Genomic DNA, 66,245 nt, shown 5'->3' on the forward strand with positions numbered 1-66,245 from the left:
CCCCCAGATATGCCTTATACCCCCTATATGTCACTCTGCCCCTATATATGCCACGAACCCCAGATATCCCTTATACCCTCTATATGCCTTAAACCCCTTTATGCCACTCCAAAAATATTAAAATTATGAGCAAGTGCTGTATCTTCCCAAAAATCTTGACATGGAAAGAGTTTTTTTAAAAAAAACAAATGGTTTGATGGGGTAAATTGAAGTGGCCAAGTTCAAAGATGTCTCAAATAGGGCATAATAGGGCATATACACAGAGTGACCAAAATGAAGTAAAAAGAGCAGTGGCATATACCAGGAACTATAAATTCACATTGAAGTACAATTTATGTGAAAAAAGATTTAAAAAAAACTACCACAAACTTTTGACAAAGGCTGTTGGTAGAATCTTGTGCACGGAAAGGGTTACAATACCAGCATTTTAAATACCCTGAGTAAAAGATTTTTCCACTATTTGTTTTCACTTTTTCATCATATTTTCTTCTTCTTCTTCGTCTTCTTCGTCTTCTTCGTCTTCTTCTTCTTCTTCGTCTTCTTCTTCTTCTTTTTAGGAAATTAGATGATATGATCAAAAAATGGTATCTGAAGAAAGCCTATCTTGTCCTGAAAACAAATAAACAATATGTAACTTATGCTAAATAGGAGAAGAGAAAATTACAACTAAACACGGGCACTGCAAAAGTGTTAAAACAGCCTTGGTCACAAAGGGTACAAAAAATAAAAAACAGCCTGATCCTTAAGGCAGTGGTGTGGAATTTTTTTTAAAAAACCTACTTGTCCAAGGGACTAAAATGGTAGCCCAATCTACTAATCCCTCATGACAATCTATTCATCCTGATACAAAAATAATTTTAATCAAAGCTCTTAATGTGCATATGCCTGGTGCCACTAAATCATTTGGTGTGTGATGTGATACTTTGCATTGCATACATTATCCCCTAATGTTATATTTAAGTTATATGAATAACACCATGTCAGCAGATGTTAGCCAGCATAACAGCCCATCATCCTGGGGACTTCGCCTCATTCATAATCGATTAGTCGGCCTGTTATTTTTTAGATTTAACGGATAAAAAACAATATGCACATTTTTGGTTTATTTTAAATAAAGCTATATTTTAAAGGTACAAGAACCCAAACACAATATTTCTTAAACTAGGTTTTAATATCTAAAAAAGTTTTACTAGTAAATATTAATTCATATTTAATAAAAACTGATTAGGCTGCTTAGGCAGTGTATATGTATGTGTAAGGGCAGTACATATGTGTGTGTATGGACAGGCAAATGTAAGGGCAGTTTATGTATATATATATATATATATATATATATATATATATATATATGTGGGCAGGTGAGTGTAAGGGCAGTGTGTGTGTATGTGTGCGAGCGTGTGTAAGGGAAGTATATGTGTATATGTATGGGCAGGCATGAATAAAGGCAGTGTATAGTACATGTATATATGTACAGTACGTGTATATGTAGGTGTGAGACTGTACCCTTACCACAAGATGAACAGGAACAGGGTAGCTTGCAAAAATGTATCCTGCCCCGTGTGACTGTAATTCTAGTGATGCCACTGGATCCTAGAAAAGAAGAGGTTTGATATTAGGTATGTTTTATTGAACATTTATTTTTATTCATAAATATTCTATCTTTTTTAAATATTATTCATATTAAATGATGGCTTATATCTCTCCATCGAGGGGGGGTGATATATAAATTGTGTGGATACAATAAATAGCAAAAATGGAAATTGCGATTGAACAAGGTAAAAAAATGGCAAAAAAAGCTTTGAACAGTAGGGAGGGTGGGAAAACCCTTTTCATGAAGGTCATAAATAGCAGCAACGTTGGTTAAGTTGAAACATTCAACTTTTTTTTGAGTTTCAGTGAGTTTGTGTACGTAGCTTAGTGCTGGGTGTAAACATTCTGTAACTCACCATGACATCATAGTGTCATAAGCTTCTGCTGTCATTGCATTTGCTACATGATTATTGTGAGAGGGAGCTGCTGCGGTGATAAACTTGATTAGCTGTGGAAGCTTTTCCCCAGTGCGATGGATTATATAGATCCTGAGTGCTTATCAGTTATTGATCCTGCTTGGGAGGTGCTGGACCCAAACCCCAACCTCCAGGAATTGTTCATGTCATTTAATGGCATGTTTTTCCAGGGACAGTTGAAGGGGGTGGAAGTAAAATGGAGCTGCAGGATGATACTAAAAACCGGGATGTGTTACTATAAGGAAAATGAAGACGTGTGCACTATATATATCAGCAAGCCACTATTGAGCTTGAGATCAAGGAGAGATCTTGTTGAGGTCCTTCTCCATGAAATGATTCACGCTTACCTGTTTGTAACACGCCAATACAAAGATGATGGAGCCCACGGACCGGAGTTCTGCAAACACATGGAGCGCATAAATAACATCACTGGCGCCAACATTTCCATCTACCACAATTTCCATGCAGAGGTTGCTGAATGCAGAAAACACTGGTGGCTCTGTAATGGTCCCTGCAGAGCTTGGGGGCCAAAGTTTGGCTTCATAATGCGGGCAATAAATCGGGCACCCTCTGCTCGGGAACGTTGGTGGTCACACCATCAGCTTACCTGTGGGGGGACTTTTATTAAAGTGAACGGGCTTGAAAACTACGTTCAAAAAGGAAGGAAGAGGAGTTTCGGTTCACCAACTGCCACCCCAAGTGACAACAGTGACCATCAACTGCCTAGCAAGAGGGCCAGAATGGAAAAATAATTCATTGATATGTTATAACATCTATACATACTGATCAGCACATGGTTCTTGTGCTACTTTGTTACTTGGAGTTCTACTAGTTCCTGATTGTATTATATACCAATTAAATTGTTTAAAACTCAAGTGAACATTTCTATTGAATTCCTTACTATACATATATATATATATTAGTGCATAATTTCTGATAAAGACAGGCATCTTTTGGGCTACATTCATCCCCACCAAACATTCTCAGCGATAAAGAAAGATGAACAGGCGGTATTGGGTCAATTTAGGTCCAAAAGAGGGACCCTTGGGAGGTATGATTTATGTGATACGTTATTTGGCATTAACTATTACATTTCCAAAATTACACAACATTTTATTTTCAGTTCTGCAAGAGAAACATCGATCTGACAAGTAATGTAGCTGCTGAAGTGAGTTTGGTGGTAACGGTTGCTCGGTATAGAGCAAGAAGTGGCTGAAGGGAATAATAAATTAACTTGGCAGACATCGTATGGCTTCCAGTATGTTGGACAAACACGTCAATCAATAACCTGCTTTAAAATAATGTCAGAATTTCCTATCATACGATTAATTTAAGATGTGTTTGGAGTTGCCATTGAGTCTCCACATACCTCTAAATCATTCTGGATCCTAAATAGAATATTAAAGAGTCTCAGGACCCTGGCTTCTTAGTAAAGCTTTGGTTAAGTCATTAGGTATCTTGTAGCTTTCCCTTCCTGCCCACCAGGCATGAGGTGGTAACCTCCGGGAAGACTTTTCTTTTCTCTTTTGTTGGCTGAATTGCATTTTAGGTATGTATTTCGCTAAAAGAAATGTTTGTTTTATGATTGTATGTCAAATCCTTGAATCTTAAATAAAGAAATTAAGTTGTAATAAAAAAGGTTTAGACAATATATATGTATACACACACACACACACACACACACATATATATCTGTACTGAGGGGGGCATAAGGGGTGCTGGAAAGTTTTAGTGGAGGAGTGTAAGGATGAACTAAGGGGAGTTAGTGTAAAAATAGGGCAGAGGGAGAGGCCTAGGAGGCCATCAACATGTGTACCTATATTTGTACAATGTGACATTCAGAGCCGGCCTTAAGTGTTCTGGTGCCCTGTGCGGACTACTCCTCTGGAGCCCCCTTCTCACTACCCCCCTGCCCCTTCTCACTACCTCACCCCCCTCTGCCACTTCTCACTACCTGGCCGATTACAACGGAGATCTCTGGTCTTCCCAACTGACCCATTTATTCTTTGAAGGGGTTTGTCAGGTTGGTGACCACAGAGTGGGAGGCTAGGGGATCGTGCTGCACAAAAGGTAAATTCACTGCTAATGTACAGAAGGGCTGGGCCATATAGGAACAATTACGGTCCTCTATAAGTGTCAGTCTACAAATGACCGCTGTTGGCCTTTGCTTGATATGGAATAATTGGGGAAAAATGCCTACCAGTATGAAAACATCAACAAACCATTACATAAGGTAAAGAGGGCCCTGTTTGCTCAGAGAAATTCAAAAATTCAAACTCAGAGAAGTTCCATGAGGTGTCAACTTCATTAACAGGGTTAAGACTTTAGTTTATTCTCACCTACATGAATTAGTGTCAGAATCCTATCTATATATTTTGGATGACCCCCTTGCAGGAGATTAATTTAGGGAAACATTTCTCGTGCAAAGCAGAGGTAAGCATTCTTGTGTGTGATTAAGATCAAGGTCCCACGTGGGCATTTGCTGCACCCATTGATTGCAAGCAACTAAAACAGGCAGGAATCAATGTATAATAAAGTACTTAGTAATCTGTGTTTAGAAAAGCTGTTTGGGACAGTGGACTGTCTCTTTAAGAAGTTTATATGTGCGATGGGGTTGCGGCTCCTGTGCAGATGTAATTTAACAGCATATGAACGTATTATAATAGATTTAAATACAACCAAATGTGAATATATTGGTGTTTATTATAAATTATATATTTCCAACAATGTATATACATCGTTTCATGATACATGAGGTATGACATTCTTTAGAGTGTATTGTACTACTTATCTTGTTTTCAAGTAAACTTATCTCTTGTATCTAGGGTGCTCATCCCCTAAAATGGAAAGACAATAGTTCCCAAATGGATACAATGGTGCGTTGGAAAGTCTTTTTTGTTTCCTTGGAATTCCAAAAATAGGCACCGGGTCCCTAGAGTTACAAAAAGCCTTAAGCAGGACTTACCATATGACTATATCTTTTCTGTTCTTACTTTATGGATTTCTATGCAGTCTCTTTTGGTGAACGTGTGTTGGGCTGTACTGGCTAGTAAGTGTTCATTTTTTGTATATACACTTTATATACACATTGTTACATCATATTTTACCTCACACTCATCATTTGACACAATCATTTGCCTCTTTCCCTTCCCCACCCCAGCATACGTTTTTTCTTATTTACTAAGAAGAGCGTGGCTGCCCATTTATGAAATTCTGTAAAGTACGATTTGGTAGTGGGCTACATTTATAGGTCCCCATCTTTTTATTCCTCCAATTGGCCCACTATAAACATTTGGTATTTGGTATATGTTATAATATTACTTGATGATTCTATGTGGTGCTTTACCTCCACGGTCACTTCATTGACTTATAGCTGGAATCATTGCACTATATTAATTGAAGAAAACAGATCCATAGAAAGCAGTTGTGGTGCTAGATTTTTTCCATGGAATATGGCACACTCTTGATAACTAATACCATATAATTTTCGTTAACAAAGTCCTCAAAACATCAATCCTACCACAGCTGTAGTCTCTATGCAATTAACATGTAATAAATATATAATGATGTACGCCAGTAAGCGAAATGTTACTGTATGTCTTAAAAATAAGTTTTTTGTCTTTGCAGGAAATCTGGACAATATGTCCCTAATGGCATTACATGTTGAGTTGGTTTAACGGAGTTGTGTCACCAAAAATGAAAATGTTTCATGATCGTTACAGTTGGTGATTTAAAGGGATATTCTAAATGATGATTTACCCCTAACCTATTATCAATACCATTAACCACAGCTGTTATGTAAATGAACTGCTTTCTGGTTGAGGTTATGTCAAAGGTCATGTCAGTTCAGTTAGTGCTTATTAAGTCATATGTGTATATATTAGTACATTAACATTCTTCATACAGCTGTCTCAACCAAAATTGGAGACAGCTTTATCCCGACCATGCCGATGGACCAAATAAATAAATAAGGTATCTTACATAGAATGTGTTTAATGATCTCTAAATTGTTTTAGTGACATCTCATTACACCACGCATGAAAACCAACTTCACCCAGCATTAAGTGAACTTTTATTTTACAATAGCTCCACACTATTACTCTTCGTTATTTTTTTCACTGTTATATTTCGTCAATATTCCAACACAGATCACATCAAACACAAATGAGGTCTAGGTTTTGAGTCACAGCGGACCACAGCTCCACATAAAGACAAAAATCTTCAAAGTTGTGTTGACCTGCCAGGAAAACAGACAAAGATAAACAGCACAGCAAACATGTACCTGCAATGCATTGCTTGCCTATTAAATATTAACGGCTTCAATTACATTTAAATAAACAGTGGCTGCAGATGGAAATTCAAGTGCTGCCATTTGGCGTTGCTGACATGGAAAGAAGCTGAAAAACCATGCGTCAAGAATGGACAATGAAGCAATCTCAATCTCCGCTCTACGGTGACCTGAAGATGATCGCTCATCAGTCTGGAAACATGATTGTAACACAACATTCCATAATCAGTTTTCAGTCCATGTCTCATTTTTTTGTAAACACATCTGGGCATAAATAAATTAAGTCTTCTTGTCAATCACATTCTTAAACTGAAGCTGAAGTAGAAAAGGACGGATGGATGGATGAAGTACAGCACTAAGAAGATGGAATAGTGATCTTTTTTTTTAATATATTCATATTTATTCTTTTTTCTTGGTGACATTTTCCATCCCCCTTCCTATAAGTCTATTTTAGATGGGGTTCCTTGCATCAGCCATCAGATACTGGTGGGGTCACCCAGCCATACTTCTCATGAGTCTTCACCAAGCTCTTAAATGTTGCTTCTGCCTCCTTGCGGCTGAAGGCCTTTTTAGACTTGCCCGCTTTCCTGCATATGCGGCCCTATGGAAAGAAAATTGTTGAGAATCATTAAAATGCCACTGTAGCACCCAACAACAACAGAGAGGCAGATAAATTACCTCTGTCCATTTGGCCCATCATTTTTCCAACTCACACCAGCTGATTTTTAGCCTTATATTTGTAATAAAAATGCAATCCTATTTATTTAAAAAAAAAAAACAAAAAAAAAAACTTTTCTACACACCACTGCGAAATGTTCTACAAGTTGTACATATAGGTGCCATATGAGTGGGCGATGACTTAATCAGTGGGAATTATTGAACTTCATTTGACAGTTAAAAATTAAAGTTAAAAGTGATTATATTGTTTTCCTTTGAGTTTCGATTGATTTTTTGTGGGTATTATTAACATACAGAAATAAAGCAAATATTTTTTTATTCTTCTGCACAGGGGTTGTTCAAATTAAATCATATTTTCTGCATCTCCTTATTCGATATCAGACAAAACAAAATTATTTTATGTAAATGTAATCATTGTTTGTAGCAAAGCTTTGAGTAATGCACACAGCAGGATTCTTGGAAATAATGGAAGGCAATGAAAGGTTTCCCACAGCATAAAGGGACATAAGCATGACATGTTTTAATAAGCACAACCTTAAAGTGATACTAACTAACTAAACATTTACTTCTGTGAAACAATTATGTTCCTAATGGCTCAACAGCATCTAAGCTATGGTGCTATAAGATCCAACAGAAAGTCCAATCCTTCTTTTGCAAAACATCACCCCACCATGAAATAGGGGAGAAGACCTGTATTCAAAAAAATTGTTACCGTAACAGTCCTGCTCTTAGAAATGAGAAAGTAAAATGAGAGAATTACAAGTTAAACTACCAGAATAGGTTACATATATATATGTGGATTAACACTTTAATGCACTACATGCCCCTTTGCAGAGCTCTGAAATACGATGGTTCTATATAAATCAAGAAATAATTATAAAGTACATGCATAAATGACTTTACTTTATACAATAAGTATCCATTTAAATAGAATATGTCAGATTCCCAAATAAACCTCTTCTAATGGTATAGTATTCTCCAAATGGAGGGCAGTGGTTTGGAACTTCTCCATAAGGTCAGATATCATATTGGTTTCTCTTTATCTTTGTGGTTATAAGGTCATTAATTATCAAAAATCATCCCAAGAAGAAAAGTGATACTCTTGCCCCAGCTTCTTCTTTACTTAGCTAAACATTCTCTGTATAATGACATCATGAAATCCATATCAAGTTGTTTTTATCAAGAAAACAAAAACGTGCAGTCTTTGGACTGCATGTCTTTGGACTGCTTTTTTTAGAACATTCTGTCAGTCCTTGTCTTGCATATAGTCCCTTCAACAAAATCATTGCAAACTTTCTCTATAGAAAATGTACTGAAAAGATTGATGAGTAAAACCATTCGAAGAATGTGATGGCATAGTTTGCACATTCATACTATTTATAGAAAAAGGATATGAGTATGTACAGTACATATGAAACAAACAAAAAAAAAACAAAATAAAAAGGGCACTGTTAATTCTGAAATCTATTTAAAAATACTTGGTTTTTACGCTGGGTGATTCGCAGGCTTTCCATTTCGGGAGGGACTGTTTGCAGTAGGGTACCTATACTGTTAATAGACTAAATAAATGGCACCTACATGGTAAGGAAATGATCTACACTCCGGATCCTCACTCACATTTCCCATAACACACCTGTTGTGTAAACCAAATGGCCTACTGTCAGCTATGCTTCCTTCAGTAACAAATCCATTAAAGTTTAAAAATAACTGGCTTCTCTGCCAAAGGCCAAAGGCACTTTAACATGCCACTGGGATTTTCAGAAGATGTGTCTACTAAGAAACAGCAGATTTTTTGTTACGGCTACCTCATAACTAATCAGCTGAGACCGCAAACGGGTTTCTTTCCCTGCACATACAGATATGCTCATTTCTGAACCAAATCGATAGCCAACATATGGTTCAGTTTGCTAGTCTGGGTCACTCACTATTAAGTACTGGCAACAGCGTCGCTGTCTGCAAGCAAACATATTCTGCAGTGCTTTCATGTTGAAATATGAAATTTATCAACCTCCCCTCAAAAAAAAATTTTTTTAATTTGCATTCTATTTTTACCTCTAAGTAATGAACTTTTTTTTTGTTTACCAGCAAAAGTTCTATATATGTATTATCTCACCTATTCCTACTAAAGCCTACTTTTTTAACTATAGATCCTGTAAAATGGATGTTGCAGAGATTAATAACCAACATGTTTCACGAGATTATACTGACATTCCTAATATGTTACACAAAAAACAACTAAAATGAACATTCCACGCGTCTTTCCTGGACTGGGATTAAAATACCTATACACAGAAAAAGTCATTAAAACAAGGGCTAAGAATAAACTGAAGGTCACAAATCAACCCCTGAGTTTAGAAACCTTTAGCTGATGCAAGCATTAAAGTAACATGCAGCTCACTAAACACCCTTTAAGGGACAGTCTAGCTTCCCTATACAGTGCCAACAACGAAGAATGCATTGTATGTACATGCACGACCCTCTGCAATATGACATTTTGCACCAGAGTTAGGCAATTTCATGGAGAGAAAGCTCTCCATGCAATCAATGGGAGTGCACATGTGCTTGTGTGGCCTTTTAGACATCTTGGACCTCTTGCGGGGAGTATAGTGACTTGGTGCTGGGGGGGGCAGGGAAAGAGGCAAATGAACGGGGGTATTCTGACTCCCTCCATGTATTTGCAAGGCGGGAAATGTCAATTTAAAAAGAATACAGTTATTATATGCATTAAAGTGCCGTTACATCGACATAAATTATAACTGTATTTGCAGCATGCTCACACTGTTTGGTAGGCCTCATTTTACACATTTGTATTATTTGAGCCTGGGACTAGGCTCATAAATTATAACTTTGTTATGGGGAAACTTTGTCATGTTTTACATTTAGAGTTGAAGAAGGTAATAATTTGCTTCATTTAAAACGTTTAGCATTTATTCTTAACCATTTTATGCATTAGGCTCAATAAACAGACTTGATAAGAAAAATATCTAAGTGTTCATGTGCATTGCGCTACACAAGCATTGGAAGCAAGCACCAACATGCCTCTATTGAAATTAAAACAAAAATCCTGTAAGCCTGACTCGGCTACGTATTGTACATTAACAAATATTTCTATGACTATTTATTGTTTTAATAATATTGTGTTCTTTCCTCTGTTATGGTGATTTATTTTTGTTGTTGCTTCTGATGACATACAATCCTTTAACTGGGCAGTTATATACTGGACATCATGTGCCTCTATAGTAACATGCCTAGTTTATTCATGGGGTATTAGGCCCTTGGGAGCCCCAGTATTTATAGACAATTTACAATTCACTAATAACTTTATTGATCCCATGCATTCGCCTCCCCTAGTACTAATGAGCAATTTCGCACACGGGCTCTCATCTACTAAAGTTTCCAAAAACAAAGAAGATAAATGTGTAGATACATGTCATGGGCATTCTACCTCACACTACCACACATTTAAAGACATTGATATAACATATGAATGTTTACATTGTGTATCTTGGCTTACAACCAAATTATATGCACCGTACTAGAAGATGTAATTTTGATGGATTAAAAAAGCAAAACAGAAAACAAAATGAAAAAATCTAATAATTCTCTTTACATACATGGTAAAGATGTAAAAACACAATAAAACATAATCTCATAAAATATCAGAACAATGTTGCCTGTTCAACAACAGCTAAAGAAACACATTATGCATCCCTGAAGTAATGTAAAGAGAAATACTTAGCATAATTGTAAAATCATAGTTCATGCAGCAAAATGTACAGAGACGCTATATCAAGTCTTAAAAGTGCTGTCAAACAGGCAATATCATGGCCCAGATATGCCCCAACTGAAACTCTGTTGGTGGTTTTTTTCAGTACTCCCAAGAAGCCAAATTCACAAAGAAATAGAGGTGCAGAAACTCTTCTCTTTCTCCGTGAATTCGTCTGCAATACTCTGGCTTCTCTGAGTACTTTGGCAAAATTGCAGAGCCATGGCGCACAACATGTAGACAGCCTACAATGGGCAAAGTGGGTCTGCCCTTTTGCGGTGTGGTCAACAGAGCTGTTACCATGGAGAAGCGGATGAAGAAAAAAAGACAGAAGAGAGAGTCAGAGAGTGTGAGTGAGACCACATGAGGCCCAGCCAGCCAAAAGTCTTTTGTGATACTTGCTAAGCAATATGCTTAGGTAGGATAGTTCTCAGCTGCTGTATATATTTGAAGTTATGCTGCACAACTATTTGCCTGGCTCATTTTATAGTTATCCTGTACTATTTTCAATGTCTGGCTTAGTATATAGTAAATAGTTATGGGAATTATTGTACCACCGTATACCACCTCAGTATATCTGATAAGAGTCATGCTGTACCACTGTCTGTGTCTGGATCACTGTATAATGATGGGAGTTCTGGTGTACCACCATCAGTAATTGGCTCAGTAAATTATGATGGGAGTTATGCTGTACCCGTGTCTGTGTCTGGCTCAGTATATGATGATAGGAGTCATGCTGTACCACCATCTCTGTCTGGCTTGCTGTGTCTAGATCTTGCTGGTATGCAGGGATTATGCAATTTTTTCTGCATGCTGGAAAGCTGATTGACCAATAGATCCATTGGACAATCAGACAGCCTGTAGTGATTTTTTGCCATGGTAACCAGCAGCTACATTAAGCAGCAGGCTTTGGGGGTGATAGGGAGTGCCACCTCATATGCTATATGTATTTGGTACACAAAGGGTCATCTTCCAGTACCTACCTCAAAATGGGTCTACTCCTACTGTTACCAAACACCCTCTGTGCTGGTGCATAACATCACATCCCACAGTTCAGCTTCACCGGCAAGCATATTGTGAGGACAGAGATACTAATGAGACTGTCTTTGGTTGACATCTATACACTGTATTTGTAGCGAGCATGGGCCAGTTACAAGAAATATCTCTGATCACCCCAACTGGTCTTTTCCGCACTACTGAAAGCCTGACTGCTCATATGGGCAATTTGTCCCAGTTTATGCTAGACAGGGGCTGCTGCCTGCTGGGACCAGCCGAGGCAATGTAAATGGAAACATGTTCTATTACAATGGTCACCTGCTCTTGGTTTCTGGAATTTCAAGCCTTAAGAGTTCTTTATCTGTCTTAAAGTAAAGTAAAAATTTTAAAATATTTTTTTTAAATATAATATTATATATTATATACAATATTAGTATAAAACATACATTTTCTGAATTGCACATAAAAGCGAAACTTGCAATTTAGTGTTGCCTTTAATAGACCACTACTGTGCAAATTCAGCAGAACATTTATAACAGAATGGTGCAGCAGTTAAAAAAAGGAAACTAGAAGCAGCTCTGTACATATGGCCACTGGTAATATAAATCTTGCACACATGGGAAATCATAGGCAGAGGAAGGGTTTAGCAAAAAGCTAGAACACAGGCAGAAAAAAGAACATAAATCAGATTTAGATCGCACTTTCTTTGTCTAGCAGAATGAGCAGATGCCCTAGAAAAACAACACATTTTTAATAGCTCTCCTCAGTTTGCAAGTAAAATAGGTCATGGCGATTCTTCTTTGTCAATAATTCTTATGTGCCACCATTTTTTAAAAAAAAAACCATAATGAATGTTTTTATAGTGTTGTTGGTAAAAATTAGGTCACAGTTTATACATGATATTACTGATGGGTAGGCTGTGATTCATCAGGCCATTCAATCACTAAGTACCTCACAGATTTCTAGATGTTGCTCAACTGTATACTCAGTTCTAGTATTTGCAGGCATACCTAACAGGCCCGCAGCAGTTGTCCTTTGGGTCTACTCAAAGGTTCCCACTGGCATGTTTCCACCAGTGATTCATCTGCTAGAGTACATCTTAAGTAATGTTTTTGTGTTTTGGGATACATTCTGCTTAAAGTGGGGTTTATTATTAAAAGCAGTTTTGGTGTGAGTTTTAAAATTGATCATGTACCAGAATTCCCAAAGGGATTTCAAGCAACCCCCCCATGAGAAATCAGATTACTTTAAAAAAAAACAAAAACAAAAAAAAAAAAAAACAGGCCCACACTTGGTTGAAGCCAGATAAACAATAAGGGAGGATGCACACAACCCCAAAACTGAATGATCTGGGTGCATCATCCAGCCAAACAGAATAAACAAAAAGTAAAATGGCTCACCCGCTCATAAAATTTAAAGTTACACAATTATAAAAAAAAACTCTACATTTCTGAGGATATATATATATATATATATCAGCTAACAAATACAAGACAGACTATGCTGAGACATCGAAAATATATTTAAGCTTAGGGGCAACATAGGACACTGCCCGTTAGGAAGAGGCAAACACCATTTGGAACCTGTTTACCATAAAAATATTAATATACTACTTCTGCTGAAAATCATTGTATCTTTAGAAGTATTTTATGTAAAGTAAAATAGAACACCGCTTTCTAGCAGCATGTGTCTCCTCTTAAATGCTATGTAATCTTGCATTTCACATTTTCATGCAAGATCAATGTTACTGTTCTTTCTTACTGAACTATCCAGATGGCAAGGGATGTAGGAGGGTATGAAGCCTTATGTCATCCTGCTTTCTAGAAAATAGCATACTGCGTAAAAAAATATTCAGGTAGGAACAGTTAAAAAAAAAAAAACATTAGCAATAAACCGACAGTGTTACATATCTGGTGCAATGCTCAGGATAAAATAAAGAATGTACGTCAATCAGTGTAGCTTACGTGATTCGTTACGTGATTACTAACCGCTCTCTCATTCAAGAATTAATAGAAAGATAAGTCGTAATTATGATATATTTGTATTTTCTGAGCAGCTGACATTTAGAAACAATTGGAAACGTAATCATTGTGGGCAACAGTGTGATGCATTCAGTTGTGTTACAGAAGCTTTATGTGCGTGTTTCTGTTCGGAAAGAATCATGTTCTAGAACAGACACATTTGTAAAAAGCTATTTTGTTGCAAATTTTTAACATTCAGTGGGTTGTTGTTTTTAACCAGCACCAGAATTGTTCTTTAAAATTAACCACCAACGTACAATCTGAAGGCTTTCTTTGAAACATGGTCTTCCATGAAAATATTCTATTACATCTTCATTTTCTGCGGTGAACGTGTGGTTTTTATTATTATTTTTTTATTTCATTAAAAATTACGTACTGCATCTAATTAAACTAAAAATGCCAGATAAATGCCAGGTGAATTCTTTTCCAGGTGAAGCCTTCCCTTTCCATCAATTCTGAGATAATGCAGCATTAAGAGGATACCTATTTGAATGTTCCAGACAGCAAATCTGAAATACCTGTGCTGTATAGTGTATTTCACACGAAAAGTAGAACAGTTTAGTTTATTTAGTTAAACATAAATATCCTGAATGATTTATTTGTCAACCTGTTCCATAATAATCAGACTAACTGCACTTGAAACGCATTTAAGTAAATTGCACATGATGGCTTCCAATTTGTCAATTACCTTAAGTTATTTTTGTTGCTACTTAAAAAATGTATCACAAAACTGGAAAAATCAGGATCTTGGTAAAACACAAAGAAAAAAAACAACACATGGACTTACCCATCACCCGTTGTATTATCTACACCATAATTAGCACTCTTACCACAAGGCAATTTATTCCCTCAGCTCCGCATGCCTCCTCTCATCTGCAGCTTTTTAGTCCTACTTGTGAAGCTCTGGCCTTTCTAATAAAGGTCATCAGTGATTGAACATGAGACTATGGCAGAATTCCTACCACTAACTGCGTGATAATAAATAATTGCTTAGGCAGCATGTAGAAGCATCTGCCGGGAGCCACACCAAGGCCTAAATGGTGATGGACCTTTATGGTGCTGCTCAGACACAGCAATCGCTGCTAGTTAAGCTACCTAATACAAGATCCAAAGGCTTCATTAACAGGACAATTAGTAGATCACTGGCAGCTTACAGAGTTTACCTTCCATTTCTAGAAGCATATTGATTTAATTTTTTTGGTTAGCATGGGCTAGGCCCCAAAAATATTCGACTCTCCTCGTACTGTTATTTATGTCATACACTGTCTACGTCCCAGCTTCTGGACTGCAGACATGCTTTGTTCGCACTATCCAGGAGCTTGAGTATTTGCCTGCTTTTTTGATCCAGGTTTTTAATTTGTTTTAGCATACCATTATTCCTATGTTTAACCCCTCCACTATCCTTACAGGTCTATCCTATGAGGTATATGAAAGAAAGGTGATGGGACCAAATGATAAGAAATAAATAATGATAGTAAAAAAAATATACTGCTAGTTTATAAATGTGACAGATATATTAGCACCTAATGAATTGATGGTGTCTGTACTTTGACGCTAGATGCTTAAAGCAAAGTAAATGTTTTACTAGGAAAATTATTATTATTATTAATTAAAGCCAAATACAAGGAATCACTGCATACTTTGTTCTCCTAATGTAGCCACTAAAGTTAAATTATTATAATAATGGTTCAAAAATATTCTATTTTTTTGTCTTGTTTAGAGCTGCAGTTGTTTGTATTCTTTGAGTATACTGTACTATATTACGGATATAAAAGACACCTTTTACATCACATTTTTGTTGAAATCATAACCACCTATACATAACAAAATGATGAATGCACTTAAATGCACACATTGCATACAAATTACATTTAATTATCAAACAGTCTGTGTTAGTGTTACTGAGTTGCTCCTATGTATGAATAAAACTGTAATTGTGAGGATGGTATATACCTGGAACAGCCTTCCAGAAGATGTTGTAGAAGTAAATACAGTGAGGACATATTAGACATGCATTGGATTAGCATACAGATACTCTGAATATATGACAGGGTATATAAGATTTGAGATTTTTGCAGCAAGAAAATGGGCAGACTGGATGGGCTGAATGGTTATTTTCTGCTGTCAAATTTTATGTTATTACTTTTTAACACTGTGCATGTCTTCTTGGGAAAAATGCATGTTCCGGTTAAAATTATATACCAAGGCCTCTGACCAAGAGGATAAGTTCCACTCAGTTCACTGCTCAGGAGGAATCCTCCTTTCTCATATATTTTCCTCCCCAAGTACAGTAAAGTACAACTACATTAACCTTAACAAAGCCTGGATTATCCTTTTAATTCTCCGACAGCCGACTGAGATATTCCACGTTGTGAATAAGAGGCATACAAAATAATAGCTCACAAAGAAAAAGCAGTATGGTGGAGAGAGAATTAAACACAAAAAACACAAAAAAAATATAGATCGACCTGGGACGTACATTATTGTATTAAATACCAAACGTCAGTTTACACATAAGCGTAATTAAATGCATTTATTAAAAGAACACCGTTTGTGCCTTTTTTCCTATGCTTTAACTGTTACAGAGGTACATGGTTTGAATTTTATAAGTCTCCCTCCAACTTGCTTTAATAAATAAACCCCAATAATTATACTTGCCAGTTGTCAGGAGTATCAAAAATATCAAAGTATGAAATATGAGATTGCAAGACTTTGTCAGAATTATTTGTTGGTTTTTCCCAAAATGGTTGACAGAAATTTGGGGCTATATTTAATAAGAAAGTTTGCAGATGGGCTGCAGATTCAACAAAACAACTTCATTATATATGTTTTAACCCCTTAATGACAAATCAAAATGCATTGTTTTCAATGGGTTTAGGGACCGCCCATTGTCCTTAAGGGGTTAAGTAGCAACCCTAGTGACTTTCCACTGCAATAAGAGCTGGGATGGCTCTGTATAATGTATAATTAAATCAGTTCGATTTCTTGAAAGTCACGGACTGAACTATCCATTTCAGGATCATCTTACTCTTCTTGCAGGAGAAACGTGCCCACCATAATGCATATTGTATTGGGCAAGTTGAAACTGCAACTCCTCTGCAAACTCTCTTGTCCATTCCCACTTTAGTGAATATACTCTAATGAGATTTGTATTTATTTAGCCTGAATATGTTGATAAGTGAAAACTTTATGACAATACAATTTATAATTTCATTAGGAAAATGGTAGAACTGGACATGGCTATGACTGTCAGAAGTAGAGGAGCATGAGCTTACCCACCACCAACATAATGGGAGAGCAAGTTTTATATATTATTTATCTAGATGCTTACATGCACTCGAAACATCTATATCTGACATCTACATGGTACAGAAACATTATTCGTTATTTTATCTCAGGTGTAAGAACCACAAGAACTTTTGATCCAGTGCCTCCAAGCTTTATAAAAATCAATGAAGCAAGCGACTGAGAAAGAGATGTCAAATGAGACAAAATAATTGATTTTGTGACAATCATTTTAATTGCAAATATTACAGAGATGGCTCATACCATCTGATTATTAGGTTTAGTATTGTTTTGTGACACTTAAGCGTTCAGCTCTGTGGAAACTAAGCAAATATCACTGGAAAAGGAGATAAGAAGGAGGATATTCCAATGAAAATGCGATCAGGCCTGAAAATATACTGTAAAACACAGATTTGAAAATAAGATATTTCCATTTACTAAACTTTTGGTAATAAACTAAATAATGCTAAATATATGCACCTACTGTGAAATCATAACTAACAGCTACACTAACAATGATTTTTTTTCTCATTTTCCATAGTCCTGTATAATACACAAAGGCATGCTTCTTTCAGATAAGAAAATTAATGCTTTGTAACCTTTTTTCCAACCATCTAAAATATGTAATTGTATGCAATTATTGTCCATTATTCTGCATACTTTGCATGATGAAAACTGGTACATTTAAAAATGCCCAGTGACTGGAACTCTAGGACAATGTCATTTAAGAAATGGCTTGCCTGAGATAAAAAGGTTTTAAAATATTAGTCAGAGAACAAATCCACAGATGGTAAGACGAGATGTAGCATACAAAATGTCATGCGATGCATCCAAACCTCAAGAGCAAATTGTGAGTCACTTTTTAGATGTTGTAGGATCTTGTCACAAGAAACTAACACCAATGCCTTGGGCAAACGGAAATGTCTAGCCGAGAAAGAGTACGTTTCTTGCTTTTAATAACAGCTTTGTAGCAGAAAAAGGCAAGCTTGATATGATATCTGTAAACCAATCCAGGTAATCAGGGGGACACCTATGTTTAGTTGTCTACTACTATGGCTGCTCCAAAAATGAGTAACATACAATTCCTTTGCAGAAACCCCCAAAGGGTTTGAAAACAATTGGTTGCTATGATCCACCTCTATTTGAACTGACATCTGGAAGTTATATGTTACATGTTGGTTGTGTTGACCTAGAGAATAGTTCTGTTTTGCTGATTACTATTCTATATTTTAGACAATGCTATGCTTCCAACTTTAAGGAAGGCCCATTTCTATTGACTGTGTCCCAGTGCACAAAACAAAGTCCATAAAGATATGTTTGGATGAGTCTGGTGTGGAAGAACTTTACTGGCTCCCACAGAGCCCTGACTTCAACCCCACTGAAAAACATTTGGGATGAACTGGGATGGAAATTGCGAGCAAGGCTTTCTCCTCTAATGTCAGTGCCTGACCTCAAAAATTATCTTGTGGAAAGCTTTCCCAGAAGAGTGGAAGGTGTTATAGCTCCAAAGAAGGTGTGCATATTTGCAGGTTCTCACCAAACCTTAGGGTTGAGCAGCCCCTACTGCCATACGGGTGCCACTTTAATGGTGTCCAGAGAAGGCTTTAAATTGCTTGGCAGTCTCTTTTGGATTAAAATGCAAAGTAGTCCCACTGATTCAGCTCCTTGGTAAGTAATATAGCCATAAAAAATTTGAGAGGGCTCGTCAAACTTGGGGAATGTTGATGTAGTGGCAGGTTATGTAATTTATGGCTATATAGTGTGACGGAATCCCAATATGTATAACTTGTATATGTGTTTTTTTGAATTGCATTTGATGGATTCTTGCTTTGTCAACTATATTCTTCCAATGCTACAACAATAAAAATTAGTTAGGGGGACACTGCAGTTTGGAAAGCAGAAGCTTATTTACCTTTGGCATTGCCCTAGGCAGCCCTGCCAACCGCCCTCTCCTTGATGTCCATCCTCACCATAGACCGCTGAAACATTATGTCATTTCCCAGCACTGTGATCTTCTTCCTGGTTTTGCCACAGGGGGACTGTCTCCCCCTGGTCCTGTCACCCCCTGGTCCTGTCACCCCCTGGTCCTGTCACCCTTGTTGGCCTAAGCCAGAACACATCACTGTTGGAGAGTCCTATGTAATTTTTGCTGCTTTCTGTTAATGTGCTACAACTTTTCTATAAAACATGCTACACACAACCTCTAAAATATGAGGGCATAGTATTGAAAGCAAATTCTTGTGGACAAAACAAGTGAGCGACACCAAACACATTTATTGGAATACTATGACCACTAATAATTGTAATATATTACTATACGAATAGAGAAAAACATTACTATAAAATAATGATATTGCATGTGTGTTCTACAAAGGAAATGCAAGGACATTGAGTTAATTTTGTATTCAACGTGCGACTGTCTTTAACCTCTGGGGAACAGTTTGGTGCCTTTTCCCCTATAATCCATCAAAAAACAGACTTTTGAAAGCATTTCTAGTGGTGATAATGGTCACAGGTTCAAGAGCTGTAGAGTGCAAAAAAATGCTTAGTTGTGTAGAGACAGTACTTTAATATATGTGGAAACAGCTCTTTAGAAGCCAGAACAAAATAGGGTATAATTTTCAAGCTAGGAAAGGATCACTTCAAAAATAAAATCCGTGTATAAAATGTGTAAAATAAAATTGATACACTGGGACTCAGCTAGAGTTCCCCCATTTCAGAAAAAAATATATACACATATATATGTTAAAATTAATATTAAACCTTTAAGCAGTTATGTAAAAAAGGCTTAACTCTTGAATACTATACTAATAATAATGCAACACAATTTTTGTCTGAAATCCCTTTCAGGCCAAATGAGATTTTTAATACAATTGTAGCTGGAATAATAATCAGTATAGTCTGTGTCGTATGGATATTGTGGTATATTTAGCACTGAGGTGAATGGCAGGTCCAGGTCAATCCCAGTGTGGTAAAGTGGATCACACATTCATAAATCCCAGATTACATATCTGTTAAATACACATGAGACAGCTCAAGCAGATTCAGATTCTTAATATAATCAGTAATGATGAAAAGACAACAAAAATTACGAGATAAAGGGTAAACATAGAAACATAGAAACATAGAAAGTGACGGCAGATAAGAGCCAGAAGGCCCATCCAGTCTGCCCAACCTCTGAGTACTCTCCTTTAGTACTTGCCCTTATCCTATATCTAGCTTGGCATTATGCCTATCCCATGCTTGCTTAAATGACTTTACTGTATTAACATCTACCACTTCCACTGGGAGGCTATTCCATGCGTCCACTACCCTTTCCGTAAAGTAATATTTTCTGATGTTACCATTAAACCTTTGCCCCTCTAGTTTATGCTTGTGTCCTCTTGTTGCGGGACACATAGATACTAGGACAGCTGTTGATTTTTTGCATTTCACTTATAAATTTCACATGTTCCTCACCAGCAAATGTAAGTCCTGCCCGCAGCATATGGGATTTAGAAACGACTACTAGAATCCCTTCTGTAAGTTCATCTACAGGACAACACTTCATATGGACCAGTCTGCAACACCTGAGATCACCCTTGTAAGACACACATGCAGGAAAAGAACAGTACCTTTTTTAAGTAATCCATCAGCAATTTACCAGGCATCTCTTAGATGGTCACTGGGTTTGATTTTATGACCTGCGTAAAGCGTTAATAATTGTTGAAAATGAATGATGTGCAATTCAACTCCTACCCAAAATCAGTGATCATGGACTCTAGACAATGACAAATGCAGCAAGAGATAGGTTCTGGTGGCGAAACTTCAGCCACAAACATTTTCTCGTGGCCACATTAGCACGTGCATGTTAGCTGTTATTAGAGATGATTTGGGGGATTTGAGCACTGGATGTTTTATTGATGTTTTTCAGGTGGAGACGGCAGGATTTGGTGAGGGATGAAGGAGAGAGCAGAGTCGAGGGTGACACCAAGGCAGGGAACCTGGTCTGTTGGTTGGATAGTGGAGTTGTCAACAGTAATAGAGATATCAGGAAAAGTGGACAGAGCAGATGGCGGGATGTTGAGCTTTATGTAACGGGACGCTATCCATGATGCAATTCCTGATAGACAGTGAGAGAGGGGGAAAGGTCAGGAGCAGAAATGTAGAGTAGGGTGTCATCTGCATATAGGTAGTACTGGATACCAAAGGAAGAAATATGTTTTCCGAGGGAAGAAGTGTAGATGGAGAATAGCAGAGGCCCAAGAACTGAGCCTTGAGGAACACCAGTAGATAGCGGTAGGGGAGAGGAGGAGGTTCCAGTAAATGAGACACTAAAATTACGGTTGGAAAGGTAGGATTTAAGCCATGAAAGAGCCGTGTCATGGATGCCATGAGCATGGAGGGTTTGTAGGAGAAGGGGGTGGTCGACTGTGTGAAAGGCTGCTGAGAGGTCCAAGAGAATAACCAGTGAGAATTGGCATTTTGTTTTAGCTGTTCTAGAGGTCATTAATAATCTTAGTCAGTGCAGTCTCTGTTGAATACTGTGGACGGAAACCATGGTAGACACTAGACTGACTGATAATAAAAATATTTTCCCTATTCCAATTCTGCTTATTTTGTCAAAAGTTACTATTGACTTATAGACTACCGTACTTAAAAACCAAAAAGAAATAAATATATTTAACTGTACTAATATGAATTTCCCTCCATATATACACATATGAACGGCTGAGTTATGTCATGGGATATTATATATATACATACATACATACATATACACACGTACAGACACCTCCCATTGTCCCATTGAGCTGTCTCACTGTACCGCTCTTGCAAAAAAGGGAAATTATAGACTGGCCCTGGCCAAACAATAGAGCAGTAAAATAAATTGAGGATGAATATGCAGCACAGACCTCAATCACAACTCCAACATGGCCTCCTTGCATAACAATAAAACCGTATACCTGCAAGATCATCACCTGCCTCCAGCAATACCTCTGTCAGCTGGTTTACTGATGACATATGTATATATACACATACGTACATATTTACGTAGGCTGCACTTCATTCACAGGACCCACAATGTGATTCCTTACTAAAAGGTAGGTCATGAAGGCGGCTGTGGGAGATGCCTTGAGTCAGGCCTAGGACTGCGGCACCATAAATATTCCACTGTGTGTATATACATATATAGGTGCTACACATAACAATAGTATAATCTGAGACAATTTGTATTACAAAGGTGCGCTGAGACAATTAAACAGCGTTTTGATTATGGAATAGGTTAACATTTAAATGGTATATACAAATACATGTGCCACTACTGACTCATGTTCTAAATATAGCACCTAAATAACATAGCACTATGTTACTTTTCAATGTCTTTTGTCATTGTTTTTTTTTGTTTTTAAGAAAACAGCTGGGATTCTCTTTTCTAGCTGCTGGCCATGTTTTATTACCGATAACGGAATAATAAGTAAAGTTTTGTGTCAATTCATTAATACTTTTATTAATTGGTATTTGCTGTACAAGCTAATGACCCCCTTCTTACGTACATGCAATGGATTATATTATTCTATGAACCCAGGCTATACATTTTCTCTTACATGATCACTATATATATATATATATATATATATATATATATATATATATATATATATACACAGTATATTCTTAATGCATTGTATATATAATTGTATTGCAATTGTTATGGTAATCAAAATTCTGGGAATATATTGTTTTCTTCTTAATGTGATCTGTATCAAATTATATAATTTAGATAGCAGGCTGAAATTCATAGTTCTGGAATTTTCCTTCTTAGTTAAAAAGAAATGTTGTGGGTATCTACTATATTTTATTCATATTCTATGCTCTGAAACACCTTATTGTTTTAGAGCTGATAATGATTTGTTAGATATTAAAAAACAAGATATACAATCCAGTAAGAAATACCGGTACCATGATTTCGTAAATGAACAATTAACAAAGAGGTATAAATTTGGTTCATAACAAGAAAGTTCCTTAATGCCAAAATACGGTATGTCAGCGCTTACCCTGCATCAACAGGCTTATATATATTTAAAATAATTACTGTAATTACATATCTATTTTGTTTTTCTGGGAATATGTCTTGAGTATATGTTCCTGAACCCATTACTCTAGGCAGTGAATTCTACACAGTGATTGAAAAGAACTGAAAGTAAATTGCCTTTTATCGAAAATGAATTGCTTTATGTCCTCATTATAGTCAAAGCCAGATTTACTTCACCTTCACCCACGGAAATACATGACATGTATTCAACTCTTTCAATCTGCATGTAGTTACTATCCCTTAAAGGGACTCAGTGACCAAGCTGCCATGACTTTGCCTTTAATTATGGGCTTACAATGTCAACAACTTTAATATGTCAATGATGCCCAATGAGGACTATCCCAAGGTGGTGGAATCCATGATGTAGGTCTTTTTTAATTAAGAGGCCAAAATATTACATTGAATGGAGGAACATTGATTAATTTTTTTTAATTTTTTTCAAAAAAGGCAGTGAATTTAATTGCCTTGCGGCAAGAGTGGTGATATCTTCTGACATCACAACTCATTCTTATATATAACCTCTTTGATTTTCAAATCTCATCTACATGCATGCAGCATTGGTCAAAATATACCAAAATACATATTTATTGTTGCTTTTCACATATGAAAGGAAAGTATATATGTATTGTATTAAGTGCTGCGTAGATTGTTGGCGCTATATAAATAAAATATAATGATAATAATAATAATAATAATACAAATAATAATAAACATAAACCGGCCCAAAACTAAGAGAGAAAAACCCTTTAAAAAATATCTGTACTATAGGTTTACAATGTAATTTCTAAACTAATTTCCTGCTGTTTTACCTAAACATCTGACTTTTAACTGTGATACACTCATATTCAGCAAACATTCCGAGCTCCTAGAAAAGAGGAAGATCCGAGGAGGAGGGACAGAGGAATTTGGGTCACTCTAGGGAATAGGGTGATGTGCCCCTCTTATAGTGGCCCAGGGGCTGGCACCACTGTGTGTCTCCCTAGGAACAAATACAGAAGCTTCCTATTTTTTTTTTTTGCCTAATTCGTAATTTTTGCCAGGAATACTTAAGTTGTCAAGTGACACGAAAACTGGCACTGATAGGCTGCTGTCATACAACCTGAAACTCTTAATAGTTTCTGTATTGAGGAGTAAAAATACAATTACAGATAGCTTTGTTTAACAGCACCGTTAGAAAAATACCAAAGAAATAAGCTAGTTAGAGAGAAAAGTTAAGATATGTTCCAAGCACCATACTGTTAGGACTACTCTAAAATATACACAAAATTGTAGACCTATTTTAGAAAATAGTAACACAACATATGCCCAGTGGCATATTTTGGCCGAGGCCTAAGGCAGCAGGTCTAGAGGTGACAGGAAGCCCTGTGCCACAAAGCAGGGGCAATTCGCCCTGTTGGGGATCTCCCTTGTAACTGGCCTAGCTGGCATATAGCCTCCATAGTATATTCATGACATCATATGCCTTAGAGAAGATGGTGGCCCTGGAGGTAGGTGGTGAGGCCTAGGGCTATGCTTAACCTAAACCTCACTCTATAAAGCCCTATTATTATGCTCCATTGACTATGACTAGCCTGTGGTGCATGCAAGTTCATTAGTTGTAAAACAATAAAAACAATAAAAAATAGTAATAGCAAATATTTTATTGAATTGCAACCCACTGATGTGGACACTATTTTCCATGAGTAAAAATTATTTCTCCATGTAGGTTATGGTGTGACAGATGTTTCTAGAATTTAAAAACCAGTTGGGAGGCATCTGTATAATTCAATTAAAAAAATAATCTACACCAGTTCAAAATTAATATCTAAATGAAAACAACAATCAATTATACAAAATGAATTGTCCTATATGGAAATATATTTTAAAATATATAATATGTGAAAATTATACCATACCAGATGCCAGATAGTTAATAATTGTTTATGCTTTTTTGGGTGATTTGGTAGGATGCATTTCTACCTGTTATCATTGTTATCCAAATGAAAATAGTTTAACACTATGAGGCCCGTTTGTAATATCAACCAAGCTACAGATCTGGGACAGGACATTTTTGTTTGTTATACTGATAGCTTTGATTAGACTTCCAAATTCAGCACCATATTCCAAACCATTCTAGCCTTCAGAAGTATGGCACATTGTCCCTTTGATTTATTTATGGAAAACTGCAACAAATGTGCAATAAAAACCAAAGCCAACCATTTATATAAATAATTTAAACCCATCTTGGATTAATGTCTTAGCAAGGTTACACGCAAATTTAGTAATACCTTGAAATGGAAACTTTGGTTATTCTGGCCCATTTAGCTAATGATACCAATTATGAAAGGTACACCTGCTGGAGCTCAGATGTTTAACGTGATCTCAGAATGAGAGTGATATAGGGATAAAATGAGCCAGTGTGTGTAATAGAGGACCAGGATCACAGCCAAAATGAAATAGATAATTACTGCAAATGGAAAGACTCCAAGCATTGCCAACAGTCAAACAGGGCAATTTAAATAAATAAATAAACACCTGTGGAACTGATTTACATGACATTAATATTAATACGTGTGTTCTGTAATGGAGATCTGCTTACGTATGTATGTAAAAGCATTTACACCTACAGCTGTGATTTCACATACACTCAACATACAACTGACAACATGTTAACACTATGCATGTAAATATGTATATATGTATTATCTTCAGTCCAATTCTGTGTTTTTATCCATCTCCAGAAGGACATAGAAAGCGGCATTCAGAGAAAGGCTACTAAAAAATGACATTTTTGCTAGTTTACATTTATCAGGAAACGCTAAGGGATCTCAAAATGTGAATGAATAATGAGATGTAACAGAAACATTTAAATACATAAAATCAAAGTTTATTTACATTTTTTAAAAAGGGTTGGATGATGAGATGTAATGTTAGGTAGTTGTATTTTACCAAGAGATCTTTTGTAAGTGGAACAACCTCTCTGCGAAAGTGGTAGAGGTTAATACAGTATGTATGGGATAGGCATATGAATCTAAGAAGAGCTGAAGGACAGATTAAGGTTTGAGTCTTTACAGCAAGAAGAATGGGCAGACTAGATGGGCCTAATGATTCTCATCTATGCTTCTATATGGGTGGGTGAATGGATGGATTGATAGATAGATAGATAGATAGATAGATAGATAGATAGATAGATAGATAGATGATAGATAGATAGATAGATAGATAGATAGATAGATAGATAGATAGATAGATAGATAGTGAATTGACTTGTGATGATGAATAATAACATCTAAAATTCTTGAGACACAACAAGATGTCATTAAATATTCTCAGTATTCTTAGTTAAAGTTCACAATATTATAATTGTAATATATGTATAAAGAAGACCTCTAGAAAAGTATATCTGAAGCAGTCACCATAGTAACCAATGGAATGTTAAAGCTAATTGCTACAATGTTGACATTTTGCTCCAGAATTACTCTTCTACATACACGTCTCCCTGTGTCTGGCATGTTTTTCTTTTTTTTTTTTTTAATGAAACACTGTTATTTACAATCTGTAAGAGAAATTCTCCAGCAATTCTCATGAATGTTTATTATCTGTCAGATAAAGGTTGTTTTTGTTAGAAAGGTGGCCAATTCACAGCAGGTTATCAATCAAAATCATTGTATTAACATAATGCACCATATTTATTAACATTAACATGGGATACATAACATGCAAATTATTTTTAACATAAATATGTGTATTTATTACTAATGTTATAAAATATATATAAAAAATAGGGCCACCCTTCCATATCAATGTTCCAAAGTTTCTTATTTTAGTTATTTTTTTAATATTATTAATCGTCACAACAAAAGAGCTACACTAATGAATCTGTGCTACCACTTTTGAGCCTGTAAAAAAAACATAGCATACATTAGAGATTCAAGCCAAAGTTTAGTGCAGGCATGTAGAACATCTCATATGAATATGACAAAACACACAGATGGCATGTAAACTCTTACCTGGCCTTTGACCAAGCTGGCTGCAAACTGCCTCATGACGGCCTCTACAGTGTAGGCACTGGACCATCCCCTAGGGGTGAGAAGCTCCATACAGATGGCCCCACCGTCCAGCACATAGCCATTCTCCAACCTGGGGCTCAGCACTCTCATGAAAGGTGGGGAGAATGGGAAGTTGTCCGGGAAGGTGAGATTAAGTAAGATGAACTCTGTGTTGGTCTCTTTCATGTCCTGCCAGAGGGTGGAGTCCTTGTCCACCTGGTGTAGCTTGACATTCCAGTCGAAAAGGCTGTCATCCACCAGCTCTACAGACATGAATTGGTCGCTCAGCTTGCGGATGTCTTGAAGCTCCTTCATCAGTCGTCTGCTCCTCACCTGGGTACAGTGCTGCCTATTTGGGGGAACCAGTGGCTGCAAGGTGGAGCTCCCACCTTGTTTGCTCCCTGCACCTCCATTGCCACCGCCACCTTGCTGTTTAGACTCCTTGGTAATGGACGGGGTGCTAGTCTCTTTGGCATTGTTTTTGTCCCTTCCTCCAGGCGTTCCATGTTTATCCTTGTGACACTGTTCAGTTTTTTTGCCCTTGACCTCAGCCTGGCCGAGGCTCACCTCGCCGGTTGTGGTGTTACTGCTGCAGCATCCGCTGCTGCCCCCTCCGCTGCTCCCACCACCACCACCACCACCACATCCTCCGGCTGAGCCCCCCAACTGCTTGTTGCTGCTGTTCTTCCCCTTGCTGTTTTTCAGTGATCCTTGTTGGCTGCGGTGATGGTGGTGATGCTTGGGGTCTTCCGTATCCCTGTCGTGAAGACGAATCAGTCCTATTTTCCGCAGCAGAGTGGCCATTTTCACAGGGTCCCTGGCAATTAAAAGCTGTTCCAGTTACACCTAGGGCAGGGTATTCTGTAACTGTAGCGCTTGAGATGAATGCACCAGACCTCAGCAATGTCAACAATGCGGTCCACAATAGTGCAATGTGCTCCGCAAACTTAGATCACGACTGGCATCGCAGCACCATTCACATCATCACAGACCATCCATAATTCCTTGATGACATCAAATACCTTGATATGAAATCACAGGTTAGTCAGCTCCTCCCAATAAAAGGAAAATTGTAGTAAACGCGCTGTGGCTGATTCATAAACGCTGGAGAAAGTGGACCAGTCTGTTGTAACTGGGAGGTTGCATCGCTCACAGTGCCTTAATCCCTCATGCAGTGTTTTAAAGATGCATCCTTCCCGATCTTGTATAAACCTCTTCCCTGTTTGTGATCATCAGCAAAGCATACTTCTCTGTCTCACGCACACACTCAAACAGCTTATTATGTTAGAGCTCGGTCTTCCTGGTGGCCCAATGCAGATGATGGGTTTCTTTCTCCCTCCCTTGTCTGCAGTGCCCCTGATGTCTCTTGTTTCTTCTGCTTTCACCTCCTCCTGGTGCAGTAGAATAGTAAGGATCGCCTGCCAGCTCTGTCCCTTCTCTCTCTTATCTGCAGACCTCACAAAAGAGGGAGGAGGGTTTCTGTAGAAGGTGGCGGGTGGGGGGGGGGGAGTAAAGGAACACTGCAGCTCACATGTAGGCAGCAGGGAAGGCAGGCGCAGAGCTGGCTACATTAGAATTGAAGAAAAGTCCTATGATTAAACCTTTGGAAACGCCCATTCTTTCGTGACGTCACGCGTGCCTGCCCCTTCTCCCTCCTTGTCTTTTCCTTGTTACCTGCGCTGCATCCTAAATGCTGGGTCTGCAGCTATTCTGCATCATCTGAAGAGGTGCTCTGTGGAGGAGTCACTAAGAGATAACAGCAGTTAATTCCACTCACCCCTAGTTGTGTTAGATATGAAAATGCCCATAATATTTTGTTACTATTTTTCTAATCCCTTGATACTGACCCATTTTCTGGTTAGATAGGAACTAGTAAGAGCTACACTCTCATATGGATCAACACCAGAACATCTAAGGGTTGATTCAACAAGATAATTCATGAGATATATTCCCAATATTACTATCTCCTAAACTACCACCATTAGTAGATAAAAAGAATATCCTCTCCTGTCCCTACACTAAACAAAAATATTAAAGCCACTGTACGTGCAAAGAAATAATCGGCTACCCAAAATATCGATCAGCACAAAAAAAAATTGAAAGGTAAAATTAGTTTTTTTTGGAATTCTCTTATTTTATTGTGTGATGTGAAAAATTTTTGCGGATTAAAAAAATATATGTAACTAAAAAGCACAATATATGACTCAATTCATAAATTTTTAAACTATAGAAACATAAACTCAAACCAAAAATGAAATAAAAAAAAACACAAAATGGACGAAAATGCAAGCCCACACACGAACTGATGCTAACATTTGCTTGAGTTGCCAAATGGTTCAAATCATTCAAAGAGTGAGGAGGGGGAAGGGAAGGTAACACAGGATAGTAGACAGATGTCTAGAATGTCGTTTTTGTAGGACATATATTTACTGCAATTTATTGAAATCCCTTCGTTACATTTTGTATATTAGAGAGTGTAATTCATAAGTAAACTCTCCCATGTCTCTGGGGTGCAGGGAACCAGTTTATTAAATAATGAATACTGGGAAAATATAATACATGTACAGTACATCAACACACTGAAATGAGACAGCCGTGCATGCAATCTTCATTGTTTGCCCTTCCATAAGGACCCCAGTATTGTGTATTTGTATAAGAAGGAAAGCTTGATCACCAGTTAATGAGCAGTGACAATATTTATGTGTATCTAAAACATCTCACAGATACGCGAGTATATTCCATCACTTAGTATGGCAACCATAAAACAGAATTTCTTGGTTGGGTAGATAATGAATTCTTCAAGGTCATACTAAGCAGGTCATTGAGCTACTGGAAGAAATCCTAAGTCACGGTCTATTGCCTTGGCAACTGAGCCAATTTCTCCATGCAGAGATGATCAGATATGACGTACGGCCCCTTGCCATTTATGGATGAGGTCAGTTTGGGGGTCTCAGGTAGTCTTTCCACTGCAGAGAAAATGAACAGGAACACTGATAGATTTAATGCACAAAACCTCTTGTTAAGTCTTGATACATTGGTAAATATGCTTTAGTTTTGTTTCCTATAAAAATGCACTTACACTAACATATTTTATACTGCTCTAAAATACTAGTGTACAATCACACCATAATATAAAGTAATAACCTGCAATATTGGTTCATATAAATGGATTGTCTCTCGCTTACCTGCATACATAAAATCCAATCAGTAAAGCCATCTCACAACAGGGATACCTGTCACTGCTGACAAAACATTGATGCAGATGGTATATAGTTTCCTTGTATGAATAACTGTTTTCTGAGATTATGTCATTGCCATCACCTATATGCTGAGAAACTGGATTATATCCAGAGAGGGCAGAACTAGGGCACTTTCTACACCGGTAAATGGGTCCTCTATTCTTGCACTGTGAGGTCATGGTGCTGTATTCTGGAGTACATGCTGGTACATATTACATTACTTCTTTTTTTTATCCTATGATCTATATATTTGCTAGACGTTTCACAAACTTAATGTATACAGCAAGGTCTTTTTCATTTATCAAAAGCAGACCTGTCATCACGGATGATGGGTGAATCTTAATGGAAAGTGAATTCAACGAGTTGGTATCTATTATATTAAAGCAACCCTCCCCCATTAAGAAAACTGCTCTTGCTGTGTATCTGCTGGATAAAAATGTGTTCTTGTTTTTAATTCCCGAAAGTCTGCTAATTCTGAAATGCACAGAGAAAACAATTTGTTTTACTATTCCATTGAAGTTAACATTTAGGCTTTTTCAGGTGATGCAGACTGAAATAATTCAGTTAATTTTGCTGTTTAGTATGAATTTGATTTTTTTAAGTGGCATTTCGGGCAACGATGCCTATTTTTTTATCACGGTAATGCTGTGCACGTATTTGGTGGCTCCAAGACACTGAGATTCTTAGTGGTACTTTAACCCCCCAAACCGCATAGCTTAGGTGTACAGAAAGATGAAAAGAAGGACACTGAAGAATGGACAAAGGGCAGTACCAAAAAAAACCAGACAGAAAAACATCCAGGGTCAGGGAGAGGCTACCATATTCCAGTGGCACAATTTAAATTCCCACCATTTCTAAAATCAGACTAAGTAGTATATCACACAAAAGGGGAGAAATCCAGGAATGAGGTATACATTGTACTACAATGTAGTAACCTGCTTGCAGACAGGTTTGTTACCAAATATCAGGGTAGCGGTGGCTATTAATGCCCCATCAATGCTAAATGATAAAATAAGCGATTTTCTATAAAGAGCAATGTTGATGGAAAATAGTGCAACTATGATAGATGGATGATTGGGCCAATTGGACCAGGGTTACTAGAATATTAGCCTTTGTAGTCCCTTTGAGCGAGCAAAATAGTGAGCATAATGAAAAAACTCCAGACATACACAGGAACGGGTGGATGCACAGCAGAGGAGGGTGACATGGGAAATATGATATGTATATATATATATATATATATATATATATATATATATATATATATACATATATGAAAGTATATGAAAGTTAACGTTCCATCCAGTAAGCAACAACATGGCAAGCTGTATTAAGCCCTATAATCAGACTATATTCTATTATATGTGTACTTTAGTTCTAACCATATGATTCCCTTATGCATTGGATGAGGTCGAGGGTGGTACCTCACAAAGTTCATTTTCCTCAATTTGTGAAATCCTGAGTAGGGACATGTTTTGGCCATTGAGCACCAAAACACATTCTATCTAATAAATATCAATAAAAATATATATATAGAAAATGCATTGTTAACATAAGCTAATGTTCTAAACAATAACATTTGGGTTTGGGTTACATGCTTTCTACTCTCCCGGTATTGATGGTATTTATTTATTACTTTTGAAAATTCTTTAGGTTCCTAGACTTGGCTCATAGCGGTGGCATGTCAACCCTGACATGATTTGTATGATATAAGACCATAGTAAGGCCATTTGTTTATGAACGCTTTAAATTGTTATACTGAAATATATATCGAGAGAGAGAGAGAGCGAGAGAGAGCGCGAGAGAGAGATAGATATTCCTTTGGGAACAAGCATGTTAGAAGAAAAATAATTCTAACCCAAGAGCAAATAGCTTTAGGCCTTGCCATTTGTCTAACTCTCATTACTGGATGCCATTAAGAAAACGATGAGCCTTGTTGCAATTTGCATATGAAATTCCACCAAAATAATTAAACATAATGAAAAGGTTTTGCTAAATTTGCTGTCTGTAGCTAACCATAGAAACTTGAACATGGAAATGGGAAGTACCAAAATCATAGAAATAGAAAAACACAGCGTCATTGGTCACATCACCTGAGCAAAGTTCCATAATGGTGGCTTGAGCACTGGATGCAGGGTGCAAAAAAGTGGCGTCCTCAGGAACAAAACACCATAATAAAGAGAAAAGTGTAAGAAAATGAATGCATATCCATACTCCGGGTCGAGCATATACAGAAATAAGCCGAACACTTCAATGAGTTTGTGGTACTTTCATTAGAGTAAACCATATATACTACACCACTGAAATAAATGAATAAATCATTACATGTAAAGATCTGACCATGATACAAGGAAGAACGTGCAAATAAGTGTCTTATGTTAAACCCTGTTTGCTGCAGCATATAAGGTTGAGTTCTACTCTTTGGAGTGATACAGCCATTCTACAGTGCTGGGGAATATGATGGCACTATATAAAACAGTCATTCATAATAATAGACTTTGCACTTAAATAAAGACTCTAAAGAGGAGACATTAGGAAGGTCTATAACACATTGCGTGTTCTGTCCATTAGAACAGTGTTTCCCGCATTTCAAAGACAGCTGTTATAACTTAGAAGTTAGGTGTAATGTCCCATTTGGTCTGTTTACGTGGAGCTTAGTCATTGATGGCCACACAACGTGGCTAATCCTTTACTGGGCAATTTGGAAATTTGGGGATCTGGAATACACACAGGAATTATATGATATCAGGGTAGGGGGATCTCGTCTCAAGACAGGGAAATCCAGCACAGAGTAAGAACTATGAACAATGGTGTGTTTATATATACAAAGACTCTATAAACCCTCAATATTTATGAACAAAATCAATGGTTTGACTGGTTGTGGCTTATCAGAGCAACTATAGTAATGTACTATTATTTAAATGTAATTTATATATTACTTGTTCTGCTTTGTAGATCTACCTGCCAGATTTACCAATCAGCAAACAGAGACAAGGCACTTCTTTAAAGAGAACTTTAGCATGCCACAGTTTTTTTAATACATCCCACCATCTGTTAGCAAAGGTTCATTTGCCCATGCTGATACATACAAATATATACATATAAGCACATTTCCCTTATACATTCAAACATATACATGTACAGCACATGCATATACAGTACAATTGCACAATACACAGCTTTTAGTTTAAGTAATTTCACAAATGAACACTATCTATAAACTTGTGTTATTGGTTTGGCAACCAACAACAACATTATTTAATCAATTTTCTGCCCTGCAGTTTACTCCCTTCTCCTCATTTGCACCCGTGCTTCCTGGATCAACAAAAAACGGCAATTTAGCAAAGGAGACGAGATAACATAATGTGGTGGAATAATCATGCAGATTCAGTAGAAATGAAGTTAAGATCCCTTTCTGTATGGCATAAATCTTAGGCGGGGTTTTAAGTGTTAGATTTTGGAAGCATGTTTTTCATTCATTGGGATCCAGTCCCTGATTGTAGCATCTGCCCATATTTAATAGGTTCAGTTATAAGAAATACAGTAACTAATATAACTGAGTTTGTAGGTATAAACAGTATATGTAAAAGGCTGAATGTTTAAACATGTATGCATAAACATTTTTACCAACTAAATTGAACAGAGCTCCAACAAACAAGTAATAGACTCCATGGTGATCATGTTTCTCAAATACAGATGTCTGATTTGGGCAAGAAAAGTAGCTATTATTTTGCAAATCGTCTACTATAGCTATTAAATGTTGGAGAAAAGTTTTAGCCATATTCATGAATTTCACATTTTTATTTTAGTAATGCTAATACTAAAATTCCATCGGAGTTTTCTTTGCATAAGAATAAAAACCACATTAACATACCTTTACAGTGTGAAAGTAAGACCAAAGAAAGAACACAGCCATCCACCCCAGATAGTGTTAGTTTAAGTGTTCTTGTTTATTTACAGTTTGTTTACTAATTGTTCTCTTAAGGTGAAAATACAATATAATGAAGGTTTGTTTTAGTACTAAATTATCACAATTTAAAAGTAAAAGTCGAATAAGAATGTTTGCATTTATTATGTACACAATACCTTAAAGCTAGGCAGATGGGCTGATCTATCTATCTATATACAGCACAATAGCTAACCCCAAAGAGAAAATGAGATAATTAAGACTTTGTTCAACCATCTGCCACTGGATTAATAATGGCCAAATATCAGACCCGTGTAATTGAAAACTCTTTTGGATCTGTTTTCAAAGCTTTTAGATCTGTGAGTGTGGAAATTGTTGCCCACTTTGTACCACGTTCTTCCAACACCCAGGACCATGCTGTAGGTTTGCTAGGTCTGATGATTTATATGGTCTTTAAGACCTTCAGGCCAGCATACCTTGGAAGCTCACATCTTCTACACATAATGCGAACGTGTAAACAAATTCTGACAGAACACAAAAGCAAGCATTCCAAGGTTATAGCAGCAGAGAAAAATTATGTTTGGAAAGTTCAGTGGTTTTCCCAAGTAACTTCCCTTGAAACATAGTTTGGATAATTATTGTTATCCTTGTTTATTTGGGACATTTAATGGGAGATGTTCTTTAATGTTGGGAGAAAAGAGCTCTGCGTTAGGTGTGTGACTTGTGGTTATGTGAGACATTCGTTTTTTGAGGCATGGAGAAGCTGGTGAAGGATTTCTAAGGTAATAATAAGCAGGTGAATCTCTAAAAGAATTGTGGTTCAGTAACAGACAACCTCAGTCAAGACTGTAGTTGCTCATTTTGAAATCACTTCAATATATTAGGTTCAAAAGTTCAAGAAACACATTTCTTTCTGAAACACGCATAATTATACCATTAATTTCCATATAAGCGTCTTAGTGTCAACATGTTTGTCTAATATACCCATTGGCTCTTCCGCCCATGCCAGCAGGCAGAAGGGTTTGGGATCCTATAGGATTCAGAATGGCCCATTGTTCACTTGCATGATGTAATCCATATTGACATTACAAAAATGTTTTGCTACACCTTGCCAATACATCAACTGAGTGTATGTTGGCATGCTAAACACAGAAACAGAAACTTTAGAGAAGCAATTTCTACTACTCAGACGATCACTTGGGCACCCTACTCCAAGCATGCACATGACTTGGCTCCGGTGGTGAAAGGGTTAAAATTCTGCCTGGCATAGACCAGAAACAATTATATAAATGCCCCTTAATACCATCTACACTTAATTGCACTGATATAATTAATATCATAACGCTGCTACCACCAAGACAATTTTAAAAATGGGGTGCGTCTTGGTCCCACAAATTAGACTAAAATCCACAAAATGCTTTAACACATTACATTACATTAATTTACAAAGCTCCGGCAGATTCCGCAGTGCTGTTACAGTCAGAAGAACAATTTAGATACAGTAACACATACATTAACAAACTGGTGCATAGGAGAAGCGAGCTTACAATCTAGTCAACGATATCAATGCGATTTTAAATTACCAGTAAATTAGTCTAATCCGGTAACATGTCTTTACCAGACAAAGGCAGAACTTATTAAATGAATAATTATTATAAACAAAAAATAGTTACAGTGCATATAAAAAAACAGATGATAAACATATTATTTACACCAAACTGATAACAATAAAAAGAAAATTAACAGAAAACCTAGGTACTTACTTGGAGGTTACCGTAACAGTTTTTCTGTCTGTAGGGCTCTGACAAGGAAATATAGCAATTTACTCAAAATTAGATTTTGGAACTACACTAGACATTCTTAGATTTATACCTTCTCAGTTCATCTGAAGTTTTCATGCCGGCACAGAGGTGGTATAGGGAAGAGAAGAGATGGCGTACCTATAGAAACCATAAGTGCCCTACCCCTTATGTGTTGTCTAACAATACCAGTCCAAACAGAGAATTTAGATTTTATTTTCTTTCCTGTGCTCACCACAGAGATCATTTTCACATTTATAATTTTTGGGCAATTTATGAGGTCCATAGATTTGCCATGCTAGCTACTTATTACTCAGTACCACAGACTTCACAATCCCTTCCAAACAGCTTAAATTATGCTAGCCATATTGTCACTTAGCATATCAATAGAATCCACTATGTATGAGGGGATCCAGGCATATGGTGGATTACTTTACATTGAAGCTAGACTTAAAAGCAACTAATTTGTAACATTTCACACCTTGAATAGGGCACTAGTTGGAGTCCAGGTTCAAAAGAGGAAACCTTCCGACATCACATTCCTATAGAATCAAATTAGCCCCTCTCATTCTGCAATTGACCATATCATCTCCACCAGGTAGCAAATGCATATATGAGAATGACAGGAGAGCATTTGAATATATGAGAATACTGTCCTTGTGCTACAAAACCTCAAGCTAGGTTAATGCTAGCATGGCGGAAATACTTGAGCTGGTAGAAAACAGGATCGCTTTCTACATGTGTTTTGGATGCTTTCCAATAAAGCCTTTCTTCAATTGTTGAACTGCTCCAAATTATGTGAATATAAATGTACGTGCACGGAGAGAAAAATAAGACACACGACACACTCTGGGTCAGGTCCAAAATCACTCTGCTTTATTTTGTTTATATTATAGATTATATAGGGACGTCAAAAAGGGACGTCAGGTTACGTAAAGCTTATTAATTGGTTAATCCTGAAACTATGCGGAAATAGGCAGAAAGGCAGAAAACCGTTAGAAACAAATATTAGATACTTTCCTGCAACAAGATATAGCCAGAATGGCGCTTGCGGTTAGTAAAATATAGATAACTGAATACACTGCTACTTGCGTCTCTCACGTATCTGCGTGAGGTGTAACCCTTTATTGGTCGAGGCCAGCTTATATTCATTAAAGCAATAAGCGTTTCTTGCTGATATATATAATGGTTCCATAACACATGTGAAAAATCTTCAAGGAAAACCCTTCATTGACGTATGTGATACAGATGTTGTAGTTTATTTGAATGCATAGTGAAGTCCGTAGGTGGAAGCTCCTTTTGTGGGAGTTACCTTGGAAGTAGGCGAAAAAACCTGCTTTTCATCATAAGTGCTACTAATGGATTTTTACCCAGTTCTTTAAAATATAGAATGATACAGTGTGACAAAGACAATAGAAAGTAGACTGGAGGTTAAATGTAGAGTAGATGTAGAGTTTTACTACTAAATAGCACTAATTCAAATGATAGCCGATTTTGTTAATGGAGGGTATGGAGTTTTACGTTCACTGTTCTTTATGTTTAAGCTAGATGTTTGTGTGGATAAATTGGGGTGCAATAAATATATATATATATCAAAATGTGTGTATAGATGGGATGAAAAGGGCAAATGCTATGGTATGGGGAAATACACTTGCTATAGACTGGTACATACTTTTTATGAATGAAACCATTATAACAGGGCCGGACTGGGAAGGAAAAGCAGTCCTGGAAATATTTGGACACCAGCACCATGTATTGTATTGTGTGGTCAACCTTTTGTACCCACACGGCAAACGCCTTACACTCACCTATCTGATCCACACTATTTACCATCCAAATAGCTAAAAATCATTATTTTAAAAACTATATTAAATTTTTCCTTTACATCAACAGAATACCACATCATTATCAAAATCCCAGGAATCAAAAGTGTTAAAAGGCCCAAATAAGTACCTGGGAATAGACAGAATGTTAACTACTCGGCATCAATGTGTACTGGATAAAGATGACTTCAGTGTTAGGCAGATGTAGATACAATTATTATTATTTTATTGTTTTATATAGCGCCATCAAATTCCGTAGCGCTGTACAATGGGCAGTGGCGTCGCTACAGGGGGGCAATTGCCCCCCCTAGGATATTCCTTGCCCCCCCTGTTGCCCCCCCGCCGAATTTGGAGCCACCCAGGACAGTCCCCTTGACTGCTAACGATGGCATGGTGCCGTCGCTAGCAGTCCCAGTCAGGTGCTAACGACGGCACCATGCCGTCACTAGCACTATCTTACCTTGATGGAGGTCTGTGGACCTCCATCACCACCTACCCCGGCGATCTGCCCCTCACACTTAAGGGCATCACCGGGGCCACCCGATCCGGCCGGTGACGGCACGCGCAATGACGCGATGACGTCACCGTGCAACTTTATTAATAACTGACAATTGTCAGTTAAAGCGGTATGGGGGCATAAAGAATTTTAAAAGATTATGTTACAAAAAAAAGTAAAAAAAATGATTTAAACATAAAGTAGTTAAACTTTAAAAAAAAAAAAAGTTTAAGTATTCTAGCTAAATGATCACTGTGGTAGCCAATGTTACCACAGCGATCATATAGCTATAAAAAGTCACATTCCCTTTTTAAAAATGGCCGATACTAATTTTTAATCCCGTGATCCCTTTTAGCCTGTGCGATACGTGAGGAACCATCTCATCCCTGCAGCGCCTTGCATTTTTACTGCGAACCTTTTTTTTTCCTGTAAAAGTGATTTTTATTCCCTTTACCATCATTTCTTTGGGATTGTAAGGGGAAAGAATGGTGTGTGTACTTCTGTGAGTGAATGTATGGAAAGTATGGTGTGTGCTTCTGCGAGTGAATGGAGATATGAAAGGCGTGTGAATGATCAGTAATTAGGGTTGAAGCCTTGACGTGGCATTACTGCTCATGTAGGAAGTTAAATTATGGCACAAAAAGTACACATTTGCAAGAACTACACCCCTTGGCGCATCTAATGAGGGGCTGTATGTGTTTCTAGTACAAACCTGGAGTGCGCTAGACACAAATGAACATGTCGCTATGGATAGAAAAAACATATTTTCTAGCCAAAGCGACATATTCCAACATTATTTGTGCACTCAACTTTTGTCCTAGAAATACATGTAGCCTCTCATTTGAAGCTCCAAGGGGCGTAGTTTCTTAAAATGGATGAATTGTCTGAATGAGGGAGAGCATGAGTTAATGTGTGGATGAATTGTCTGAATGAGGGAGAGCATGAGGTAATGTGTGGATGAATTGTTTGAATGAGGGAGAGCATGAGTTAATGTGATTGTGTGTATCATAGATGTATAATTGTGGAAGGGCAAAGATGGCAGTAGCAGGATGTTTGAGCCTTGGGGACTGAGATGGCACAGGCAGGGTGTATATGGGACAAAGATGGCAAATCGTATGTGTGTTATCTGGGTGCTGGTCAGGTTCTATGTGGGCAGTGTGGACGCCAGGGCTTGCTTTGGGGTGTGCAACCTGTGATCTATCCCTGTAATTTAGGGGGTTTTAAATATACCTTTAATGCTGTGTTTTTATGTGAATTCCAATTGATCTGTACCTGCAAAGCTGGGTTTCTTTGTTATTCTGTAGATCCATATCTGCTATGCTATGTTTCCATACATTATTTATGTATACCTGCAAATACAGGGTTTGTATGTCTTGTTCAGTTGATTAATACCTGCAATGCTGTTTCCATGTATTTATTTGATCTATACCTGCGATGCTACGTTTCATATATTATTATTGTATACCTGCAAATACAGGATTTGTATGTCTGATTCTGTTTATTTGATATATACCTTCAGTGCTGAGTGAATTGCAATTGATCTATACATGCAAAGCTGGGTTTGTGTGTTAATGTGTTGATCTATACCTGCTATCGGCAGCAGGGTCTAATATTTATATATATATATATTTATATATATATATATATATCGGCAGCAGGGACTAATATTAATATATATCGGCAACTGGGGCTAATATTAATATATATGGGCAGCAGGGGCTAATATATATATATATATATATATATATATATATATATCAGCAGCAGGATCTAATATTAGGCCCTGAAATCATTTAGTGCAAAAGTTAAGGTGTGTTGTTTAAAGGATTTCAAGGATTAGTCGTACTAAATTGTGGCTTCAGGCTTCCCATGTTGAATGATCAAGTATTGTATTGTCCGATAACAAAAGTATCATTCCATAGCACATTACTTTTGGCAATATATATATATATATATATATATATATATATATATGTTTTTTCAGTGGTATGATTTAATGGTGGAAATTATTAATGCCCCCCCACTTTGACTGTGGTATCTTGTGTGCCCCCCCTATATACTGTTTCTAGAGTCGCCACTGACAATGGGTACTTATATGATGGGATTGGGAGTAATCAGTACAATGAAAAAAGGCATGATACATCCAAAGCCACAATTTACTGTCGCTAATCCTTTTTAATAAAATATGCAGAAATAGAGTAAAAAACACAAAACCTTCACTTTTCCTCTCACTGATTTCTGGGCCTAGAATGTTTTGTCCTGTGAAATGACTACAAATTCAGGAGGGTGTTTTATCTCTGGATTAGTAAAAATCAAATAGTTCTATTTACTCCTACAGAAAGTAAAGTGCCAGGAAACAGATGACCAAATACACACCAGGATAGGCTCTGCCACACCGACACCCAAAACACACACCAGCACAGGCTCTGCCACACCAACACCCAAACACACACCAGGACAGGCTCTGCCACACCGACACCCAAACACACACCCCAGGACAGGCTCTGCCACACCGACACCCAAACACAGACACCAGGGCAGGCTCTGCCACAGAGACACCCAAACACACACACCAGGACAGGCTCTGCTACATCGACACCCAAACACACACACCAGGACAGGCTCTTCAACACCGACACCCAAAAACACACACCAGGACAGACTCTGCCACACGAAACCCAAACACACACCAGGACAGGATCTTCAACACCGACACCCAGACACACACACACCAGGACAGGCTCTGTCACACCGACACCCAAACACATACACCAGGACAGGCTCTGCCACACCGACACCCAAACACACACACACCAGGACAGGCTCTGCCACACCGACACCCAAACACACACACACACACACACACACCAGGACAGGCTCTGCCACACCGACACCCAAACACACACACCAGGACAGGCTCTGCCACACCAACACCCAAACACACACATCAGGGCAGGCTCCGCCACACCGACACCCAAACACACACACCAGGGCAAAGTCTGCCACACAGACACCCAAACACACACACCAGGACAGGCTCTGCCACATCGACACCCAAACACACACACCAGGACAGGCTCTTCAACACCAACACCCAAAAACACACACACACCAGGACAGGCTCTGCCACACGAAACCCAAACGCACACCAGGACAGGCTCTGCGACACCGACACCCAGACACAGACACCAGGACAGGCTCTGTCACACCGAAACCCAAACACACATACCAGGACAGGCTCTGCCACACTGATACCAAAACACACACAACAGGACAGGCTCTGCCACACCGACACCCAAACACACACACCAGCACAGGCTCTGCCACACCGACACCCAAACAATGGTTTGTGTCCATACACACTGTTTGCATAAATTGGCTGCATAGGTAAGCTACTAATCAGTTGATCTGAGTATTGAGAATACTCCTTGTGTTCTATATGTCTGTAAACAACTAGACTATGAAAATGCAATAAAATTTACTTCCAAAAGGGACAAGCCAAAATATAACCTTAATAGAGACAAACTGAGTCACAACATACAGTTATTTCAGGTCAATAAAAGTGTTCTAGATAAAGTCTGGTACATTTTATTTTAGCTCTTATACTGCACTGAATGAAACCACTATATCATTTAAGGTACAAGCATCAAACATCTTCCTTCTGTTTGTATTGTGATAGCTCAAATAAAGGTTAAGTGCAGGCATCATAATTTTAGGTGTATGCTCCGCCTGCTTTAGAGACTTTAAATACCACTGAAGATAAATGACTTACAGAAATCTATCCATGGTTATAGAGTTTGAACCTTTTTTTTCATTTGGAAGGCTGTCACCTGAACTTAAACATGTCTAATGTAGGGTTTTAATCACGAATTATACCAGGAACCTGATCTATGAATATTTCCTTTCACTCTTTCCTTGTTGACTAAATAACAATTGAGACATACTGTATATTACAATTATTTATTGATATTTCCCACACACATTAAAAAGTGAGATTTATTATCATGCAAAAGTTGTTCACATAGCTTAAACATCCCTATTAACCAAATTAGATTCCCCCCTTTTTTTGAGAAGTCATGGATAGAATCATTGAAATGTATAAAGGGATTTAACAAAGTAAACAAGTGTAAGTGTGTGTGTGAGCATGAATGTGTGTGTATGTGGGTGTGTATGAGCATGAACTTGTATGTGTAAGTCTGTGTGATTATGAATGTTTATATGTGTTTGAGCATGAATATGTATGTGTGAGCATTAATTTGTGGGGGGCATGAATGTATATGTGTAAATCTGTGGGTGTGAGCATGTATGTGTATGTTTAAATATGTGTGTGTGAGCAGCAATGTGTATGTGAACACAAATGTATATGTGTAAGTGTGTGTGAATATGAATGTGCAAGTATAGGTGTGTGTGAGCATAAATATGTATGTGTATGAGAATGAATGTGCATGTGTAAGGGTGTGTGTAATAATGTGTGTTAGGGTGAGTGTGTGTAAGTGTAAAACTGTGTATGTAAATGTGTGCCAGTGCTTATGTAACCAGGGGGAGGCAATGGGCTGATGGGGCCACTTGGTTTTACATGCCCCCCATGTCAGAAGTTAGCAGGCCTTGCCTAGGACATGTCACCATCAGTTTGCAATATTAATCCGTTTTTTTGTTTGTTTTTTTTACTGTTACCATGGCAACTTTTTTCTTTTAACGTTCACAGGGCTACTTGACTGCATAACTTCTTACCTAATTTCCAACAGTGTTCTTGTGAAATGTCTTTCTAGGTCATATATACTTGAATGTGAAGATTTGTTTTCCATGCAAAAGTCACTGATTGCTGGAGTTACCCGCAGCTGCTTTGTAACACCTTCTTACATAAAAGAGCTGTTATCTGCCTCACTCCATGGACAAAATGTACCATACCAAATTCTTAAGTTAAGCACATAAGCAAAATGCTTGACATCTCTATATTTGATTGGATATGTCATCCATTATGTTACTGCAGGTTTTGTATATAGATTAATCAGTTTACCAATTCACATCTTCAGGTCAATGTAATTAGGGATAGGGTTTTACTTGATGGATCTATACATTTTTAACCTTAAAATGTATATATATACTATGTGTTCGTTCACATGCAAATCTGATGACAGATGATACACATGCCATATTTAGTCTCACATTTATATATGCCTATATATAAACTTCCAATTGTCTCTATTTAGGACATATACTGTATATTCCCTCTTTGGACCAAACTGTTCCCTTTTCTATCCCCAGAGTTCTCATAATTCATGTTGTGTTTTAATGAACTCACAAATGTAGTTGTTTAAAGACAAAAGTTTCATATTCTAAAAAGACTTAATTACATAAAATGGATGGCAATACAGGGAGAAACACGCCCTTTACAGGTTTTATAATACTAGATGCTTTCACATTGTAGACTGAATAAACCTACCATGACCTAGATGAAGTGAGGTGACTTTAACAAGGAAAAGAGAATGAATGTAGTACTGAACGTGCTGAATGTGTATGAGCTGATGTAAGCACTGGTCTGTCACTTTTTGATTGACCTGCTGCAGCCAACAGACTGCGTGGTCTGCACTGGATGTCCCACTAGATTGTAAGCTTGCGAGCTGGGCTCTCTCCAACGAATGTATCGGTTTGTCTTAGTCTGTCAATTCTTGTCTTGTCATATCCCTTGAATATATGTATTGTATTAAGCGCTACGTAAACTTTTGGCGCTATATAAATAAAAGATAATAATAATAATAATAATGATGACATCTGCTCCTGCAGCCCTGCTTAGTCTGTCACTTATCTCAGGTCCCAGCTTGTAAACAACACTGAGGTTGTAATGTTGCATTGTAAGCATCATGCTCTGCAGTCGCTTGACTGCACATAAAATAGTTTTTTTTAACACGGCAAAATGGGGATTTGTTGCCAGTGATATTGATGGAAAGGATGGCAGGCAAACACAGTTGTGAATCTCTGTTAAGTAATCTGTATTAACACAGCCAATTATGAAAATATAATCACCTACTAACTCAGTACTGTGGGGTCCAGCTAAAACTTCATGTTGCTTTTGTTGTCACATTTTTTGTTGTCACAGAAACTCCAAAAGTCAGTCTGAACTATCTCTTGCTACCCCATGGTTTACAGAATGTGGTCATGTAACTGATTTTGTGGTCTGGTTTGAATTGTAGAAATGCATCTCATGCATCAACTAGATTAAACGTCTGTATCTTAACATCTGCAAGTGTTGGCATGATGCAGTGCAATCTTTTCAGGGCTTGACCCAGAAACTCTGTATCAATGACAATTCTTAGCTTTCCAGGATTCTTCACAAGCACAATATTAATCATTCAACCTGTTACAGGTGCAAATGGCCATCTGCTTTATAGCTATTAAGCTGTGCTTTGATCTCTGACTTAATGGCTACTGGCACATTGTGTGGAATGCGTTGTACTCATAGAATGCTAAGGTCCTGTTCAAAATAAACTGGTCCTAAAACCTGATACCATAGGTCCATTGAATACTCCATCATACGCATTGATCATCTGCAGTTGTATAACTGATGTATAAAGAGGTCATGTGTTGTGTACTTCCTTAGGAACCTTGAACTTTATCTGCCGTAGGCGCTCATATTTTGACCCAGAAACAGTGGTTTCAGATTGGCTCCAATAATCTCAAATTCAGGTTTATGTGTATGCTCGTATATGCCACATTCTGTTTGGAAAAATAGGCTGACAAGGTGAGCTCGCCTCATATTGTCTGTCAGACTCAATGCTCAGAGTCTTAATAGTAGGGTCGATCGTTATTATTAAATTTCAAGCTTTTACATTTTACAGCACCAATTAATTTTATGGAATAAATAGCGCTAGTGCTTAGCAGGTCTGCATCGCCTTGATCAGAACTTTTCTCCACTTGCAACTTGCTTTCTGAGTGATTTTGACTTAACATGCATAATCTATCCTATGATCTATACAGTTTTCCATACGCAGTACATCGTTCTTTCTATGGAGTATGTACAGCTACACTACTTACATCCAGCAGACTTGTTAACAGATGAGCTGCTTTGTGGACAGTTGTGCTAGCGTTTCCTATAACCTTCTTTGTTTTGCTTTTGCTTGACTGCTGAGTTTACAGTGTCAACATGCTGATCCTGCTCTATTTTGTTGAATGAATAAGTTCATCTTTAATGCAACACTCTGGTGTCCCAGAAAGCCTCCTGAGCAATGAATGCTCACAATCTCACACCTGCCTTAGCTTGGCCCTAAAGACCGGCCCAGGGGAGACAGCCTATCGGGAAATCTCCCGGTATCCCAGTCTGGCTCTGACATCACCTCCGCCCGTGGCTTCCTCACCACTTGCCCTCCCTATAGATACGCTACTGTTCTTAGGGCTTCTTTGTGAATCACACGGTTGGGCAACTGCCCAGTGTGCCCATGCGTTAAAATGGCACTGTTGGTATATTTTTTGTTGCTCTTCTGTCAGTGTCACATTAGGCTCATAAATATGGCAGCATTTAATTCCCCCCACTCTCCTCAGTGTTGCTGCTTGCATTTCAGAATACTTATTATTTTGCCCACCATCTAGAGAATATTCCTCAAATCCAACTCTGAAATTGTCCCAGATGCTGCTGTAATCCCCAGTCACCTCCATTGCTTTAGTCAGCAGAATGCAATGAGCAGTTACCATGATGTTGAGATGTTTTTCTTGCTTCATATAATCAGTGTTATTTGCATGTGTAATTATGCAATGCAGAAATGGGGCTGTTCCTATCAAAAAAGTAAAAGCAGGTCAGGTCCAGATACTTTTAAGACTGCATTTATGTAGTATAAGACAATACACTGAAAGAAGACAAAAACCATGGGGCAAATGGTCTCAAAATGATTCTGACGATTTTTTTAATTCGTTGTCATTCACCCTCACTCATGCTCTCTCAACCTCTCATTCACTCTCTCACACACTATTTGCAGCAGAAACCAGATTTGCTCATGAGACAAAAGGTGAAACTTTCTAAACCGATATATCTTTTAAAACATAACATTGTTTGGCTGACAACAAATGCTAACTGCAGATTTACAGATTTTTCACCGTCACGTTTTACCACTAATATGGTTTAAATACTCCTTAATCCCAATTGTAGACTTTTAAACAGACTTCCATTACCTATCCATTGATGTTTTCATGGTTATCAGGCATGTGTCGAGGTAAAATGCTTCTTTGTTTAGTCTGCTGGGAACTGAACAAAAATACTTTACAAAGATTATAGTAAATTAGAGGCATTTAAAGCTACATTTGTTCACATCAATGTAAGCGCTGCAGGCACAGCATTGGTTTCATATAAGAATACCATTACTTAAATAAATTATACTAGGACTTCATTGTGTCTGGTATGGCTAAATAAAACACTTTACCTCACCAACTGACAACTGATTTTAAAGAGATTTTAGAAAAAACACTCATATATTATTAAACTTTTCTATATTAAGGATATTTTGTACCCACAAATCTGGAGTATATTTGACATTTTTATCATAACACAAGTCACCTTTTAAACTATACATTATTTTTAACAAGTACCACTTTTCGATGTATAGTCCAACGTTTACAATGAATAATATATTCAAAAAACTGAGGGGGAAAAACACATTGTTTTTCCTATGATAACCCAGGAAACTAGGTGAGCTGACACAAAATATCCCATAATATATTATTGCCTTGATTTTTTTAAACACTATATAGTTGAAATATATTCAGCTGCATTTTCAGATTATGGCAATAACCCGCATGCATATTTTTATGTGGGAGGACAGGGACAAAAGTAGGGGGGCAATTATTAAATGCTATGGATATTATGAATCCCAGGAAATGTATGGAAAGGCAAATATGTAGCACCAAGAATACTGCAGAATTATTGGCCTAGAGTATGAAAATGTACATTTTCATTTATTAGTTAGTCCTGGGGTGGAACATTAGGAGAGAAGGGTTGGCCTCTTGCTCCACTCCATATATTTTTGATACCGTACTCCAGTACAGGCTTACCACTGAGCAATGGCCTCATTCACCTGCTGTACTAATTGATGAAACAGGCTGAGTATATAGGGGCAGACACAGTTGATTGGGGGCCTTCACTTTGCGCCAACAAGGGAGGTTAACAATAATCAATTACATAAAAAAAACCTGTGTAGCCGCCCCGAATGTAGCCAGGAATGCAAAAAAAAATGAGCAAGTGACTGCACATCACGTGACTCCGTTTTGTTCCTGGGTGGAGAAAGAGAGGAGACACTGTAAGGGAGCAGCACGAAGGCAGCCTTGAAAGCCTTGTCAGTCCACTCAGGCAGGTTGATACCTGAGTGCCTGCAAACATTGTGCTACCACTTTTGCCCCATTTGCAGCAACTCCTGGCATCGTCACATTGCCAAAAATTTGCAAGCTACTTATTTAATTAATTTTCAGAGGAGATCAAAGATCTCCCCTGTAACCAACCCATTGAGCAGCGGAGTACTGGGGACCTGATTGCCCAAGAGGGCTATCTGACCCCTGTTTGGCAGCAGGAGGACTGCCGCTCCTTGGACCTGCCGTTTTAGGTCTTGGCCTAGTCAGTCTAGGCAAGAATGCATCACTGTACTGAAGACAGCTTTTGCTACCATGAGAAGCATTGAAATTAGAAAATGAGAAATCTACATTCATTTTCAGTGCAAGTGTTTCAGCTAAAAACAATAACCATTATCTGTTAGAGTTTATATAATGCCTAGGGCTAAACTGATATAAAGTATCCATTTTGATGATAAAACACCACTTTCCCAATTATGTAATATGGGACATTATCTTTAAAAAATGCATTTTGCCTAAAGTACTAAGAAATCGTAAGCGCCTAATTCAATTATCCATATGTATACAGAGCTGTAAAAGCAGGCTCTATAGTGCCCCATCTGATGTAAAATTGTGTTTTAATCAGATTAATAAATGCATACTAAATTATTATATCCATTGGGTAACTGCGTTACACAACTGGTTGTCAGACCAGAATTAATGGGCTGATTGAGAACGACCAGGCATGTCAATCATGAAAAACTGAGTTTGTGCTATTACATTCTAGTAAATATGCTCCCTAATCAATTGAAACCATTTAAAAGCCAGAATGGCAGGTCTTCACTGAAAAGCAGTGGTCAGCATTTACAAATATCACAGGACTTTGTAGTCTTGATATGTGTGTTCTGCAGATATTGATGAGTTTAGGTTGTTTGGCCCTAGAATGTATCGTATGATTCCATGGTGATTGTTTAACAGGTAAAGTCTGGCCATGTTCATTTTCAGAATTTTTCCAGGAAAAAATGCTCTGGTTTAAGCAGGTCATGAAAGTGGAGAAATAGAAAGTGACAGAGTAGGATACACATCAACTAAAACATAAATTGTAGAGACTGAATTCTAACAATATGTGCTTAATAACCACATACAACATTCCCACTACAAAATTATATTTATACTTAGCATAGTACATCTATATTTTTATTAAAGAAATGATCATATGTGTATATAAAATAGTCAAATGAAATGACTGCATGTGTACATAAAAATGTCAAATGTTGAACTCTTATTTGGCTATATATATATATATATATATATATATATATATATATATATATATTGTGAGACTGTGAACCCCAGGGAGTTGATTGGCATGGCATCTGTGTACAGCTGCTATGCAGATTATACATATGGGTCCCTGGGGTGGAGCAATTGGAGAGCAGAGTGGGCCAATGCTCCGTTCCACCAGTCTGTGGAAATTCCATGCCGACTCTTCCAGGAGGCTAGAAGTCTGCAGGATGCGGTCCGTGATTCCTATGGGGCCGGCATCAGGCACAGGTGCTGGGCATTAAACACCACTGGAGCTTGATACTCAGAGAGACTGTTAGGGGAAGAGGAAGTTCCCTGCGCTCCCAGGGCAAGGAGAGGCCCTGAAGAAGACCATCCCTGAGACAAGTGAGGCAATACCTGCCTGCAGGGGCGTAACTAGAAACCTCAGGGCCCCGGTGCGAGAATCTGTTAAGGGCCCCCCCACCCCCAACCCATCTATCCCTTTCTCACGATCTCCCCTCTCCCTCCCTAACCCCCCTTCTCACGATCTACCCTCTCCTTCCCTACCCCCCCTTCTCACGATCTAACCTCTCCCTCCCTACCCCCCCTTTTCACGATCTACCCTCTCCCTCCCTACCCCCACCTTTTCACGATCTACCCTCTCTTTCCCTACCCCCCCTTCTCACGATCTACCCACTCCCTCCCTACCCCCCCTTTGTAGGTCACTTACCGTCAACTCCTGTGTTGGGAGCGTGAGGCGTTTGTCTCGGGTGCCGGCGCTTCACTGCTGAGCGCCGGCATATAACGTCATATGCCGGCACTCAGCGTGAAGTGCCGGCACCCGAGACAAATGCCTCACCGTCCCGACACTGCACTCTGGGCAGCGCTGACTGTGGCGGCGGCAGCGGCGGGGAGCAGAGGCATCCTGGATTTCTGTCAGTCACGGGGGCCCAAGAGTTGCCGAGCGGTCGTTTTCAGCAACCGCTCGGCACCCCTTGGGCCCCCCTGACTGGCAGAACTCCAGGGCCCGGTCGCCGTTGCGACCCCTGCGACCCCGGTAGTTCCGCCACTGCCTGCCTGGACATTTTGTGTGCTGTCTGGGGGAGGTTTTCCAGAGCCTGGCTTAGCTGGGTCTGACTGGGAGGTCGAGTTAGTGGGTAATTAGGGTGGTCAGTCTTGACCAGCATAGTTTAGTAAGAGAGGGCTCCAATTGGGAGCTAGGTTTTCTCTTTATGATTTGGTTTTGGGGTTTGAGTTAAAATAAAGTGCTGTTTTGTTACAAGCTGGTGTTACCGACTCTGATTGCCCTAGAGGACTGTTCTTAGGACCCCTAAATGTGACATGTATGGCCCTCATGCTACAGGGTTTGTCACAGGGGCGGGCTGGGCCGGGGAGCAGGGGGGCAATTGCCCCCCAGGCCGCCCTAAATCCGGGCCGGTGGGCCGGACGGACGAGCATTCAATGCGGCTGCGGCCGCAAAGTTAGAAACTAAGCGGCCGCGAGCAGGATTGAATGCGGCCGTCATGCGTACCTGGCGGGGGGGGGGGCGGTCCGCCCCGGCTGCCGCTCATCTGAAGGGTGCCACCATGCCGGCACGCCTTCTGAAATGATGCGCGCGGCTGTGCGCCGGGACTTGATGTCAAATCCCGGCGCACAACACTGAAGCCACGCCCACCGTCTTCAGTGCACCGGAAGGACAGGAAGAAGAAGAAGTAGAAGAAGAAGAAGAGGAGGAGGAGGAAAAGTGAGAGTGAAAGAAGAAAAGGTAGGAGAGAGTGGATTAGTAAGTGTGTGAGAGTGATGGGTGTTATGCTGAATGTAAGTGTGTGAGAGTGATGGGTGTTATGCTGAATGTAAGTGTGTGAGAGTGATGGGTGTTATGCTGAATGTAAGTGTGTGAGAGTGATGGGTGTTATGCTGAATGTAAGTGTGTGAGAGTGATGGGTGTTATGCCTAATGTAAGTGTGTGAGAGTGATGGGTGTTATGCTGAATGTAAGTGTGTGAGAGTGATGGGTGTTATGCTGAATGTAAGTGTGTGAGAGTGATGGGTGTTATGCTGAATGTAAGTGTGTGAGAGTGATGGGTGTTATGCTGAATGTAAGTGTGTGAGAGTGATGGGTGTTATGCTGAATGTTTGTGAATGAGGGTTTCAGATAGCATGGATGTGTAAGTGTTGGGGGATAGCTTGGCATCGGGAGTCCGTAATCACATTGCTTTCATGCCCAGATTCCAGCATGTAGTGGCTGCCTAGGCATGATAGGAGTGTGATTGCTGTTATAAATTATTTTTTGGTCCAACTTCGGTGTGTTAACACTTTTATTGGACAGAATAATTCAATGACAGTTTTAATATATATATATATATATATATATATATAATTGCAAACAGCAATCACACTCCTATCATGCTAAGTCAACCAGCACATGCTAGAACCTGGGCATGATAGGATTGTGATTGTTGTTATATATATGTGTGTATATATATATATATATATATATATATATATATATATATGTGTGTTAATATTGTTGTTGATTTTTTTGTCTAATTTTGGTGTTACTTTTAATAAAGTATTTTAAAGTTGTTTTTTTTCAGTTTTGGCCAAGTGAATGCTGAATTTTTAGTTTCAGTCCAGAATTTTCATTTCGGTGCATCCCTACTATATACTATGCCAGTCACTAAAGTGGTAAGCCTACACCACATCAATGTTTGGCTTAGTATATAGTGATAGGGGTTGTCAGTGTCTGGCTCAATGTATAGGCACACATTGACGGTGGTACAGCATAATCCCTAAGTATATAATGAGAACAGTTATGCTGTACCCCGTCAATGTTTGCCTAACCATAGAAACTATGCAGTTTTAAAGTGTGTGTGTGTGGGGGGGTGCCACATACAGGGTCTGCCACAGGTGCCAAATACTCTAGGTACGCCCCTGCATCATGCGGCAGTCAGACCCAACGGCCATGCCTCAGCTCCTCTTCCCACGTCTTAAAAGGGGTGTAATGAAGAGCTGAGGCATGCGGTGTGTGCACGCCGGCCACTTTAATTTCATTAGGCGCTGGTGGAGTGACTGCCGCACGACGGCCACTTTCAATGTCGCTTGCAGCCGCTTTGATGGTGCAATGGGCCAGTTGACTAGACTTGCCCCCCAGGCCTTCCCCTGGTTTGTCACAATATATATATATATTTATATCACAAAGTTAGACATTATGTTTTTGAGTTTTTTTGGGATGTTTTTTAATTTTCTTTTCCTGCTTTTCATGGTCTGCCTTCTCCTCTTATTTTTCGTTTCTCTCCTTGTCTCTCTCCTAGACAGGGCTGAATTTTTACGTTCACTAGTTACCTCTGAAGAAGCCAGAATGGTGAAATGCATTGGGTGCACAGCGTCCAATATGTTCAATATTAATCTTGGTATAAAGAGATTATATGATTTTGTTTATATGTATGTCTAAATGTATTACATTTTTATGATTTTAAATTTTTTTGACCTTGTCCTCTTCCTTACTCTAGTGCCCACACCACAATAATACCAAGTAATTAAATCACTTTTCCAGATCCAAGATTTTCAATGGATCAAAAGATAGATTTGGACATCGGAAATGTTGAAAGTTATATATAGTGCCCATTGTATTTTCCTGGAATGTATATCTTACAGTAAGAATTTATATTCCTGGATAACATTTTTGTGACATAAATATTTAACAGTTCTAAACAAATTCCACAAGTGCACCTATGGTTTAGAGAAGCACACACTACAAAATCAAAGTGTATACAGGACAATTAACCATAAGTAAGAAAATTATATAGTAGCCACTATATCACTTACCTATATTAAGATGTTTAAATATGTTAAGGTTTAAAATGTCCTCAAATAAACTTCTTTCATTACAGTTTTTAAATTGGAATATTTCAGATAATACAGCTATTCAGTTAATCCTGCTACGTATTTGGCTGTGTTGGGAATTTATTCAGATTTCCATTTTAGTAGCAATTGTGGAATTAGTTTATTACTTGAAATAACCATAAGTTATTTGAAGTCTTTAAATGTCTTATTTCAGCAAGCAAGTCTGAATACTACTGAATAATGCAACTTCAAACATTCAGTTCCTAACAAACTCTATAAGGGACAGATGAGAGAAGAATAATCCCATATAATAATGATTAAAATGCCACTAAACTTTCAAAATTACCTTGGCTTTATCAGAGTTTATATTTTGCAGAGAGCACTGTTGTGTATTTTATCTTTCTTTCCTTCCATATATACTGCAATGCAAGAGGAATATCCCTCCATGGTTACTTGAAGATATATACAATTGAAGTATTTTTATTTATTTTCACTTATTTACATTGAGGACATTCCAGTTCTATTTGGTTTTACTGGGTCATATACACTAGATGACTAAAAGTATGTGGACACCTGACCATCACCCATATGTAGTGGCGACTCTAGAAACAATATATGGGGGGGCACACAAGATACCACAGTCAAAGTGGGGGGGCATTCATAATTTCCAAAAGTAATGTGCTATGGAATTATACTTTTGTTATTGGGCTAAAATAATACTTGATCATTCAACATGGGAAGCCTGAAGCCACAATTGAGTGTGACTAATCCTTGAAATAAATATTATAACACAATAAATAACTTTTCCACTAAATGATTTCAGGGCCTTGAACATTTTGTCCCCTGAAGTCACTACAACAGGAGGGCATTTTATCTCTGGATAAATATAAATTAAATAATTCCTACTGTAAATTAAGTGCCAGGAAACAGATGACCAAACACACACACCAACACAGGCTCTGTCACACCGACACCCAGACACACACACCAGGACAGGCTCTGCCACACCGACACCCACACACATCAGGACAGGCTCTGCCACACCCACATCCAAACACACACACCAGGACAGGCTCTGACACACTGACACCCAAACACACACCCTAGGACAGGCTCTGCCACACTGACAACGGAACACACACACCAGGACAGACTCTGCCACACCAACACCCAAACACACACCAGGACAGGCTCTGCCACACCAACACCTATACACACACACCGAGGACAGGCTCTGCTACACTGATAACCAAAAACACACAAACAGCAGGACACACTCTAGGATGGAGTTTTCACACTGCATTGTCGTTTATACCCCCCTTAGTGTTTTTGCCCCTTGTGTATTGATGCCTCTGCTGCCCATATATATTAATATTAGCCCCAGTTGCCGATAGCCGATATAGATCAACACATTAACACACAAACCAAGCTTTGCATGTATATATCAACTGAAATTCACTTGTGATCTCAGCACTGAATGTATATATCAAATAAACAGAATCAGACATACAAATCCTGTATTTTTAGGTATACAATAGTATATGAAACGTAGCATTGCAGGTATAGATCAAATAAATACATGGAAACAGCATTGCAGGTATTAATCAACTGAATAAGACATACAAACACTGTATTTACAGGTATACATAAATAACGTATGGAAATATATAGAGATGGATCTACAGAATAACGCAAAAACCCAGCTTTGCAGGTATAGATCAATTGGAATTCACATAAAAACACGTCATTAAAAGGTATATTTAAAACCCCCTAAATTACAGGCATAGATCACAGGTTGCACACCCCAAAGCCAGCCCTGGCGTCCACACTGCCCACACAGCAATCACACTACTATCATACCCAGGCAACCAGTAAATGCTGGTACCTAGGCATGATGGGACTGTGCTTGCTGTTAGCAATCACACTCCTATCATGCCAGGTCAGCCAGTACATGCTGGTACAGGGTGGCTGTAAGTGATGTGTAGACCCCATACTGCTGGCAGCATCAATACACAAGGAGGGCAGCTAGCTAGGTTTCAGCATGTACTGGCTGACTTGGCATGATAGGAGTGTGATTGTTAACAGCAATCAAAGTCCCATCATGCCTAGGTTCCAGCACTTACACATCCATGCTATCACACACACACTCATTCATTCACAGATTAATTCCCTCAATCACGCATACTCATTGAAACACCCTCCCCACCCCCTTACCTGCACTGCAGCTCCTCGATGCCGCTCACAGACTTCAGCAGGGGGCGCGGCCTCCCTCTGCGTTCTCTGGTACTGCACAGAGGAAGCAGGACTGGAGCAGAGTCATGTGATGTCACGTGAACTCTGCTAGGTTCCGCTTCCTCTATGCAGTACAGAAGACCCTCCCACAGGTAAGTAGCAGGGCTCAAGGTGCCCTGGCTGCTGATCTTACGCGGGCCACACCCTCTCTCTCCTCTGCATTAAACCAAAAAAAAAAAAGGACAGGATTTAAAGTCGCATTGCGACTTTATTCCAAATTTGGCAGGGGGGCCGCCACTGCCCATATGAAAGGTTGTTGGACATCCCATTCCAGACCCATGGCCATTAGTTTTGTCACAGGTACAATTCTACTACATTTTTGCTCTTAATAAAGTGGTTCAAGAAGATATGATTCTAAAGCGGAGAGAAGGGCAGTTTATTGGTCTAGAATCTCAGAACACTCTCTGAAGTAATCACTTACTATATGGCATCCCAGGCTAATTACATCATATATGTCTATTACTCATGCGTTGGGAAACCAAACTGTATTTTTATAAACTCTAATGAGATCGGTATTTAGTATTCCCTGCATTTCTGTTTACCTTCGTCCTTAAACAGCGATTATGTCACACAACGTGGTAGCAAGTTTTGTTCCTAAAAAGATTGACTTCTAGGCAACCAGCATCATCTTAAGAAATCATCTACACTTCTAGAGCTGAAAAAGAAATGCTCCCTAGGTAGCAGTTTTCCAGTTAAACCTGAAAGGTTTATTTTTACTATGGGAGTCCTTTACTGCCTGTTATGTTAACTCAAAAGAAGCTTGGTACTTCATACACAAGAGGAGTTTACATTACTTTGTGGTAGGCAGAAGACTTGAGGCTAGATCGGTACTAGAAGGAACCTCCCTAGTAGGAGCCTGTACAACACAATAACATATTGGTAAAGAAAAAAAAAACAATAATAAATTTTAAGCAATGGCAGCCAGCAGTATGAGTCTTTGTATTTCCCAATCCCCGTGTCTATACTCACAGGACCAACACAACTGACAAGCTGCAAAAAGTAATTGGTGTGTGGTTTAGATGCTGCAAAAACAACGTATTATCTTGTATACAGAATCTGTACAAACAGCTCTGCATCTTCCTCGGTAGTATTAATCCCCTCACTTTCATCACACCGAAGTCATCAGTATTCCACACAATGTTAATTAGCTGCTGTGTAGGAATCCATATAAAAATGAGGCAGCACAATAGCATAATACTATAAAGGCATTGATCGAACACATCCATCAGGACAGGATGGAACAGATCCTTTTTTCTACAATTTATTATAAACATCAGTCTTTTGTTAAAACATTTTCCGTGTATGGTTAACCGTATTACACTATTGTGCTGTCATTTTTCTTCTAGAGGCCTTGTACTTGGAGTCTGCTAAAATTTAAATTTGGTAATTTGCAATTGATGTTAATGGGGAAATATATCAAATATTATCGTATAATGCATGGGTCCACAACTTTGCATGTAAAGGAAGCTACTTGTGTATCATAAAAGAGGACCATGGGAGGCAACCCCTCTGTTGGGTGATCAGGCTACCAAGTGCGTCTCTGCTTAATGGGCTGGTTAAAAAGGGGGATCAGACATTCAGTGAACCTCTGCCTGATGCATTAAGAGGGTGCCTATTAGTTTCAATAACTCACAAAAGATGGAACATTGGAATTATTCACACCGTTGGGAAAGTGACTGGAGTTAGCATTGAGAGATACGCAGTTCATTTTTGTCTAAAATTTGCCTGCTTCCTTTACATTTACTCTTCCCCATAAACCATGGACAATTATGAGATTGTTGTATTACCCGGGGGGGGTCATCTGAAATCCGTGGTTTTCCACTAGATTAAAATACTGCATAACATATTGTATTTATGATGAATGCTGATCTTGCAGAAACGTCCAGTACACCTACTGAGAGATTAAACGTTAGCTTAAAAAACTTGACATGTGAAGCCTATATTGTGACAAATCATTGGTTTGATCCATATATCCTACTGAGAAAAAAAATCAACATTTTTACATTGTGTGGGTGTTTTAACTTTTATTGCATTAGAGCATTAACATTTTTTGCAAACAAAATACAATGTGTTTGGTTTCCCATAGAAACAAAAGATAGTTCTGTTGTTAGCTGATTAGAAAACATAATAATTACTGATTTCGAACAAGCTCCACAGGGAACTATTCTCGTGTAAAGATGTAAACCAAATCCTAAAATCGTGTTTCAGGATGCAGTGAGTGAATTCAGAAGAGATTGCCAACAAGGCAGATGATTTAAATAGCGTGTTACTCAACCACTTACACTGGCCATCATCTGACAAGTGAACATGGTGACTTGTGGGCAATCCACAAATATTGCAGTCACTCAACTGTCCCTGCTTGGTGAATGACTGTAAAAATACAGGTGAAAACTAGGTTTTCTGTAAAACGTTGTTGGATTAGTGCATTTACCAATATTTCCAAATTTTAACGCAGTTTGAAAATGAATTCGGCAAACAAACCCTTAAATGCTTACGTTTTAATATATCATCAAAAAAAGCCAACCAAAGCAAAATTAGGAGACAAAATATGAAAATTCCTACTAGAGAAAGTTCTGTTAATACACTTTAACACTGGCAATTGTCTGTCATTCTGGGCATTTTCTAGGTAACTTTTGAGTTGTGTCCCCCTCTTTTTTTATCTTTTTTTTTATTCTGTTTTTAACAAACATATAATAATCAGCATAACAAACATAAAGGCCCCAACTGTAGTATAAACCAGCATTTAAAGACCACAGTTCAAAAAGTGATCCAGTGACCTACATTATTTTAAAATGTTTATAGCTTTACCAATTTTTTCCTCAGAAATTGGTTTGGACGACATCTCCATTTGCCCTGTGGACAGGAATTTAAAGAGGCTCTGGGATAAAATACAGAATATCCTGAACATATCTAACAATCACAATTAAGCATCAGTCAAATTGCAAGCAAGGTGCTTACCGCCTATGTTTTATATTATGTATAGTGCTTATAGCCTTCAATGGAGAGGATTTTTCACCCCTTCATGCATAAATCATATTCCCATACTTATATCCTTCCTTATAGAAACAGTAAAATCACATGTTCTGATTATGTCCCCATTATGCCCATGCAGTGAAAGTTAACCTATGCATGGTTCAGGATTATGGAGAGTTTACATGGAGAGGTAAGGTTACTAGGTGGCCAGTTGACCATGATAAGAAATCAGTTTCTGGACAGAAACGACTCTACCTCCAACACAAAAATATGAACTGTGTGGATGTGGGACTAAGAAAACGGTATGGTTCATTCCTGCAACATATTGATCTGCTGACTAAGATTCAAGAAGGGTAATTGTGCCTTCTAGATCTACCTCACACATGCCTTACATTTAAGTATTGAAATAATATTATATTGATAAAGCACTATGACAAAAATTATAATAACTTGAAAACATATGAGACATACTGCTGGTTAGGTAGAAGAGGGCTCGCCTCCTTTACAGACTACTGGATGGTTGGGTGAAGGAATGAGACATGTTTGTAGAATGAACTTAAAAAAAAAGAGTATTGTAATATAAAATAATACCTTTTTATTGGACTTACATTCCATTTTAAGGACACGCTTTCGAGAGTATAAACCTCCCTTTGTCAAGTCAAAATCAATATAATGCTTGCATGCTCGGTGACCCAGACATCTTATCTTTAAAAAAAAAAAATATATATATATATTTTATTTTTATGCACAGACATGAAGAACCAAAGTCTATTACGAATTGAGTTAAATCGCCATAAAACGCATGCTGCACTTAACCATTTAGATATTATTCCTATTAGTTCTGCTGATTCAGAAATGGAATGCCTTTAGTCCGTTGATAATGGCTAATGGCGCTCATATCCTCTAGTGGCCACAGAGTCATTACAAATTTAATTGCCTACTTAATAACAAGGTTAGCGATTTTTTCAAGCTAAGCATTTTAAGGTACATTGCATTTTGTATCTGCAAGTGTAATATAAAAACATAAACTCTTAACAAGTGCTATTCAGTATGTCTTCATCACTCAAAGCAGGAAAATTCAGGCGAAATGAAAATATTACACACAAGATTGAGCTTTAAGCAAAAGCGTATGCACTGTAAATTTATAAACAATTCTTTTTCACTTTCACTTAGGTCTTTCTATAAAATGTAACATTTAAAATGTCATCTTGCATTACGTTAAAATTGTTGCATCACCCTGAGATACTTGCGATAATAGCATTACAGAGGAATGGCATTGCTATTAGAGCATTTGAGGAGAATGGGTAGTCTGCTAAAACAATGCACGCAGAGAACAGGGTGTGTGTTACAATCCCCTATTTATGCTGTCAGTATGTATGCCTTTGGTGTAGGCGGATGTGATGTGTGGGAGCCAGGAAACATAAATCTAAATAATTAAAAACTGGAACATTAAATACGAATGAGAGCAGGGCTGATAGATGGCTTCCAGTGCTGCATTCCATTATTGTTTTTCTCAAACATGACAGTACCCCTTTTAGCTTTGTAAAGTAACACATCTATACGTTCATGTAGTGTGGAAAACGAAACATAGAAAATGGAACACAGGTGTAAGGAAAATAAATCCTCAATTTATAAAGACACGGAGGCTCCCATTATGCTTATCTCGTTCTTTTATTCCCTCAGCAGCAAAGAAAAGAAAAAATGGTAACAAAACAAATGTATGTAAAACATCAGAAATGCACCAATCACAACACATCTATGCATCCAATGAGGGACCTCCATGGATACCCCTCCTCTCGCTATATAAGTGCTTGAGTCCATAAATCTTCCTCTCTTTTCTTTGCTGCTCCCTCAGAGATAAGTATACCTTTATTTCATTTTTTCATCACACGTACATATTGCTTGATTTATCCTATAGAAGTGTGTGTTTTTTTCGCTACCTTCCATTTCTCCGTTCGGGGGGGGGGGGTTGTGCCTTCCTCGTCCCTATCCTTATCATACGGCTCTTGCGATGTAGAGCCGTTTTCCCTCTGTTTTGTTTCCGTTTTCGGCTGCCTGACGCATTTGTTTCTCGCTCGGCGGCCATTTCTTCTTCATAGAAGAACATTTCATAGTTTCCTATCACGCACGCCATCTTGGTTTAGGTTTGTGCTTCTTCTCGCCAGGAATTTATACGTAGCGACGGTTACGTCTTGCGGCGGCCAATTTTCTTTAATAACCGCGCATTTCTTTTTACCTGTTACAGTCTCTCTCTGTTTTCATTAAAGTTCTTCACTTGTTCCTCATACCAGTTGTGCTTTTTGCCCTCCGTTTTTTCCAGCCAGGTTAGTCTTGATTTGGTCTCATGTTTCCTAACAAGTCAATGCTTTCTGCTGCTCTGCCAGTAACTGCTGGCCAGCATAATGTTAGTGATCATACAGAGGGTTTGGATCTGGGTGATGACTATTGTAGCTTCGATTTTCCAGGCTAGGCTTAACTCCCCATTAAAACCCCAATAATGACACCACACCATAGAATATGGATAAGAAAAGGCCACAGCCAATTTTATTTATTAGAGTCATTGTCACACTAAAACCTGAAACAATAAACATAGGTGCGTTAACAAGGACAATGACTCAAAACACCAACATGTAAATATATACAATAAACACTCAAGCTTGCCAAGTAATCCAGGTACCATTACCAAATACCACTTAAGGAAGGGACATACCGAGATGCCCCCACCCTGACCTGAGGTTCCCAGCACTGACAGCCAAGAACCTCCCACCAGATGTTACCAACCATTCACTTACCACCACATTAACCCCCTGGATACGTGGCAAGCTGCCGCCCCACAGACTGTGACAAATGACACAAACCAACAAACAAAAGAAAAAAGGGAGGGAGGGTAGGACACGCAACCAGGTAAGCTAACCACAAGAATGGTTCCTAAACCCGGGAAAGCAGCCACTTATATAATCTTCCCCCAACTCCACCCCCGAAATTCCCGCCAAAAAGCCTACCCCTCCTCCGCACAACAGTCAGGGCCCACTATAGCCCATGCTGGCCCCCCATGGGCATCATTCCCCAGGGGACATGATTACTTCTGAGGAGTTCCATACTCTTCTTGATGCCACTATGACTAAATCAGTTACTCAGGCACTACAATCAGCTATGGGGATTATGTCCTCTAATATTTCACAATCTATTTCCTCCGCCATTAAAGCTGCACAGCTTCCTCCCATGCTATCTAACCCTGTTTTACATACGCCAGGTACTATTGAGGTTCCATCTAGACGTAAGGCATCCTCTAAATCCCATCATGCCACACATATACCCTCCAAGTCTAAGACGGACAAGGTACGCCCTGCACACAGAGGATGTGGTTGCACCACGTAAAAGAGCCCACCATCGGGCAAAATTGATGCGTAAATGGAAAAAGGCTAAATCCTTTTCTGATTCGTCCGACTCTGAGTCGACATCTGAGGAGGTCGTTTGATTCAGACCAGGCTGAATTTTCCGATTATCAGGATCGGGCACCTGGGAGTGGGGATCAGACTGGTCCCTCCTGTCATCAACTTGACGGGGGTTCTCTTATGGACCCTGCTATTTCCATCTGGAACTTGGCACGGATAATAGGACAGTTATCGGCATCCATACAGGCCATCTTTCCAGGAGCTCTGCATTATCGTGCCTTGCAACGTCTGAAGAATCGTTCCTTTTTTCAAGGCCTGTCCTACGACGAGGTGATTCCGATCGATTGCGAAGCAAAGGAGGTGCTCTCCTGGTGGCTGAACCACATAGATGTTTGGAACGGGGGGCAAGTGGTCGTTGAAGGCAAAAACAACTTCACATAAATTGCCTGGAACTTCTGGTAGGCTCCTTTGTCATTCGAAGTATCTTGAGGGATTCATTAAGCTGCTCTGTGCTCCTACGTCTGGATGTGTCGGCGGTCAGACATATAAATCATCTGGGGGCATGAGGTCACAAGAACTTTCAGGTCTGGCCACAGAGTTTTGGTAGTTTTGGCCCACAGCATAGCAGTTCAAGCGGAGCATATCCCGGGTATGAACAACTATATCGCCGATTGGAATTCTCTTCCTCTCAGGGATTGCGGCGAATAGCGCTTACTCCAATCAGTATCTCGGATCTTTGGGGCCCATTTGAAGTTGTCTTACCCTCCTTGGCCTCGATACTCGGGCTTATGGGATGTTAATATTGTCCTTCAATTTTTGGTTGCATGGCCTGATAATGCCCTTTTGTCTCTTCAGCAGTTATCTGCCAAGTTGGTCATGCTGTTTTGCCTTATATCATGTAAGCGTGTATTGGTAAACGTCTATTACTTCGGTTTTTTACCCTTCTTTTCTACACCAGCTTCAATTATGTCCGGTGGCATGTCTCAAAGCATATGAGGCACGGACAGCTCCTTTCAGGGATGTCTCACGTCTTGATCTGTTCTTGTCTTTTTGCAGCCCTCATTCACCAGTGACAACTGCAACTTTGTCTCGTTGGGTTAAGTGGTTGTTGGGGTCTGCGGGTATTGACACTTCTATTTTTGGTCCCCATTCTACTAGAGGGGCCATGGCATCTAAAGTTACATCTCTGGGATGTAGGTTGCAGATTGGTCCAGGGAGTCTATGTTTAGAGAATGTTATTTCAAACCTTTGACACATTTTTCTTCTACTAAACTAAACTTTAAACTAGCATAATGGGAGCCTCCGTGTCTTTATAAATTGCCAGATTTTACTAAATTATGACGTAAAGTCATGATTTATAAAGACACGGAGGCGAGCATTATTCCCGCCCTATATGTTTTCTTCGACAAAAAATTTTGTTTGTATTCCCACCCGTTTGCATTTATGTGTAATATATATATTTATTATTGATGATGGCTATTTGTCTCCTCTGGTTTATTTCTCAACGTTTCTTTTTCTTTTTTTGGCTTAAGAACTCCCTTATGACGTATGGTCGATTAGGGTATTGTAAGGGTCTCGGGGTACATCACCTACCGGGTGATGCAGGTCCCGCGTCGCGTCCGGCGCCTCCTCCTCAATTCGCGGCACGCCGTCTACTAGACGCGCACGCGCGTCCTTTAACAAAACTTTATGCGTTCCCCGACACGTACGGCGGGGAACACGCTCAAGTGACGTCACGCAAGTAGGCGTGGCGTTCACTAGCGGGCAATTCAAAAACTGAGCACTGAGACTCATTCAGTGCTCAGTTATTGTGCTGTGCAGTCCTTTTTTGCTTGCTCCTTACGTTGAGATTGACCCTTCGTGTACCAGACCCGGCTTTCTATGAGATTGACCCTTCGTGTACCAGACCCGGCTTTCTATGAGAGTGACCCTTCGTGTACCAGACCCGGCTTTCTATGAGATTGACCCTACGTGTACCAGACCTGGCTCCTGTTCTTCTGTCTACTACCTGCCTTACGGTCTCCACCTATATTTTTTGGAACTCTTCCTAGGGTTCCCTACAGGTATACCGTATTTGCTCGATTATAAGACGAGGTTTTTTCAGAGCAAATGCTCTGAAAAATACCCCTCGTCTTATAATCGGGGTCGTCTTATAATCAGACCTCAAATAGGTCTGACTATGAGACGACTAAGATCCAGATCCCCCGCAGCTGCAGGGGACCTGGATCCTCCTGTCTTGCCCCTCCCGCCCCACTTACCGGTGCTTCTGAGTCCCCGGTGTGTAGCCGGGGCAGCGTGTAGATGTCTATGCGATTTGCGTAGACAACTTACGCTGCAGCCGGAAGGAGGTGTGGCTAGCAGCGGGGGTTGTCTGCGTCCATCGCGCAGACCTTCCCCGGCTGTCAGAGATCAGAATTCCCCGCACCAGTGCGGGGAATTCTCTCTGACAGTCGGGAGTATGGGACTAGATCCCTAAATAAGTCATAAGAAGCTGAAGATAAATTCCTATGATCTTGAATGTTTGTGATCCCAGAAAGGCATCCAGCCTTTTTGTTGGTACTGAATCTACCTACTGATAGACCGTTCCTCCTGCATCCTGTCAAGGTGACTTAACAAAAAAATCAGCTGCCACCATGCAGGGGCTGATCACCAGCACATTTTCTGGGAGCCTCTTCTTTTAAATGTCTACATCAGAACATGGGTTGATCCTATATTTGGTATCCCCCCCCACACACACACAAACAGTGACACAGAATAACTCTCATCACTATATACTGAGTCCAATCAATGGGCTCTGCAGCGTCTCACACTCCAACAATGGGAAAAATAAGGGGGACCTCAATATGTAGGACATTAAAAATGGCATGGCTGTTCCTTTAACATTAAGATCATTTTGCAAAACTTGCTGGGAAAGTATGCTGGGTCCAGCCCTGAATAATGCATAGGTATATAAGTAAAACATAGACAAATCTTATTTTCACTTCAACTTACTGTTTAATGAATAAAGCCCTACCCACTGGTTGCTTAAACATGCGTTGAAGTCCCAGTTTATTTAATTAGCACATGAAGAATTTTAAAATGACATTGCCATTGGTTATCTATATATTATTAAATGAAATGAGGAAGCTAATTTGCAAACATTACAAGACCTCTAACTTTAATTAAAGTTGATTAAATATTTCAGTCTTCCTATTGCCTCTTTGTCGCTTCTGTTTTAAAATATGGAAATCAGACAGTATTTCAAGCCCATTCCATTATGGAGTGACATCCATCAGTGATTTACAATTGATTCATATAAACATAAATAATCTGCTTTGTCAAAGGCAAGGAACCAGTTTAACAAACCTAAAAGGTTGCATTAATACCCATCTAACAAAATTATGACAGCTCAAAGTGATAGTTGGTTAGGTGTCTAGGTTACTCCCCAGATATTTAAGTGTATGTGGAACACATAAATGGCAAGTAGCTTAATTGCTTTGATGGCTGATGGTCTAGAATTTTTAATGTATCCTGAGATGGGATTTTGCCTGAATCCAACCCCACCATTGGGTTATGCTGTACCACCATCTGCGTCTGTCTCGATATATAATGATAAGAGATACACTGTACCACCCTCAGTGTCCGGATTACTATGTAATGATAGGAGTTATACTATTGTGGTTGTGGTGATGAGAATTGTGGTAGTGTCAGGCTCAGTATATATTGATGGGAAATATGCTGTACCACCTTCAGTATACCAAGACATTTTGGGGCACGGCTTTGTGTAGATTTTTTTTTTTTGGTTCACTTTATGACCTACGGAGATTAATAAAATGAAGACATTTAAAAGAGCATTATATTTACACAAATCAGTAATCACTCTCTGCTCTTGATATGCTTGGTGGTTGTTGAACACTGTGATACACCATATATTTTGAGCCCCTAGAAAAATGGGGTTTCAGAGGAGGAACAAGTCCCTCCTATTTGAGGTCCCAAAAAGGAACTGTCCCTCCTATTAACAGACACTCGGATTGGCAACTATGTGAATTAGCTTAAAAACAATGAACAATATAGACAAATCATAGTGAGTTTTGTCTAAATTTGTATATTGTGTCTATGTATTGTAAAGAGCATCTTGGAACAGATAACCTCGTGTGACCTCCCCGGAATCATTGTAATTATGAATCATTGTATTTTTTTACAGTGACGCAGTCATCTTGCAACGCCCCCCAATGATTTTGATTGTAATAATATGGTGCATAGTACTACAGGCAAAGCGAGCAGAGGATTTACTGCAGTGCTGCTCCCTCCCACACATGCGTTCCACAGTCACCCGCCCTCCCCCTCACTCGAATTATCGGAGGACGAGAGGGGGAGGAGGAATACAGGGCAGGAAGAGGGAGGGGGGAAGAGAGCTAACCCGGAAGTGAAACGTGTATACGTCTGTGAGCGATTGCGACGGAGATGCCGGTTACTGGGTGACGGTCTAGGAAGCGAGTATGAGGAATAGAGACGCAGAGTAGCAGAAAGCTAGAAAAAGGCAGCGTTATCGTGTAGTATATCGATCGTTTAGAGATGGCGGAAAAGTTTGATAACCTGGAAGAACACCTGGAGAAGTTTGTAGAGAACATCCGTCAGCTGGGGATCATAGTCAGTGACTTTCAGCCCAGCAGCCAGGCTGGACTTAACCAGAAGCTGTGAGTCGGGGGGGATCATTGCTCTCACCCCAAAGCTGTGTCTAAGCTACAGACTATTCTCTTTGTAATGTTTTTGACATAGAC

The 66,245-nt window shown here is 38.8% G+C and overlaps 3 protein-coding genes across 3 annotated transcripts in view; 2 read left to right on the forward strand and 1 right to left on the reverse strand.

The window, feature by feature from the left end:
* Positions 1-2,062: 2,062 nt before the first annotated feature.
* On the forward strand, positions 2,063-2,758 carry LOC128497670 (DNA-dependent metalloprotease SPRTN-like). Its single transcript, XM_053467833.1, has one exon. The coding sequence runs from the start codon at positions 2,063-2,065 to the stop codon at positions 2,756-2,758; it is 696 nt and encodes a 231-aa protein (XP_053323808.1).
* A 3,225-nt stretch (positions 2,759-5,983) lies between these two features.
* On the reverse strand, positions 5,984-28,579 carry UBE2QL1 (ubiquitin conjugating enzyme E2 Q family like 1). Its single transcript, XM_053466591.1, has 2 exons — positions 27,106-28,579; positions 5,984-6,895 (listed from the first exon to the last, which is right to left on the reverse strand). The coding sequence occupies exons 1-2, from the start codon at positions 27,946-27,948 to the stop codon at positions 6,764-6,766; spliced, it is 975 nt and encodes a 324-aa protein (XP_053322566.1). The 5' UTR covers positions 27,949-28,579; the 3' UTR covers positions 5,984-6,763.
* Positions 28,580-65,874: 37,295 nt separating this feature from the next.
* MED10 (mediator complex subunit 10) overlaps positions 65,875-66,245 on the forward strand; it is a 5,882-nt gene continuing 5,511 nt past the window's right edge. Inside the window, exon 1 of the mRNA XM_053466237.1 lies at positions 65,875-66,161. Within this exon, the coding sequence (XP_053322212.1) occupies positions 66,040-66,161 (122 nt within the window). The 5' untranslated portion in view covers positions 65,875-66,039. The remainder of the gene's footprint in view (positions 66,162-66,245) is intronic.

Source organism: Spea bombifrons, chromosome 5, assembly GCF_027358695.1.
Source record: "Spea bombifrons isolate aSpeBom1 chromosome 5, aSpeBom1.2.pri, whole genome shotgun sequence".
NCBI classification, from domain to species: Eukaryota; Metazoa; Chordata; class Amphibia; order Anura; family Pelobatidae; genus Spea; species Spea bombifrons.

Excerpts from the sequence above, each read along its gene's own strand:
- LOC128497670 (XM_053467833.1), top strand. The coding sequence starts at position 2,063 with ATGGATTATATAGATCCTGAGTGCTTATCAGTTATTGATCCTGCTTGG.
- UBE2QL1 (XM_053466591.1), bottom strand. The coding sequence starts at position 27,948 with ATGGCCACTCTGCTGCGGAAAATAGGACTGATTCGTCTTCACGACAGG. Across the intron at positions 6,896-27,105 it reads CCAGCTTGGTCAAAGGCCAG|GGCCGCATATGCAGGAAAGC; the intron begins GTAAGAGTTTAC and ends TTCTTTCCATAG.